The sequence below is a fragment of the Phyllobates terribilis genome, unplaced genomic scaffold (assembly GCF_046119375.1).
Source record: "Phyllobates terribilis strain yellow unplaced genomic scaffold, ASM4611937v1 Scaffold_4867__1_contigs__length_56438, whole genome shotgun sequence".
Lineage (NCBI taxonomy): Eukaryota > Metazoa > Chordata > Amphibia > Anura > Dendrobatidae > Phyllobates > Phyllobates terribilis.
Window position 1 is genome coordinate 1 of NW_027367616.1, and position 56,439 is coordinate 56,439.

At 40.0% G+C, this 56,439-nt stretch overlaps 2 protein-coding genes across 2 annotated transcripts; one reads left to right on the forward strand and one right to left on the reverse strand.

Moving 5' to 3' along the window:
* Window positions 1-15,949: 15,949 nt before the first annotated feature.
* LOC141249629 (uncharacterized) lies at window positions 15,950-18,160 on the reverse strand. Its single transcript, XM_073669713.1, has 7 exons — window positions 18,007-18,160; window positions 17,438-17,676; window positions 17,201-17,336; window positions 16,649-16,907; window positions 16,432-16,564; window positions 16,108-16,355; window positions 15,950-16,004 (listed from the first exon to the last, which is right to left on the reverse strand). Exons 1-7 carry the CDS (start codon window positions 18,158-18,160, stop codon window positions 15,950-15,952), a joined length of 1,224 nt encoding a protein of 407 aa, XP_073525814.1.
* Window positions 18,161-18,596: 436 nt separating this feature from the next.
* LOC141249630 (FGGY carbohydrate kinase domain-containing protein-like) lies at window positions 18,597-23,267 on the forward strand. Its single transcript, XM_073669714.1, has 15 exons — window positions 18,597-18,669; window positions 19,084-19,163; window positions 19,404-19,521; window positions 19,684-19,862; window positions 20,419-20,501; window positions 20,596-20,780; window positions 21,086-21,147; window positions 21,473-21,578; window positions 21,643-21,762; window positions 22,056-22,175; window positions 22,268-22,388; window positions 22,464-22,620; window positions 22,699-22,771; window positions 22,862-22,989; window positions 23,142-23,267. The coding sequence occupies exons 1-15, from the start codon at window positions 18,597-18,599 to the stop codon at window positions 23,265-23,267; spliced, it is 1,731 nt and encodes a 576-aa protein (XP_073525815.1).
* The last annotated feature ends 33,172 nt before the right edge of the window (window positions 23,268-56,439 follow it).

Consider the following 56,439-nt stretch of genomic DNA (forward strand, 5'->3'; position numbering starts at 1 on the left):
TGGCACGAGACGAAATGGTAGAGGAGTCGCGTAAAAAGTGGTTGCAAGCCTAGCTATTGTCCACCGAGTAATAGGGCAGATGACAAGTTTGTTTTAGATTCTTTCCCACGCGCGCTCCCTTGGTTCTTTCTCCTGATCTATAGTGGAATTTGAATTCAACAACCTTGACTAGGGATGTGACTTGATGGGACTCAATGGGGTCGTGTTTGGTCCGGGGGTAGCTCAAGCTTTTTGTGGCTTCCCGCTAAGGCAAATTTGTGTAATTTTGCCGGGATAGTGAGTTTGGCTAGGTGTGATCTTGACACTCCTTCTTCAAGCTTAGTGATCCTCAAGAGAACTTCAAAGAAAAAGTATCTGGCTTCTTCCCTGCAAAATATCTCACCAAATTAGCAGAACAACAACAAGAACAACAAGTACTCAAAGTTGGGTATGGGACTGTTTTTGGTTCTTGCAACCAATGTAGTTGCAAGGGTTTTGGGGTTGAGATAGTGAAAGCTTGTGAAGTCAGCCTGAGCTCTAATACCACTTGATGTATGGATGACTCCCTTCTAGCTCGATCTAGACAACACAAGATCAACAAAGGTGAAACAATAATAAAATTAAGGTAGCCTCCAATGGAAACTATCTTAGGAAAACACGAGAATGATATAAGAGAAAAGGATAGATTGGTTCTCCGAACCTCCCTTATACAAACATGATTACCTTGGACTTAACCTTGACACAACATGGAAGGTAAAGAAAACCCTTTGCCTACAACTTGACACAAGAGGAGATAATGACTCCTAAAGCATCAAGAGGATGTCTAGTGTGATTAGTGAAAAGAAACTCATGAAATTACTCTTCACAAAATACCTAGGATGGACATTGTTTCAAGTGTGAAGCTTGAGGGTTCACAAGCTACTTTTGAATACAAACACACAAAGTTTTCAATTTGACAAAAGGTCCTAAAACATAGTTTTTAGAGAGCTTTTATACCCCTTTGGAACCAGGGACCTAGAGCACTCTAAACATACATAAGTTAAGTCTAGAATACCCTTAGGATAAGTCCTTGAGAAAGAGTGACGTCAAGGCTCTAAAGGGGAAGAAACAAAACACAGCCGTGAATGGCTAAGTTTTCAAAGTTGTTGGATTGTCGGGAAGGTAACTTTGGATGAACCTACAACCTCTTAGGGTCCTTGTTGATCTTTGGTTTGTCATCAAAGTTATTGAGTAGCTCCTCCTCTAAGAAATACTAGGAGCTTGGGAATAATGGTGTCCATCTCATGGTTCATTGAGGTGCACAAAGTGGCTTCCTTGATCATGCTTGTAAGGTCTTCTTATAACTTCCTTGCTTTGACTCTTGTGACTGCCCCTTGTGTGGTTGGTCTAGTGGATGGTCCTCCATCAAGTACAAACGTAAAAATTAGATGAAACAAAAAAGCATGATTTAGAAGTTTCCTAAATAACAACACAAGATATAATGACTAGCAAATAGTACAATAACATTCAAACTAGTTCGACCACTTGAGGAAGGATCATGAGGGTAGGGTTTGATCCTGCTGATGCGGTTAAAGCGAGCCCCGATTTTTTCAGGGATTGGAAGAGTGTACAATGTACAATCTCAACTTAGACACTTGTTAGGGTTCCTTAGGTTTTGATGATAAGAAACATTCATCTAAGAAGTTTCCCTGAGTGAAGTGTTGCAGATTGAACAGAGTTTCTATTTAAAGAAAGTTTTCATATATGGAAAGTTACTATACATGGAAGGATACTATGTCAGGAAAGTATACTAGAATGAAAGGCTGAAGAAAGAAAGGACTGAAATAGGAAACGAGTTCCGATAATGACTCAAAGAAAGAAAGTTGGTTAAGAGGTTCTTCAAAGAGAGTCAGTTTAGAGAATCTTCGAAGAACAGGTCAAAACGGTTGCATGAATCTTGGAAAAGGAATTATGAGAAGATGGTTTTGTTAAGAAGATAATGAACATGATCTAAGAAGATTTGATAGGCGCAAGAGCGTCTAGGTTCATTGAATGAAGATATTATTAATTTAAGTAAAAAAATATATGATTCGGATATTAGGGTTTAGCATCACCGATTCAATATATAGTTTTATTGATTATAAATTTGTGTGCATTGATGTTGGGATATTTTATAGGGTTAGTAAAGGGAGAACTATAATTTGTAAGGGTTAAGTTTGGGTACGAGTGAGAGGAGTGATTATGGTTATAATTCGAGCAATCTGTTTGTGACGAACAAGATATCAATAAATAGTATTGTTCTAAACCCTTCTAGTGAAGAACTTGAAGGCAGTGGTTTTACTCAATATTAGTTTTGTATTGAGGTTTCCACTCTAAGTAAGGTGTTCATATTTTAGTGTTTATTTGTTCCACTGCATAGTTACCAGGAAAGGAATGTTCTCTTCCCTAAGATGCTTACGACTAAACGATCAAACAAGTGGTATCAGAACCTAGTATGTTTGTGTTAGTCATTCACTGAAAAGATGTCTTCAATCACCGTAATCAACAATTCCTTCTAGAAGCCACCAATTCTCAAGACTAGCAAATATGACTGGTGGGTGGAGCAGTTTGAATCTCATGTCTACTCTCTGAATGGACAATTATGGATGTTTGTTGAGTTCGGAAATGAACTGGTTTGGTTTGACCTAGTAACCAAGATGAAAGAAAAGATTATGGTGACACATACTACATGTACTCAACAATAGAGCCAAGAAATTATTCCGCATGGATCTCGGGCCATCTCATCTAAGGAAAGCTCTCAGATACAAGACGGAAAATGAAATATGGGAAGCCCTGAAGAGAATATGTGGAGGACATGACGACGCGAGAAAACCAGATCTTGGATGTTCATAAAAACTATGACAACGTGGCTCAGTAAAAGGGTGAACCACTGGAAGAATTCCACTCCCGGTTCCAGGGATATGTTGGGAAACTTGAGTTCCTTGGAGAAGTACTTCCTGACTGGAAGATAACACATCAATATCTTCAAGATTTGAACTCTAAGTGGGATGCCATCTCCCTTGCCCTTCAGGCACATAATGCCATAAAGAGCATCACACTAGAAGAAATTGGTGCATGACTTCAGAGCAATGCATGAGTGGAACAGAGGAAAAATTCCCGGTGAGAAACAGAGAAGAGTGAAAGCATATCCTCAAGATTAAGAAAGCCTTTGATTTAGCTCAAACTGAAGGGGAGAAGATGATGCATACAAGGAGATTGATCTTATCACCAAGGCCTTCAAAAAGGTGTGGGAAAAAAATCATGACACACAATGTACCTCTGAGGGAAGCAAAGATTCCAAGGAAGTCATATGCTATCACTGTTAGAAGAAGGATCACTTTGCCTAAAGATGCTTCAAAAAGAAGGCTGGAAAGCCCTCCCCTTCAAATAGGGAAGACAGCTATGATCATCACATGGGATGACTCTGACTCGGATAAGAAATTTTCCTTCCATCTGGAGATATCTGTTTAGTAGAAACTGAGAACGCTTGAAGAAGAGGTAACTGAATCTAATCTTATCAATAAACTCAAAGGAAGGTCTAAAGAATACTTGGTTAATATCATAAAGAAATTAGAGCTTAAAACGCAAATGTAATTGAGTCACTTGAGAAGAGGAGGAGATTATCTCAAATCTGCTCGAAGATAACAATGTTTGTGTAGATAAGGTTAAACACATTGAAAAAGGTTCCTCCTCGTCCTCATGCACATGCATGAGATGTTCTAAACTGGAAACGGAAGTCTCTTCCCTATCTAGTAATATATATCGCTAGGCTTGAATCTAGAAACATAATATTATGTCTAAACAAGGCTAAGCTTATGAAGATGTTGATGACATTAAATTAGACGATGATAAGAAAAGCTTGTCTTGGAATGATTAACTGATTGACACCAAGGTAGAAAGGAATAAGCAAGATTTCTCCAAAGGTTTTTTTCCCGTCCTGGACTCGGATATATCACTCCTTCCTCAAGTCAAATTAAAGAAAGTTGTTCTGGTGTGGAAAATGAGTCCTTAACTCCTAAGGAGTAGTGCGATAGTTCCAAGTTTGGGTGCAATTACTGTGAACCTAAGGGAAAGAGAAAACTCTCATCCGTGAGAAAAAAAAACTTGGTTTGATGGACAGAAAGCACACTCGATGAGTCTTAAACAAGCTTAGAACGTGAAACCAACCCGCATTAACTTCCAATTTAGTAAGGACAATAAATCCATATGGCCCAGACAAAGCAACTATGTTGACTTGATTGGCAATAGAGTTTGTTGGCATTGTGGGAAGCAGGGGCACTATAAGAAAGAATGCTTTGATAGACAAAGGATGTAAGAACAGGTCCTATAGTGCTCAACATGTTTACAAGGTCAGAAAGACTCCTAAGCCTAAGGCAGACTTGCATGCAAACATTGCTAAGTCTACAAGTGTTGTCCCCAAACCCAGTATGCCTAAGCTTACATGGGTTAGTAAGAACTAATGTTTTATATACAGGGGGAAGTGAGAAAGAGTTCCTGGTACATAGGTAGTGCATGCTCAGGTTACATGACAGGGAACAGGAAACTGGTTCGTCTCACTTTTACAATACTTCAGAGGCTCAATTACTTTTGAAAATGAGGGCAAAGGAGAAGTTACAAGTATAGGTAAGGTAAGTAATTATGATCATGTCACAGTGGAAAATGTTAATCTGGTGAACAACCTCAAGTTTGACCTTTTGATCATAGACCAGCTATGTTAATGAGGGGAAATGAGGTTGTCTTCACTATTAAGGGTTGTTCTGTTGTGAATGATAAGACAGCTAAAACATTTCATAAAGGTCTATGTGACAGTAAGGTATATAGGGTAGATCCCTCATTCATCCCTGAAGGGGAAGTGTGTCTTTCTTCCCTGAAGGAAGAATCTGGTCTGTGGTATAAGAGGTTCGGCTATGCCAGCCTAAGGATTCTATCTAAGCTTCATGCAAAAGATCTGGTGGAAAGACTACCAAAAGTACAAGCACAGAAGGATCAGGTGTGTGGTCCATGCACAAGAGGTAAGAAAAAAATGTCTTCCTTTAATTCCTAGAAAGAGGTGAGCACATCTAGACCTCTTGATCTTATTCACATGGATCTTTGTGGCCCCATGCGCACCTTAAGAAAAGGTTGAAATAAATATGTGTTTGTTATTGTTTCTAACTACTCCAGGTACACATGGACCATCTTTCTTTCCTTAAAGGATGATGTATTTTATGAGTTTGTTGTTTGGAAGAAGGGTGTAGAGCTACATTTGGAGTGTCCCTTGAAAGCTATTTGTACTGAATAGAGTTCGACAACTCTCAATTCCTTTCCCTATGCAGGAGTAGCGACATAAATTATAATTTCTCACCCCCAAGGACTCCTTAGTAGAATGGTGTGGTGGAAAGGAAGAATAGGTCACTGGAAGTTATGACTAGAACGCTATTGGTTGCAAGTGGTCTTGCCATGAACTTCTAGGATAAAGCCTTGCATGCATCCTGCTACATTCTAAATACAGCGTCTTGCGATCCTTGCTCAACAAAACTTCCTACAAGCTACTGAAAGGACGAAAACTTAATGTAATTCACTTATGTATCTTTGACTACGGGTGTTTTGTTCACAAAAATAGGAAGGAAAACCTGGGAAAGTTTGATGTTAGAAGCGATATAGGAATCTTTGTGGGATACTCCTCACAGAGTAGCGCATACAAAGTGTTCACCCTGAGAACCAAAAAGGTTGAGGAAAGGTCCATGTGAGATTTGAAGAACACAACATGGTAGGCGATGAACTATTTGATCCTAATGCTCCTCCACTTATGGATGAAGAAAAGTTTTGTATGTTGGAATCTATAGACCAATTGCCAGGGGAAGAGACGAGCCTTCCTCTCCCACTGCACATCAAGCTTCAGTCATCACACATTGTGTTGACAATCAAGATCAAAGTTCTCAATCACATACTCCACAAGTGAATGTGGGAAACTTTCAAATCAAGGCTCACAGAACATAGTCGATCCTTCTCAGCAAGATTCTACTGAAACGGATGGATCCCTTGGACCTCGAGGATGCGCTCCCCTGGATAAGCGGCTATGAATGCTACACTATCTCATTGAAAGAAGAGAAAAATGGTTCAAATCACAAGTCAAGTACCATGTTACGCATTCCTGAGCAATGCAAGAAACCCAAAACTGTAGGTGAAGCTCTAAAAGACTCTAAATGATGAAAACAATGCAAGAAGAATTCACCACTTTGAGAGAAATAAGGTGTAGACACTTGTTACCAGACTACCAAATCGAACAGTTATTGGCCCAAAATGGGTATTTAGGAACAAGTTAGATAACAAGGTGATGAGGCTAAAAGTCATTGTACCTATCAAAGATACCCAACTTAACAAATCCACTAGTAAAGCGGTAAGCAGGGGTCGAATCCCAAGAGAGCCAGAACGATAGTTTATTTCCTATGGTGCTACCAAGTAGTAACAATGGGTTTTTTTATGTGTAAAGCAATTGAGCAAATGTAAAAGCGATATTGGTTGGGTTGTAAACAATTATGATTATGCAGCTCACTCTTTCTAGCATCAGTGCATTATTGAATTGGAATGTTGATCATCAAATTCTATTAATTCATATTCTGAATTGGTTAATTTGGTTTTCCCTACTCTTTGTTCGTAAATAGCAACTAGTAAAATAGTCCTAGAAACATTTATTGTAAGCAATAACCAAGGAAATCCCAAGGTTCAAAGCACAACAGCATAAAGATCAAAGATAAGTAGGCCTATGCAATACCATTGGCAAATCACCGATACTCGACACAGGTTTATATTCTCTACACAATAAGCATTCACAAATAGTCTATGCAAATTCTGCTCGCTACCTAAAGACAAGACTTTTCAAATCGAATTATCAAGCCTAGCAATATGATGGATAATAATTAACCTAGTTTGCAACCTAGATAAAATCGAGATCAATCAATAGAATCAATAAAGCACAAGAGATCATAAAACAATCCTGAAATTAACTTTAGAAAATAAACATAAGAATTCTCACAACAAACCTAGAATAATGGCTTCAGCCTAAAGAGTGAACTATAGAGAACTTAGCCAGACATAGCCATCGAAAGCAGTGAGTAATATGGATGAATGATGGGAAAACAAACCAGGGAGGATGATGAAAGTGGAACAAAGGTGGAAGCTTTCTTCTTGGTTAATGTTGAGTTCTAACTAAATGAAAGTGGCAAAAGAATAATGAGGTCTCTCCTTCTAACCTAATTTCCTAAGGCTTATATAGTCTCCAATCAAAGGGAATAAAAATAAATGCAAATAACTAAAAAGATGTGGAAATAAATATAAAATCTCGGATCAAATCTTCAAATAATGGGCCGCCCGTGGTCCGTGTCACGATCGTGACACAGGGGTCACGATCGTGACTTTGCTCCAGTTCTCAGGTCCGTGGCCCGTCGCGATCGTGATAGATAGTCTCGGTTGTGACACCTCAACTGCGGATAAGTCGCAATCGTGACATGCTTGTCTCGGTCGTGACAGCTTCAACTGAGGCTGAATCTTGATCGTGATGCTCCATCTCGGTCGTGACATCTTCTCCTGATATGGTCTTTGGTCTTCTACAAGTGTCGAGGCAGCTTCGGCTTCGCCTCTCGGCTTCTCCTTGGGTGTAGGCGTGGTATACTTCCTCTAGCTTCATCCCAAATGCACTAAAAGTGAAACCGGGATCTCCATGATAAAACCACTCAAAACCGCTTACGAGCATCCCGCTAATCCATAAATGAACACAAAACCTGATTCCGGGAATACCACTCGTTAAGCACCTAAACACCACTAATCCTAATCTAATAGTCGCTAGTTAACACCATATAATAAGCTCCTATCACAAGGGATATGTAAAAGAAACAAAGGTAGACTGGTAGTCAAGGGCTAAAATCAACAAGAGGGAGTTGATTATGAAAAGACATTTGCTCCCGTCACCAGGTTAAAAGCTAATAGATTGCCAATTGCATATTCTGATTTTCATGGCTTCAAGTTATAGCAAATGGACGTCAATACTGCCTTCCTCAATGATGTTCTCAAGGAGAAAGTGTACGTAGGAAAAACTCTAGGGTTTGAAGACCCTTCAAATCCAAACCATGTATTCATATTAGACAAGGCATTGTATTCTCTTAAGCAGGCTCTGTGGGCCTGACATGAGAGACTATCTCACTTCCTTCTCTCTCATGGATCTGTGCGTGGAGAAATAGATATAACTCTATTCCTTATAAGGGAAGGGAAGCACACTCTTGTTGTGCAAGTGCACGTGGACAACATCATGTTTGGGTCCATAACTAAGGATCTGGTCAACAAATTCACAAAGCTCATGGAAGGTGAATTTGAGATGATCATGGTAGGTGAGTTAAAGTTCTTTCTTGGACATCAAGTGGTTCAAACTGAGGAATGTACCAAAGTGCATTCACATAAATATATCCAGGAATGCATTGAGAAGTTTGGTGTGAATGATGTCAAATCCTTCTCTACTCCTATGTCTCAAAATAACTCTCCAGGGAAGGATGATCACGAGAAAGATGTTGATCAAACACTATACAGGGGAATGATGAGTTCTTTACTATATCTAAAGACAAGTAGGCCAGATATTATGTATAGTGTGTGTTTGTGTGCCAGGTTTCAAGAAAATCCAAAAGAGTCACACATCAAGGAAGTAAAGAGGGTCCTTAGATACCTTTGAGGGACAATTGGTACCACAAGGAGGAGATATCCAATTAATTGGGGTACACCGATGCAGACTTTGTAGGGGACAAAGTGAATAGGAAGTCTACCTCAAGAATGGCTCAATTCCTTGGGCCATGTCCTGTTTCCTAGGGGTCAAAGAAGCAAACCTCAGTAGCTCTCTCCACAATTGAGGTTGAGTATGTCACCGCTGCCTCTTGTTGCTCCAACTTTTTTGGCTAAAACAACAGCTAAGTGACTGTGGTATTCTCCTTGATTTTGTTCCTATACTTTGTGACAACACAAGTAATATAAACATATCTAAAAACAAGTACAACACCCTAAAACAAAGAATATAGATATTAGACATCACTTTCTTTGTGATTCTGGGAAAAGGGATGGATACAATGGAATTGTGTCACACGGAGGATCAAATTACAGACATCTTCACCAACGCATTGAACAAGGAACCTTTAGAGAAATTATGAATGGATCTTGGTATGATTTCTCTCAACAAACCATTCTCTCCCTACAAATGCTTGTGATGAATGGATAAAATTAGCAGATTTACTTATTATAAAGTTGATCTTTGAGAGCTGTGTAGTGCTTATCTTTCTATAATATGAACTAGTGCCTTCTAAGTATACTCCTTGTTTGTTGTTTCCCTTGTCATACTTGATTTTTCACTGAATCACTTGAAAAATTGAAAAAGTCTCTTTCATATCCCGAAAGATTCCTCCTGATGATTTTTCATCCAACATTACAATTCCAAATGATGGTCGAAATCTACAACCCTCCCTAGCCTCTTATAACAGAATAGTCGTATGAGCTAGTTTTCCATTTATTAACTGGACTTGCTCTGTTATAATGATAAAACACATTCATTGTAAATATTATATTATTTCGTGTGTACGTTATCTTGGTGAAACCACTCCTGGTACTGCTACCCCAAATTCTACACACATTCGCTATCCGATTATTGGCATGGGAAGTAGAAAAGTCAAGGTTTTGAATTTGAAAATGGGGGAATGTGTCAGAAAAAGTTTCAGACTGCAACGTTGTTCGTCATCATTGATCGTGAAAAAGAAAAGGGGAAAAGGGTCTTAGGAAGTTGTGTTGCCTTAACTAGCACAAAGATTGATTTAATGAGAGACAAGTACATGCACACAAGACACTTTTGTGGAAGAAAATATTTTTAAATGAAGAAGTTGTCACGATTCGGTTGTAATTGGTGGATGGAATCCTCATAATACCTTGAGCCTATAAATGGAAAAGATTAAAAAGATCTTCAATCAACACTCGCAAGTTTCTCTCATCTCCTTTGTTCTTACCCACCTTCTCTCTCACAAAACCTTTGAAACCCTCAACAATGGCGTCCTCATTCGCCCTTGTTCAATTCAATGGATCTAAGAGCCCAAAACTACTTCACCAAAAATTGATGGCCCTCGAATTTGACATCTCTAACCTGGCAATCCCGAAACAAGCACCCGCCACCATAGAAACCCTTGAACCAACTGCCCCAAACCAGAAATCATGATCTAGACAACGCAATAGTTCTTTACACTCCTCTCCCAACGCCTTCCATCATCCCTGACCCAAACACATCCTTCATTACCAAAACCCTAACCCAGAAACGCCCAAGTGATAGCATGCATTTTAGTCTATTTTAGGTCATGTTTATTTCGTCTTAGTAGAGTCGTTTTGCGTCTTTCTAGTCTTGTTTTATCTTATTTTCATAGTTTTCTTCGTAGATTCGGTATCTACTCTTTTATTTGATGATTACAGGTGATTTGGAGGTGTTTTCCTTGGAGTTCATGAGTGTCCATGGAATGGTGTTCGAGTCAAAGAATAAGCGAGGCGGGAACCTAAGGAAGAAGGGCTCAAGGAAGGACGGGAACGAACCATGACAGAGCTGCATTAATGAGGGGCAACGGAGGGATACTCGGCCGAGTATCCGCCCGAGTATCCATGAAAGGGGCCGCCATCTCAGAGGGTTACTCGGCCAAGTATCGGGCCGAGTTCGGCACCCCTCTTCCGAGAACTTGTGTTTTTCCTTGGAGCTCTTGGACTTCTTTGGGGGTTACTTTTGGATGACCTTTGGAGAGTTATAAAAAGGGGTTTTGAGAGCATGTTTAGGACCATCTATCCACCTCCCTCTCTATCTCTCTTTAGTTACTTTGAAAGACCTAGTTTTGCAATTTGTGGAGATTATTGGAGATTTCTCAAGGATTGGAGTTTTATGTTCTAGGTAATTCTCTTATTCTCATCTAGATCTATGAATTTCTCTATTCTTATGATATTTTTGATTGTTTCTCCCATTATGCGTAGCTAAATCCATATTTCTGGGATTGGGGTGATCCCAACAATGAATTGGTAGATTTTATTCTTGTGTTTGTCTTTGATAGCATGGATTCTTGTTTGATTTGATTCTAGGGTTCTTATTGAGATTGAGATTATCAATTGGAATTCTATTAGGTTGAGTCTGAAAGGAGATACATATAGATTTCAATTAGGCATGGCATGAGTCTGAAAGGAGATTGTCTATGTTGGATTACCTAGAATTGAACCCGAATAGACTTGTTTGTTCTTGTGGAGATATAAGTAATCATATAAACCTAGGTTAGGTTGGACTTAGTTGAGCACGAAAGTGGATGTTAACCCGGTCTAGTTCTAGTTTCTAAGTGCCTATTAGTCTATCCTTGATTGACTTTGCACAACAGTGATTGTTAGTTGGAGTTTAGATACGTCTACTATTGTCTGAAAGGAATTAGTAGATATATTTGATTTCTTACCGTCAAACTAGCCCATGCTATTCTTTGATAAACGCATCTTTTAATCTACTAAGGAGTTGTGTGGTGATCCTTAATCCTAGATATTTCTCATTCACATATCTTTCCAAAGTTGTCTTTTCTCATTTTCGCAGCATAATCATAATATTATCCTATTAAGACTTAGCTTACCAGTTTAGTTACAAAGATACTACTTTTTCCTCGTGGGAACGACACTTGAAAAGCTACAATTGATCACATACGCTTGTGGGTAGGTTTAGCCTTATCGCCAAGGAGGATCTTAACACTTCTACAACCGATTAGTCTGTTGACATGGACCTCCCATCCGGGTCTCGTCGGTGACAAGGCAAGACACGCCGTCACTAATTGCTAAGAGATGAATGATGATGTCATGCAAGAGTTGGAGGACAAACTCCAAGAATCTACTCTTCCTTCTAATAAAGGGAAGAAAAGAGCTGCTTCAACTCCCGCCAAGCAAAAAATGAGGGCCTCCTCTAAGACATCAGCCATCTGAATCAACTCCGAAGGAGAAGGGAGTCTGCGAGAAACAAGGTGAAGGCCGAGAGGACCCCAAGGAGAATGACGAGGGGGGGCGACAACCAAGTCCACTAAGGCGAACGTGGAAGACGAGAATGTGATGCTGCAGGAGATGAGTGTGCACCTGATCATATATGAGATAATATATACAGAGGAGTTCTTGGAGGAGAATGGGATATCTGGAGTCCATGAGATGGTCTGCTTTCAAGGTTGAAGGAACCTTTTCTCGGAGAAGGTAACAGTGAATGCTTCCCTAATGTGTGAGTTCTATTCTTCCTTCATTATTAAGACAAATTTTCGAGGGTATGGTCGGTACTTATCGAGTTGGGAAGACTACACTGATGTTTACCAGTAGGAACTGGGTTTAATTCTTGGAGTGTCTCATGATGGATTTGAGATGTATGCGAAGGGGGCTTGGCCTGAGGGAACCAATACTAAGGTGTTTCTAAGGATTCCCGAGCTTAGTTGTCTCGGGAAGTGTCTTCCAACTTTATGTTCATCACTCTCCCAATGACCCACACTTTCCTCCTCTCCAACATGATTCTACATGAGCAGAAGAAGAGCCAATTTCTCATCCAATATGTCTTTTTGATGGAAAAGCTGCTCAACAAGGAGAAAGTGAGCCTCCCTAAGATTCTGATGCATCACATGGGGCACATGAGGAGTACAAAGTCTCACAAAATTCTTTTCCTCCCCGTTATCAGGAAAATAATGGAGTATCATGAGGTGTATGACCGGACATACAAAAAGAATCTAGGGAAGGGCACTCTGAAGAAAATGCAGTTCCAGTTGGGAGAAGATGGTTGGAAAGGGTCGCTGAGATAAGGAGTAAGTGAAAAGGGAAAATAGTTGACAAATAGCCATCAAGGGAACAAGATGAAGAACTGAATCGGGTTTATAAAGATGACACTCGACCTGGGAAGCTGTGAGAACTTGTAGTTTGCTTGACGGAGCAGATTAAGAGACTTAATAGAAAAGTCTCTAGCTTACATGATGACGTGTCCTTGTTTTAGACTGTCACGCTGAACATGAAATCACAGTCCGACTCCGATGAAGAATTTTGCTTTGACTAACATTTCCCAGTTGGTAATCTAGCATACACTTCTTTTTCCCCTCCCATTTTATCCTTGCTTCTTTTGAAATCTTTTTGTTGAACTTTTGTCGTTTTGTGTGTTTTTGTTTAGGGAATGGTCTTGTGTGTTCCATGGATTGTCAATTTTAAGAGTTGGGTTAGTCTATACACTTTTGAATATTGAATGAAAATTCTATTTGACTGCCATGCTCGATTAGCTCTCTTCCTTATAATACTTTATATGTTTCTTTTTTATCATGGAAGGGGGGAGGAATCATAGGGAGTGAAATTTTTTAGGCGGAATGAAATACTAAGTATCTAGGATGTATCTATCTGAGGGGGAACGATTCCTTGTCTTGTGTGACTTTTTCCAAAAAAAATCTCTATAAGACTTGGCTTAAGTATAAAAAGTTAAGGGTGTTTGTCACCATTAAAAAGGGAGAATTTCTTAGGGTTCCTTAGGTTTTGATGCTAGAAAATATTCATCTAAGAAGTTTATCTGAGTGAAGTGTTGCAGATTGATCGGAGTTTCTATTTAAAGAAAGTTTCTCTATATGGGAAGTCACTATACATTGAAGGATACTATGCCAGGAAAGTATACCAGAGCGAAATACTGAAGGAAGGAAGGAAGGACTGGAATGAGGAACGAGTTCCAGGAATGGCTCAAAGAAAGGGAGTTGGTTAAGAGGATCTTCGAAGAGCCGGTCAAAACGGTTGGAAGAATCTTGGAAAAGGAATTATGATAAGATATTATCTTTGTTAAGAAGATAAGAACATGATCAAAGAATATTTGATTGGTGCAAGAGCATCCAAGTTCAATAAATGAAGATATTATAATTTCCTAAATTAATATAATATCTTGCGATATATTATTAATTTAGGTACGGAAAATATATGATTCGGCTCTTAGGGTTTAAAACCGTCGATTGAATATATAGTGCTTATTGATTAGAAACTTGTGTGCGTTGATATTGGGATATTCGTAGATAAAGAGAGAACTATACTTTATAAGGGTTGAGTTTGGATACGAGTGAGAGGAGTGATTCTGGTTGTAATCCGAGCTCTTTATTTATAACGAACAAGATATCAATACAGAGTATTGTTCTAAATCCTTCAACTTCTAGTGAAGAAACTAGAAGGTAGTGGTTTTACTCAATACTAGTTTGTATTGAGGTTTCCACTCTAAGTACGATGTTCATCTTTTAGTATTTATTTGTTCCACTACATAGTTACCACAGAGGGATTATTCTCTTCCCTGAGACGTTTACGACTAAACGATCCAACAACACTCCTCTTGAATCTGCTTCAACCATGTTAAGATTACAGACAAAACAAGCATAACATTCTACTTTAACACATCGAGTACATCGAGACCATGGTCACCATCAAAATGCTTAATGCACCTAAAATTGATGGTTGTGAAGCACAAAGAAACTTAACATAGCATTAAACGTAATCCATAAGGAAAAGGAGATAATACAGGTCCTCTAACATCCATCTTCAAACTCAGGAAGATCTAGACGAGTATCTTGCCAAATCCATCTTCTTGATTAATATTGGTGGTAATGACTATGTCAACAATTTCCTTCTGTCCAACAGATATGACACCAGCAGAGCGAAGTATTTGCGGTTCTTTTTACTAATACACTTTCTACTTAACTCTCAATAATCTTATGTCGCACAAATTGATTTGATCACTTCTAGATTTCAATGGGATGCCTAGATTCAATTGCTACAAAAACTGATTTCAATTATATACATGCACTCGAACAAAAATTAAGACAAATAGCAAACTTGAAAATGATCAAAGGTACAGAGAAAGCTTGAAAATGTGCTTACACCACACAACACTAGGACTCCCAAGTTGGAGAGTTCACTGTCTCCCATCACCGACTCCCCATCACACCTATCAAGACTTTCCTTCATCGGTCACCATATAATCCCCTTTTGCCAATGTAGCCAGCAACGTAACGCGTGTAGAAGGAGGAGTAGGAATGCCACGACATTGCCGGATTCTTTTTTGGGAGCTCAAGGATCAAGAAAACTTGGAGGAATGAGGAGCCGAAATTGGATGTAATTAGGGATTGAGAGCCGATGTTTTTCACGAGGGTAGGAGAATAGGGAAAGAGGGCAATCGAAAAAACCTTGTTAGCAGGGAGGTCGTTGAACGTTCATTTTGCAACAAACTCTTTCAATCGTAAGAAAAATCGTCGAAGACGAGAGTCGTAGTAGGGAGCAAGGCTCATCGACATTGGTAGCAAGGAGATCATGACACCGAAGGAAGAGGAGGGTGAGGACGGCGACCACGAAGGAAGTTGGATGAGGACATCGACTATGAAGGCGACACTGATTCAGAAGCTGAGACAGAAACATCGTCAAAGAAGAATCGCCATGGATGGAATACTAGGTCAGCAAAGATGGTGCCTTTTCCGTCTTTATGCTTCAATATTGTCTCTAATTACAAGTTTGCCATTGTGTTGTTTTAAGTGACACACGCTAATTTTATTCTTTTTTCGTCCACAATTTATCTGAATCATCCATCCTCCTCATTCGGCAATCACGATTACTAACCATGTACTCAAAGAAAAAGTTACTACTCACAATAAACTCCCTCCGCATTTGTAATAACTAATAAGACGTGACTTGAATTTAGAGGAAAACATCCGCTGTTTCTTAAATCTATGAAGCCAAGTCTTGGGCTTCATACGTTCTAATGAACGAAAGTGCAGGGAAGATTGCTGTGCATGCTGGTGTTCTGGTGGGGTAGCTCAAATTACTTTTCAGCGCCCTCCATGGTATTCTTGATCCTTCCTTATCTTTTGCAATCATTTTTGTAATTTGCAATACAGAGGCGAGGGGTAGTGATGAAATTAGACTATGGACTTTGAGTTGCAGTGTGCTCAAACATGTACCTAGAATCAAGTTGGAAACTAACAAAATAGACGAGAACAAAATCCTTGTTAATACCTACATGATGAGGCTAATTCAAATGAGTATCCGCCGACATGATGGTGGCAGTTTCACAACTCGTACTGTGCTCCAGGAGACTTGGAGAAGCTAGGACAGCTGGCATTCTTAGAAGCTGATGGCCTGCTATTCTTCACCAAGGGAACCAGTGACTGTACCACATCAGCCATGAGAGGCCTGTAATCAGCCTCGGGTTGTATGCACATTGCTGCAATGGCAGCCACCTGGATCACCTCTTTCATCGAGTATTGACCTTTGAGTCCATCATCAATGATCTGTACAACTTTCTCTCTATCCGTGAGTTGGGGAAGAGCCTTTTGTTCCAAATGCAAGAACACATGAGTCAGACAATTCATATAAGCTTTGCTCTGAATCTTACAAATAACGTACCCAAGAAACTAGAACAGTTTCACCAGGAGGCCTCTTCATGTCAACTGGCACTTTCCCCGTGAGAAGCTCTAGCAGCACAACCCCATAGCTGTACACATCTGATTTTGTAGTCAAATGACCGGTCAACGCATACCTGTGATCAAAAGCATATTATAATCTACAAGTTGAAAGTGATTTACCAACCAGAACTCAAAGAATTTGGATGTGTTTGTCTTACTCAGGAGCAACATAACCCTGGGTTCCTAGCACTCGTGTAGAGACATGCCCTCCAGCCTTCTCAGGTCCAATTTTAGCCAGACCGAAATCAGAAACTTTGGCATGAAAGTTTTTGTCCAAAAGAATGTTGCTACTTTTAAAATCTCTGTGAATTATTGGAGGGTTAACATGCTCGTGGAGATACTCCAGTCCTTTTGCAGCATCCAATGCTATACTTAACCTGGTTTCCCAATCCAGCTTCGAAGAAACAGCATTTGAACCTGTACATCACTATAAATGTGAGCAAATTGCACCTATGCACTCACCTTTCTGCAATTGTTGTCTTTCCCCTTTCAACACTGTCCTAAGTCTTAGTTAAGTTAAATAAGAAAAAAGCTCCAGAACACAGCTGAAACTATCTACACTAAATCCTCCAAACTCAAGGATGCAACACATAAAGTACTAAATAACCTATTAATCAATTATAGTAAGTGATTATAACATGCGAATTAGATATGCGCAATTGGGGAATCTGAATGATCATATACCATATGAACAATGACAATGAACTAACCGGTAACAGGGTAAAGATGCTCCTGCAATCCACCATTAGTGATGAACTCATATACCAATATTTTATGAGTATTATCTGAACAGTAACCAATCAAACCAAGCAAATATGGTGAACGAAGACGGCTTAACAATTCCACCTAAAAGGAAAACAGAAGATTACAATCAATGACCATATATTTGGTAGAGAAGCAGGAGAGAACATATGTATATCCTCGCAGAAACAAAAAAGATATCAAACCTCCACTTTGAACTCCTCTTCCCCCTGCTTGCCAGCTCGATCCATCAATTTAATAGCAACTTTCTTTCCATCATTAAGTACCCCTCGGTAGACTGAGCCAAATGCTCCATGGCCAATAATATTCGACTTGCTAAAACTGCCAGTAGCTGAATGAAGATGCTTAAAAGTGAAAATTTGTAAGCTTCTCTCACAGGCAACTTGAAGGTTAGCATATCCATTCTTCTCATCATCATCAAACCCTTCACAAAAAAGACAAATTTAGGGGCAAAACAGCACCATGACATTATTTGCATAAGCTTTTATGGTCTCAAAAGAAAGTTGATGAACACAGCAGAAACCATAAATGGAATTATCCTTCTTTCATGCCATCTAACTTCATCAAAGCGAAGTAGCTAGAATGTTTACTTCGCAACTTGGCATCATAAAGCCTTATGCAATTAAGTACAGCTACTGCCTAAACGAACCCCAAAAATCGTTACAAATTAAGCATCTCTACTCTGCATAACAGAACGCAAGAAGATTAAACCGTAATGGAAAACCAGTTAAATGGAGTAAAAAAAACCACTTACTTTCAAGGAGCTTTGAGCGCTTTGAAACTTTGGAAGAAATATAGCAGAAGTAGCTCAAAGCGACAAGCAAGGAAGCCACAGAAAGCAGAGCCGCTCCCATGGACACCACCGCAATAAATATTTCTCTCCTTCTGTAATCAGCATCAGTCTCCATTTCCCTTTCTTCACCCCTGCTCAGCTCTGGATAGATACGAAACAGAAACCCTAGATTCAGACCCTACTTCTCCCCTTCTCAGCACAAACAAATCAACAAAGGTGAATCACAGAGCAAGAGAGTAGGACACTACTGGGAAGAAGGAAGTCTTTTCCAGGTGCGAGTAGAGAGCGACATGGACGGGGTCGTTGTTTTTTCTTGGGTCCGCTTTGCTGAAAAAGAAGACTGAAAAGTGACCAATTATTTTTTACTTTTTTTTGGGGTAGAAGACCAATAATTTTATGTGACGTGGCTGGTTTACTTTCAGATTAGTGATCACGGGGTATGTTCTTACCCAGTCGAGATTTACATATGTGTGTGGTAATGCAAACAATCGGTTACCATCGTCTACCTCTGGCCGAGAGACCAATATTTTGATACAGTCGTCTCCCTAAGTATGGCGGACGTCCCTTCCTCTGACCGTCCTGTCTTCCTCGGTGTCGACGTCGGCACCGGCAGCGCCCGAGCTGGTTACTTTCCTGTCTGTTTTCGCTGTTTCACTTCCATAGATTGATATTCGAGATCAACTCTGAAATTCACTAATACGGTTCCTCGATATCATTGGGATGCAATACTTCTATTGTTTCTCTTCTGAACTCGCTGGTTTGCCTATCTAATTAGTGTATTCTGTTGGTCAATAGAATCAAATCGAGAGTCGCCGGTTATGTTTTACCGTGAATCCTAACCGTCTGTGCTCGATAGGTTGTGCCGCAGTTAAACCTGTATTACCAATTTTGTTCCTCTTTTTCGATCCTATTCCTGCTCTACATTCATGTTCTCTTTCTTGTATGTTATATCGACTGTATGCAGTTGTGACTGGAGAGTTGTCCTTAGCATTAAGGACTTCCATTACTTATTTTTTTCGCTTATGGTGCTTTGTGTAGGTGTGTTTGATGGAAACGGGAAGCTCTTAGGGTCTTGTAGTAGTCCAATTCAGATCTGGAAGGAGGGTGATTGCATTGAGGTCAGTGGCTGAATTATGGTTTCATTTGTACTTTCAAATGGATAGTGAACACTTTAGCATGAGATTATGTAAACATTTGTAAGCATTCTATGATATCCAGAGGTTAATGACTGATTACAATTTTATGCCAATGGTTAAAGTTATTATGAATTATGAATCACAATGTGATGTATTATATTGCTATGATATCTATCGATCAATTTCTGTTATACAATAAATTTTCTTCCTGAAATGGACCAGCAATCTTCCACGGACATTTGGCTTGCTGTCTGTGCAGCAGTGCGGTCTGCTTGCTCTCTTGCTGATGTTGATGGAGAGGACGTAGCAGGGATTGGCTTTGCAGCTACATGTTCTCTTGGTGCGTGGCATGCTACACTGCCATACCTTTGATATAACATTGGTGATGTGCTATGGACATGAAGCATCATAAGAAGATCTCTTTAGCTGCTAAAAGCATTGCGAATTCTGACTACTTAGCTTATACATTGAAAGTAACATATTTAATAATCACTTTTTGCAGTTGCTGTGGATGCTGATGGTGCCCCAGTTACCATATCCCACAGTGGTGATCCAAGGAGGAATATTATAGTCTGGATGGACCACAGAGCTGTTAAACAAGCTGAGAGAATTAATTCATCTGACTCACCAGTATTGCAGTATTGTGGAGGAGTTCTTTCACCTGAGATGGAGCCGCCAAAAGTGTGCACGTTTTCCATATATTGAGTATATTTAATTGTCCCTTACTGTGGCATTAGTATTTTGGGCTCGTTTGGTATGTCTTCTGGAATCGGATTAGAATAAGGAATCGAATAGAATCAAATGAATCATTCACGTAGCAGAGTGTTTAATATGCTGTCGGAACCAATCATTCATGTAGTTTTAGGGTAGGGATATGGAGTATAAACTTGAGAAAGGAGGAGGAGAATAGATGGGAGGGAGAAGATTGAAGAATAGAAGATGAATTTGTGGAATGAACCATACCTTAACCTTTTTAGTAGAATGAATTTGTTCTTTGAGGTTGGAATGACTTATTCCAAGGAATCAAAGAAAATCTCATTCCAGTGGAATCATACCAAACGAGACCTTAGTATCAGGGACAACTATCGTGCAAATCAATAAATTTTGTCTTTGCACTATACGCTGAGCACTGAATATACATGTCATCAGTTTGTTCAAGTATTCTTTTGTAAATAAGTTATAATTGTCTGGAACTGCAATGCCATTAATTTGGGGTTTGTTGTCGTTTGTTGTACAGCTTTTATGGGTGAAAGAAAATCTTAAAGAATCTTGGTCAATGGCATTTCGTTGGATGGACTTAAGTGACTGGCTTTCATACAAGTGAGTAGTTTTTCTTGATGTTGCGTGGTAGTGTATCTATAGTCTTCTTCAGTTCCTAAATATTCATGTGAGTGTCTCTGGTTGATGAATCTAGAGGTACCGGTGACGATACAAGGAGTTTGTGTTCTGTAGTCTGTAAATGGACGTATCTTGGTCATGCACATATGGATCAAATAAGCAGGAAAGGTTCTCGTAGTATGGAAGCATGTGGCTGGGATGATGATTTTTGGCAGGAGATTGGACTAGGTGATCTTGTAGATGGACATCATGCCAAAATAGGTAAACATATTTTGATACATCGCTGAGGAACTTGTATGACAGTCATGAAGTTTCCTGTCCAACTAAATACATGCATATTCTAGGTAGCTACAGATGATAAGATAATTTCATACTTTTCGGTTTAAGTTTAACCACTGACAAAAAGAAAAACACGGATGACACAATACTATGTATAGTTATAGTAAATGGCAAGTCTTACTTTTGCTGAACAAATTCAGAATTGTACCATTTCTTACACACAAACTCATTTTTCTGCATATACCCTTGATTGATCTGTAGTAAAATATTATTGCATTGGTCAACAGGACGAAGTGTAGCTTTTCCTGGACATCCATTGGGTTCTGGTCTAACATCAGCTGCTGCAAAGGCAAGATATCTAACTGAAGAATTCAAATTGATTTCTGGTGTCGCTTCTCTGAGGTCCATGAATAATATTTTCTTGAAACTTGACCGTTCAATTACCCTATCTTAAAAATTTGTAGATGCCATTTGCTACTCTAAACATTTGATAGTAAGACATCTAGTACTGAAGAATAAAACTGATGAGTAGTGTTGCTTCTGAGTTGTCCATTAGTAACATTTTCGTATCAATATATTGCCACATCTTGTAATTTCACCCCTTAGGATACTAAGTGAATTAACAGACGCCATTTGATTGTTCAGTCATTAATTAGAAAAATTTGTTCTATTAGGAACTTGGTTTGCTGGAGGGAACTCCAGTAGGTACTTCCTTAGTTGATGCTCATGCTGGTGGTGTTGGAGTCATGGAAAGTGTGCCCTCAGATGCTCAATTTCAAAGTATGGCTTCTATATCGATCAAAATTGTTATAGTTACTTCTAACTTAAAATCGGGTATGTTCAGCTGATAATGAGGATACAATTTGCCGTCGCATGGTATTGGTTTGTGGAACATCAACATGTCATATGCTCATATCAAAGAGCAAACTTTTTATTCCTGGTGTATGGGGACCATTTTGGTCTGGTAAGCTTATGTTGCTGCTTCATGATGTGTATGAAATATAGCTCTTATTTTTTACAGCATAATGTGGTCTTTTTCTGATTGTAGGAGGAACTACTAGACTTACCTTCGTTTAAATGCCCTTTTCTGATGAAGTCAAAGTGATATCTAGTTAATTATTTTGGACATTGCATGATTTGATAAGCAGAATTACGATATATCCTGTTTTTCCCTTCTCCTAAAAGCACTTTCTAGACCTTTATTTCCACACCATGTATTTTAGTAAATTGAAGTTTGTTTTTCTCTTTGGCTTGTAGCCATGATTCCTGAATACTGGCTAACAGAAGGCGGCCAGAGTGCTACCGGGGCACTGTTAGATTATGTAGTTGAGAATCATGTTGCATCTCCCCAGCTTGCAAACAAAGCGGCTTCTCGTGGTATGCTGTCTAAATTTCAACAACATATGATCTAAAATCATTCCTATATATATGTGCGTTTTAGTCGCTAATATTGTAATTGAATTTCACAGGTACGTCAGTGTTCACACTTTTAAACTTGACACTAGAATCAATGATGCTGGAGATGGAGTCTCCATTCTTGGCTGCTTTGACCACAGATTTGCACGTTCTTCCCGACTTTCACGGGAACAGGTAAGCAGGTGTATAGATTTGATCTGTATTTGCATGAATTATGCATGGAAATAAGTTTGATATGGTATGGAACAGGTCTCCTTTTGCTGATCCAATAGCAAAAGGGATAGTCTGTGGCCTGACACTGGACACCAGTGAGAAAGATCTTGCTCTCCAGTATCTTGCCACAGTTCAGGGTATTGCTTACGGCACACGACATATAGTGGAGCATTGCAATGCCCACGGTCACAAAGTAAGGGACACATCATCATATTTCTGTCCATTTGTTCTGAATTGAATACACCATGCTTTTATTTTTGTGATTGAACAGATTGACACACTTGTTGCATGTGGTGGCCTAGCAAAGAACCCCTTGTACATTCAAGAGCATGCAGATATTACTGGTTAGTTTGTCTCTCAATCACATTATCTAGGGGAATGACATTGACATGCTGTGTATAGTAGTTAACTATGTAATCTTGGTATATGAATAGGCTATCCAGTTATTCTTCCACGAGAAAGTGAATCTGTGCTCCTGGGTGCTGCCATGCTTGGGGCCGTTGCTGCTCAGAAATATTCCAGCCTACATGAAGCCATGAAAGCACTCAGTGCAGCTGGACAGGTAGGCCAAGAGCACTCAATTCTGAAAAGTCTTTTAACTCCATTCTAAATATTAAAACCTCCCCATACATTCTATGAACTTGTCGTGCTTCTGTAGATCCATGCATGCTAACTCCCAACATGTAATAATATGTGTTGCCGTTTGTAATTCAGGTCATTTATCCGTCCAAGGATCCCAGGGTGAGGAAGTACCATGATGCCAAATATCGAATATTTCATGATCTATACAAGAATCAGTTGTCCTACCGTTCAATCATGTCTGAAGCTCTATCACCATAGAAGAACAGTTGTAAGTGTATAAATGGGTATTCGGAAGTTAAATTGTGAAATCAACCACTCTCTTTTATGTTGTTTTAGGTCTGTTTTCCGGTGATTTCTTGTAATGAGCACACCCCCCTTGCTCGTCTTAATTTGTTGACAGACATTTTTCAATTTCTTTTTTGCATTCGCTGCTTTTGGATGGGATATTACTTGCTGCCTCTTCTTCTACGTCTGGTTGAAAACTTTTACTAGTGCTAGGTTCATTCTAGTAAGTCTATCCATGCCAAATCATGAAACTAACTTGTGTTGGATTTTGTGGCCTGAAGAGTAGGATTTGCACGTTAATGTTTTTTTTCTTCCGAAATGCACTTTAGTGGCTAACCTCACACTTCATAGGGTGTCTCCCTCAAAGGTAGAGATGATATTTTGGAACCGGAATGGGCAGTTCCGGAACCGATGGTTTCGGTTGGTACTGGCCCAACTGGTTCCAGATCCTAGTTTCAAGGAACCTGGAATGGGCGGTTCTAAAACCGGATCTATCACTACTCAAAGGGCAAAAGGATGATGTAACCGGGTATCGAACACCTGACCTTTTAGGTAAGGGAAACTCCCCTCTACTAAGATACAAGGACATTGGCTATTTTCAAGTTAATGTTGAACTGGTTTAAGAAGTTGCGTGGTAGCAAAATTATAATTTCTTGCATGAAATATTGAAATTGGATAAGAATTTTTTTATAATTTCTTGCATGAAATATTGAAATTGGATAAAAAAAAAATTCCTAATATAATATATAAATTAAATAAAAGCGTGTCTTTTATTTGTGAAATTATGCAAGAAAATCTGGTAACAATCAAACATTCTTTTGAAGTTTTGTCCAGTCTATAAATCATTAAAAATACTATTTTACTCTTAAAATTTTCAAAAGAATAAGGGAAAAGTGGTACTTTTGTTTGAGATGATATATTGGTGTAAATATCGTGATATATTAGAGATAAATTCAATTTATCTTTCAAGCTCTTTTACCCGAACATTAGTGCCGAAAAATTACCCTTCCTTGTCAAAAGTTAATCCTGAGTGGACAGGGATTTGGTTAGTCATGGTTTAATTGATGTATATGTTAGTTTGAATTTCATTCTTAGCCTTTACAAACTTGTAATACTGGAGATTGCCAATCTGGATTTGATGTGAAGAAGTGAGGCAACATACCCTTCAATTATCTGAATACTGAATTTACAATTTTTCTTCGTCTCTTCATTTCAGTTCAAGAGAGGCTAGTAAACTACCTATTTATCATTCTTAACCAATAGATTTAGCTTTCATCGTTCAGCTGTAAGTTCTATATGCCGTAAGAGATCTCAATTACATCAAACAGATCTCCCTCAGATACAAACAAAGCATATATGTAGCTATAAGACCGTCCCAATGGGGACGGTGTCCGGCCGGCATGGCTATCGACGTGGTAGCCACACCGGGAGCTCCCCCAACATGAAGCTCACGTCCCACATTGCCTGCGGCAGGCGTGTCCCACACGCCGTGGGCACGTGGGCTGCCACGCGGCAGGCCATGATTGGCTCTTTTAAAAAAATTAATTTAAAGCTGCATCATAGGGGCTGCCAACCTGATTGATCCAAAAAAATAAAATGGTTGTAATTTAAAAAATAAAAACGAAAAAATCACCAACGGCTCTATGTTTTCGAGATCTATAATTAAAGACCACTCTTGGCTATGTTTGGAGCATCCCATCTCCATCTCTCATTTCTCTCTTTAGTTAAATCCAAAACACACTCCAAACACCCTAAACACTTCATTTTTCCGGCAAGATGGATGGAAGCTTCAACGCGAGCATTTTCACTCCGGACATGCTTGCGTGGTTAAGGATAAATGAACCTGAGAGGTACGAAAAACTATGAAACTGCTTGGTATGTCCTTGTCGAACTCACCTCCTATGAATGTCGTTCGCGGTTTGTTTCAAAACCCACCCGAAGATTTTCCGTCTCCTCTCTCTCAGACATAGGGAATGTTCTCCCAAGCCGATGTTGAGTTTGTTGCGGAGACGCAACCCCAAAAATAGCCAAAGTCAAAGGGTCGTAGCCAGAAAGGGAAGGAGGCATCCACTAATGATGCGACAAACGCCAAGGCTCAACCATAGAATGTGCAATGGTGCAAGAATGAGGATTTGGTTCTCCTTCGTTGCTACATGAATGTTTGTTCAGATCCGATTGTTGGCACTAATCAGAGGGGTACTTTGTTCAAAAAGATTCATGAGAAATACGAGGAAGCTAGGAGGGATGGGCTATTCCCCGGACTCATTTGGCGTACTGCAGATTCCCTTCGGAAAAGAGTCGGTCGGATCAAGAAGGAAATTAATCATTGACTTAGCTTCTATGAAAAGGCTACTTATGCAAGTTGGCCAGCATAGTGGATTCAACGAGTCTCACATGCTCGCAATGGCTCAACAATTGCACAAGGAAAATCCGAAGTTCCACATCGATTTTTCCATGTTCAAACAGTGATATGTTTTGAAGCAGTACCGGGAATACGAAGTATACTTGAATTGGGAGAGTTACCTCAAGAAGAAGCAAGATCCAAATAACGTCACTGTCGATGTTGTGATGATGGGGGTGAAAGAATGGAAGCACGGGTGGCAGTAGTGGGATGAAGTGGTACTGTTTGCTTGACGAAAGTGTCACGAGTTCCAAATGCCCGGTGGATCGGGGCACGGCGAAAAGGATGGCTAAAGGTGGAAGTTCTTGCAACTCCGAAATGGATGCAATATGAGAGGGATGGGTGCAATTTAATGATAGTTATCCTCAATCCCTTGACTTGGAAACACAGAGGATTTAGTTGGAAAAGGAGTCTCATAACAGCAGGATTGAGTTTAAAAGGGAGAAGGAGGCAAAGAGGGAGGCCAGGAAACTGAAGGATCATGCCTTGAGAGAGGAGGAGCTGAAGAATCAAAGGATGGGATACTTGATGGAATTGTGAAAGAACTACAACAACCTGACAGACCGGCAAAAAACATATGCAGATCAACTGGCTGAAGAGTTGTTTCCGAAGAACTGAAGTGTGGTGCTTCTGTAAGTGTGTTTGTTTAAGTGTTTAAGTGTGGCGTGTTTGTACTTTAATTTTCGCTTTGTGTTTGCATTTTACTTTCAGAAGTGTGACTTGATTTGAATTTGAATCTGAATTCAAAACGGCTACTTGCAATGGCTATTTCCAACGGCTATTTGAATTTTCTAAGCCATGTCTATATAATGCAACTCTGAAACTCATTTCATATGCACCAACCCTTCTTCCATTTGTTAAGTAAACAGAATCATGTCCACAACATCAAACTCTTCATTGTCTGAAGAAAGTTTGAGTGGTGCTTCTTCCTCTGATTATTAATCCGCTTCTTCCTCAAACAAGCTCAAAGGTACATAATGTACAACATACCTTATATGATGCACTCCATCAAACAACAACAACAACAACAACAACAACAACAACCAAAAAGAGCTTTGAAGAACAAGCGTAAATATATTGACAAAGATAGAGTTGATTGTGTCGTACTATTGGAACGAGATTACTTCGGTCCTGCCGCACCATATGTAGATAAGTTCCGACGCAGCTACAGAATGAGGAGGCCCTTGTTTGAACGAGTAGTTTTCGGTGTAGTACAACAGGATGATTACTTTGTGCGCAAGCCGGATGTTGCTGGCTGTCCGGGGTTATCCACACTCCAAAAATGTATCACAGGCATGCGAATGCTAGCTTATGGGTGTTGTGCCAACACGGTTGATGAATATTGTTGCATGGGTGAAAGTGCGGCTCTGGAATGTCTCTCACGTTTTTTGTTATGCTGTGGTTGGGGAGTTCGTTGTAACCTACATGAGGAGGGCCAATGAAGACGATGTACGACAACTTCTATCAATCGGCATTGCAAGAGGCTTTTCGGGCAAGCTTGGGAGTATCGACTGTATGAACTGGACATGGAAGAATTGTCCCATGGTGTGGCACGGTCAATTCCAAGGAAAAAACAAAACACCTACCCTTGTTTTAGAAGTTGTAACGTCCCAAGACACTTGGATATGGCATTCATTCTTTTGGGTTTCTAATTCAATGACTTAACAATCGTGTTGCGTTCACCGATGTTCGATCTTTTGAACGACACGGCACCTCCGGTGGAATTTATGGTGAATTGCCATCAGTATGACATGTCTTACTACCTAACAGATGGCATCTATCCACCTTGGGCTACGTTTGTGAGTGCCATCCCCAATCCTATAACTCATATGAAATCGAAGTTCTCTCAACGTCAGGAGTCTTGTCGGAAAGATGTGGAGCGTGCTTTTGGAGTTTTGTAATGTTTTGCAATAATATGAAATTCGGTTGTTGCCCACAATAGATCCACACTTTATAAGATCATGGATTGCTGCATCACACTCCACAAAATGATAGTTGATGATGAGCGCCACACATACAGAAACTATGAAAGTGAAATGGAAAGTATGAGGATGGAATTCGAACAAGATAAAAGGGAAATTATTGGGAATTTCAATGATGAAATTCATATCCGAAGGGCGACTTCTACAATAAACTCTATCGATGATTACATGAATATTAACTCACTGTAGACTTGATGCAACATATTTGGAGGATATGTTGACTGTATGGGCTTCATCAATCGTGTGTCTTGTTTGGTTTAAGTTCGATAAAGTTATGTTTGGTGTTCAATTCGGTTATTTTCTCTAGTTCACGTCTTGTAACATGTTGCTTTGTAGTTTTTTAATTTCGGTATTGTTATATTTGTTATTCAAATTGGTTATTTTCTGCAGTTCACGTTTTGGAACATGTTGCTTTGTAGTATTTTAATTTCGGTATCGTTAGTTAACACTATATTAACAATAAAATTATATTTAATAAAATTATTTTTTAATAATATATTAACAATAAAATTAACAAATTAACAATGAAAACACAAACATATTGATTTATTTAAAAAAATAGAATAAAAATATAGTTTGATGCCTAGGCATCGTGCCGCACCACCAATGCAGGAAACGCGCACGATGCCTAGGCTTGGCGCCAAAACATGCACGATTCCTTGACATCGCATGGCACCAACGTGGATGGTCTAACATTGCCATGCCAGAATTCTCAAACTAGATTGATACCATTCAAAATCAATTATTGTCATTATAGTTACCAAAACCTAAAAGCATCTATTCAGAGTTTTCGACCACAAATCCTTAAAATCGATTTCAACCAAAAACCGAAAACAAATTTTCTTCAATTCAAATCGCCTAAACCCTAAAATCCCAAAGCGAACACAAATAAAGAACCCCAATCTGTTTCAACCAAAAATCGACAAAATCCCAATATTCACAAAACCCCGATTTCAACAGAACCCCAAATCATCAGCCAGATTCAACTTACCTTAAGATCCAACAACAGTGAACCAATAGACCAACGTCCTTCGATTCGTCTCTAGATGGTGTCCCTCGTCCTTCAATCCAACAACGACAAACCAGTAGAATGGTGATCTAATAGAACGAGCAACATTATTTAGATTTTTTATTTTAAACCAGTAAAATCGATTTAGGGTTAATTTTAGGTAAAAAGGTTAACTTGTGGTGGTTAACTTTCGGGGGTTAAAAGAGCTCAAAAATATAAGTTGAATTTATTTCCAATATATCACAATATTACTGATGTGCGACATCTATTATGGAGCAATAAGTGGTCGTTAGCATCATTTATGGGTGATTTGGCATGTTTATGGAGCATATTACTGTGATCCGGACCTCGCAGAGAAAAGGTGTTATCTACAAGGATTACAAACATTGGAAGAGAATGTTGCCAAAGGGACGAAGCATGATCGCGCACACACGGATGCAGCCACGCAAGACTACAGAGTGCCTGGCGCGAGCACGTGATAGGTGGCGCGACCGCGCCACTGTACGCGGAGGAAACTGTCAAGGTCGACCCATACGCGACCGCGCCAACACATGCGCGATTGCGCCCGTGTTGGGCCGAGAAAGCTGCGAGTTCCTTCTTCATCGAGATTTGCTTTGGGCTTTGTACTTACTTTCTGATGGAGCTCGGGCTGTGCATTTTTAGATTAGTCTTATATTGTTAGGTTAATAAATATAGGATTTGAGTTGTGCCTCCACCCTATCAAGCATTTTCTAGTTTTATGTTTTACGTAGTTTTACAATGAGGCAAGAGTAGTTCCATTTACTTTGTTCAACTTGTGGAATCCAATAGATGAATTGATTGTAAGACTTCTATCATTGGTTCTTAATTGTATCCTAGTTATTTCATATATCTTGATTATAATTGGTTATTGAATAATAAGGAGTTGTTTGAAACATTCAACAAGTGCGCAGTGAATAACCCTCTACTGAAGCTAATAAAGAGTATCCCACGGTATGTGAAGTTTTTGAAGGAGTTGTGCACAGTCAAGAGGAAGAAGAAGCTGAAAGGGAACAACAAGGTCACGATAGGAGAGAGAGTCTCAGCCATATTCCAGAAACGTATGCCCACCAAGTACAGTGGGTATGGTTAGTATTCCTTGCCGTATTGGTGATACTAATTTTGAGAAGGCTATTCTAGACTTAGGAGCTGCTATTAATACCATTCCTTACTCTTTGTGCAAGACTATAGGACTAGGACCTTTGCATGAAACTGATATTTTAATTCAATTGTCTGATGGGTCAACAATTCGTCCTAGGGGAATAGTAGATAATGTACTAGTGATGGTCGATAGGTTAGTTTTTCCCACGGACTCTTATGTGCTTGATATGGAGAATGATAGGAGAGATTCACCTATACTGTTAGGAAGACTATTTATGAGGACAATGGGCACTAAGGTAGATTTAGGTAAGGGGACTTTGTCTTTAGAGTTTGATGGTGATGTCGTGAGTTTTGATTTGTTTGAGGATACGGAGGACTCTATAGAGGATTTAGCATCTGTTTTTTCTATTAAAGTGATTTTTCCCGTAGGGGGTGTTAGTGATATTGAGGTGTGTTCGGCCGATGGTCCCTCTATGCTGATTTTAGAGGGAGACAGGTTTCCCCCTCCTTCTCCTATTATACAGGTACCGAGAGTCTCGACTATGTTACCTCAGAGGCATTACATAGAGAATAAGGGATGGTATGCCAAGGGGATGAGAAAGAGAAAGGGAATAAAGCAATACTATATCAGGGAGGATGAGTTGGCCCTCAATGGGCCTAACACTGGGTGATAATGGGCAAGAAGTTGGGCCTACGACTTTAACCAAAGGCGTTGTTTGGGAGGCAACCCATCCAAAGAGGTATTTTCCACTTCCATCTGTTTGACCTTTGTTCTTTATTCCACAATAGGGACATTGTGTATTTTAAGTGTGGGTAATTTTGAATTTTTAGAGTCTGTTATCATATTTTCCCCTAATTGATACTTTGTGGACTTCTATAATGGTGCATGGATTTGGATCTGTTTACTATGCTTGAGATGTTAATATTGCAATTATGTATGATGATGATATGATTGATCAAATTGAGAACTTTGACTTGAGCATGTGGATTATGTTTAGGATGCACTAGGACCAATATTAAGATTGCAATTTCACCATATCATCTCTAATTTTGTCATATTGTCATTATTATTTTGCTTCTATCCTTTTTCATTACAAATTGAATAAAAAGAAAATAAAAAGGTAGTGAACTCTTAGTAAAATAAGCCGGAAGAGCACGCGATCTCCGTGGTGTGAAAGATCACTCCGGGTTCGATCCTTCATGGCTAAACAAGTAAAGAGTTTCATTAGTTGGTCCGGACCGTAAGACAGATGGGCCCGATACCTAAATAATGTTCTTAAAAGAAAAAAAAATAGTGAAAAATACATGAATAGGATGAAAAGAAGCAATAAAGTTATATTTGGTATTACTTGAATTCAGTTGTGGTTTTTTGTGTGCTTTTAATGGTATTGGAGCTTGTGAATTATTATCATAGATTATGAAGCATGTTAGGAAAAAGAATTTGTCATTTATTTGATCTTGTGTTATCATCCTTCACACGTAACTTGGATAGAAACATCTTTTGCATAGTTTAGAGATTCATGATTAGTGCACTTGCGTATAATAAGCATACTTCAAGTTTGGGAAATGATTTATGCCATTGTTTGTTTAGTTTTGAGTTTATTAAGTCTTGCATTGTTTTTGAAGATTTCTAGTAGAGTCGGAGTCTACGTCCGTGCATCGATGATTGTAGGTACTTAGGAGCTAAAGTGTTGATTCGACGACCACGGCTATCAGTTCTTTATACTCGCTGAGATTACAAAGTAGTTAGCTACAACTTACTCGAGGACATGCAAGGTCTAAGTATGAGGGTGTTTGATAGGGGACATCTAGTATGGCGCAACAAGTGATCGTTAGCATCATTTATGGGTGATTTGGCATGTTTATGGAGCATATTACTGTGATCTGGACCTCGCAGAGAAAAGGTGTTATCTACAAGAATTACAGACATTCGAAGAGAAGATTGCCAAAGGGATGAAGCATGATCGTGCACACACGGACGCAACAGCGCATGACTACAGAGTGCCTGGCGCTATCACGCACTAGGTGGCGCCACTGCGCCACTTTTCGCGGAGGAAACTATCATGCTCGGCCAAGACGCGACCGCATCGACACATGCGCGACCACGCCCATGTTGGGTCGAGAAAGCTGCGAGTTCCTTCTTCATCGAGATTTGCTTTGGGCTTTTTACTTACATTCCGTTGGAGCACGGACCTAGCCTTTTTAGATTAGTCTTCTAGTTTTAGGTTAATAAATATAGGATTTGAATTGTGCCTTCATCCTATCTTGCATTTTCTAGTTTTGTGTTTTATGTAGTTTTACAATGAGGCAGGAGTAGTTCCATTTACTTTGTTCAACTTGTGGAAGCCAACAGATGAATTGATTATAAGACTTCTATTATTGGTTCTTTATTATATGCTAGTTGTTTCATACTCTTGATTATAATTGGTTATTGAATGCGATTTACCTGTCTAGCCTAATCAACTAGGTAGAATAAGTCTATTCAAACTGCTAGGACTGACTTGTCCGATTCGGAGATTCTTATTATTAGGTAGAAAATCAATACATGACCTAGATAGGATTGTCATTGTAGGGAGAGTTGTTGATGTGTTAAATATTGGCCTTGAGCCAATGGTACTGCATGTTCCTATTTATTCCTGAGTTCATTGCTGCTTAAGTACTAAATCTTGATAGTTTCAGGGTCGTAGTTAAGTAAGGGCTATTAGGACTAGTTGGACTATTAGCTATATAAGAACATGGATTAGGGCAACTATAGGATATAAAGATTAGGATGAACCAAAATAGTAATTAAGAAGTCAATGATCAATCAATCATTCTATTAGGTGGATACTTGTTGAGCAAAGTGTTTTCCCATAATTATTTTCAAATCAATTGTTAGTTTAGTTCCATTAAATCATTCCGCTCCCCTTTTGGTTACTATAAAGTTGATTGGATTAATTTCACAAGAACTGAACACTTGATTCCTTGTGGGATCGACCCTTTCTTGTCACTCTGCTAGTTAGAGTAGCTGGTTAGGACTTTATTATTTTGACGCGGCATAACGACGCTCGTCAGTTATACCAATATATCATCTCTAACCAAAGACCACTTTTGCCCTATAAATTTTTGAAAATTTTAAGGATAATTTTAGGATTTAAAGGACCAGACTTAATAGAACTTCAAAAGAGTGGTTGATTGTTAACAAAAATAATAAAATGGATGAATAATTATAAATAGCTTTATAAGGGTTTGTTTCCTGTAAAATTTCACAAATCAATGATGGTTTTCTATAAAAACACCCTAAATAAAACCAACTTTAGAGGTAAAAAGTTAACCTATAAACGAGGTTGTATGTTGAGGTCCTACATTGCAAAGAGATTGGATCAACATTTATGTTGTACTCAAGCACGTTATTATTTTTTGATATAGGGCTAACACTGGGTCCTTCAACCGAGAAGGCTACCCTGCATCATCTGAGAGAATGATGCTCCAAAATTTAGAGAAAAAATGATGTGACACGGCCTGAGACAAGGAATGCACACAACCCATCAACCTGATAGCAATATCAGGTAAACGACTCCCGGTGAACTCCTGTAGATGAGCATGCAAAAAGCTAATATCTTCAATCGTGATGTTTAGGAAGGCTAGGTAGTCTGCTGCTAGGTTTGCCTCTCTGAAATACCTACAAAATAACTTAGCAAACTTTCAATATCCTGCACAATGGTAGATATAGTCCAAAGGATGTGCCATATCTGTTTTATAGCATTGATGAGAGAGAGGTTGTCTCACTCCATAACTACTTTTCATAATTTTCATGGAGGACGCTGTTCTCAGGGCCTACATGGCAACTATCGCTTCACCAAATAGAGGAGTACATGTGGAGATCATTTCATGATTGAGGAAGATGATTGTACCATCCGAGGTCTAGCAACGAATCCAACGTAGGAATTCCCTTGTGCAGAGGATGATGCATCAAAATTAATTTTAACCTAGCTATCGAGCCATATTTTCTGCTCTGTGTGATGACGCTCAACCCTACAAGAGTGATGAGGCTTATTGGTAATAGTGTCTTCCAGGAGCTCTATCTTCTGCTAGTAAAATAGAAGTAGGCTTATCAGAAGGTGGAGGTGGAGGTTGTGTTCCATGCTGGAAGACATTGTGATTGCAAAAGTCGCCAGATATGAAACCATATGAAGCAGGAGTTCCTCAATGATCACATTATTATGGAAGTAGGTTTTAAAATCTTAGGGAAAGTGGCCAGAATTTGAGAAGTTATAGGTGTGGCTGATGCTTCTCTGATAATGGTTTACCATTCAAAGAGTGAAGGGGCAGCTAAAAAAGAGGTGAAGAACACCCTCCATTGGAGATCCGCATAACACGCATCCACTCAGGACCATAGAGACATATCGATTAAGACTTTATATCGTAGGGAGGAAATCGGAAAGCACCTTCAATATGAAATTCAGCTGGATATTAGGTGGAACACGAAGTTTTCAAGTTTAGCCAGTAAGGGATCGGAGTTGTTATTTTTCAAAATGTATGGTTTTGTGACAAGAGGGATAGTTGACTAGTGGAGAACTTCCTTGTGAAAGAACGCTTCTAGATTAACCCGTCATCAATGTCAACAGTTAGGATGTAGATGCTCAAAATCGTATTGAAAACATGAATTGGAAGAAATACTCCAAGTTTAAGATGATTCAATTGATGCATTGAGGTAATGAATCGCCTTAAGGTTGATATCATGAATTGTTGTGTCAATGTAGAGACATATGTTAGAGTCCGGACCCAATTGTAGAATTTACTGGTTTTACCATTAATAGAAATCCACATCTTCTGTCTCTTCCAACACGTCGACCATATCGCGGTATTGGTTGGAGGGACCGATTATCTACAGACCAGGAATGTCCGAGCTTGAAGGATAATGGAGGAACTGGAAGGAAGAGGGGCATTGTTAGTTTGAGAAGAGCCTTTCTTTTAACTCCAGTTCTATTCAGGTATTTTGAACTCACCATGTCTGCAAGACGAGCAGATAATTAAAATTAAAAATTATAAAGAACACGATAACAAGCTATTTAAACATGAAAAAATAATCAACCCTCGCGAAGTGGAAGGCGAAGCCAATATTTCTCCAAATTTTCCTAGGTAATGAGCTTTTTGAAATCAAGGGCGGACCTTCATTACTAGCAATCCACATCTTCTATATCTTGCAACACGTTGACCATATCGAGGTATTGGTTGGAGGGACCGATTATCTGCAGACCAGGAATGTCTGAGCTTGAAGGATAATGGAGGAACTAGAAGGAAGAGAGGCATCGTTAGTGTGAGAAGATCCTTTCTTTTAAACCCAGTTCTATTCAGGTATTTTGAACTCACCATGTCTGCAAGACGAGTAGATAATTAAAATTATAAATTATAAAGAACACGACAACAAGCTATTTAAACATGAAAAAATAATCAACCCTCGCGAAGTGGAAGGCGAAGCCCACATTTCTCCAAATTTTCCTGGGTAATGAGATTTTTGAAATCAAGGGTGGGCCTTCATTTCAGAACGCGCTCTTTAATGATTCAATGGTCTTTGGCCCGAACTTTTTTGGCCTCTTGAGAATAGTAGGAAAGATACAACAGTTAATAGCGCGATAAGTGGGATCGTGAACTAAAAACCAACTCATCTTCCAGTTTCTAACATTGGAAGGCTTGCTTATCATGTTTAGAGTCAGAAGAACAAGATGAATCATCCCCTTTTCTGACCTTACGATGAATAAGCTCTGCATGTGTTTAGCCGTCGGGGTAATCCCCAATCTGTAACAACACATGGTATACACAGCAAGGAGTCTCCAACAGTTTGGGAACATGTGTAAGAGGATAATTCCTAGTACCTCTGTGAATGCGTTGTAGTGAGGCGCAAGCGGCAACCGAAATCCTGCCTCTAAACTGAAAGTTTTCACCATCACGAAATCTTTATGTTGCGACATCGAGGTACCCTAATCCCCTAGAAGTAACAGCTCTACCCCAGCTGGCCAGGGTATCTCTTGACTTGAACGTTGTAAGGTTTGGAGAGACACATTCGATGTCGCTCCCTTAATTGTGAACTCTGATCAATGTCCATCAGAGGGACAATCTCTGTACTAACAACGACCGAAAGGGGGGAGAGCATTTCACGCGGTGTGAAATAAAACTCACGGTGCTCGAACCAGAGGTTCCCGAACTATTTCCTGACACACTTTCCTCTTCATTCCTAGTCTTTGACGAGCGCGATGAGATAGAAGTGTTAGAGCCAGAATCAAGACCAATTCAGTACTTCTTCAAATACGCATCCTCGATATCCTGTCCAAAGGTGTCCGAGTTTGAACCGCTCATTCTCAAATCAAACCTAGAAGGGAGTAATGGGCCTCCATTTAGGTCGTTCCACGTGGAAAAAATGGAAAGCAAAGAAAGCTACCAGACCCATAGTTGATCACGAAAAAATTGGAATCAAATCGGTCGGCGACTCAGAAAAAAAGGTGGAACAGCAACTTGAATCAAAGAAGACGAAGGGGTAACTTTTTTGGAGGAGGGATGTGAAGTTATTTTTCCCTCCTTCTGCTTCCCCCTTCTTATAACCAGTGAAAATGGTCCCAATGTATAACTTCTAGCCTAATAAACTCTTAAACTCAGACCCAATTTAAGAGGCCCAAGTTTTTCGTCCAATAGACCCCGAAATGCCCAGCAAGAATCATCAAGTAACAAACCACATTCTCTCATATACCGCACTCATTTTCTTGAATTAACCCCACTTTGCCATATTAATACAAGGGGATGTGATGGATCATGCTATTAAGCGCCACACTTAATTAAATATTAGCCTAAAAAGTATGGTTAGATGGAATAAGATTAATTGTGATCATGATAGGCGAGTTCATACAGTTCTCGTACTTAGCGTGATCAACTCTATCACAATCTCAAACAAAGCATTTGCATTCATGCGGTCCAACAAAAACTTGACACCAAGACAAGGCAAGAGAAGGCGTGAAATTGGGGGGTTCGACAAGTTTCCCAAGTAACTCACAAGCACGCAACTCCCTGCTCCTCTATAAATAGATTTGCATGTCCATTAGAGGAGAGGAGGGAAAAAGGAAGGGGAGATTTTTTGTACTAAAAAGAATTTGGAAAACAATCACTATATGGGTGATTTTTACTGTTTCATTTGTGCTTTACATTTGAGATTATTTTTGAACACCATCAATATATACTATGTAAATAATGCTCTCATCGAATTTGTTTATAAAATGAATGAAAAACTTAAAATTTTAAGAGAAATTTGCTAAAAACACCCCTTATATGGGTGAATTTGACTAAAAACACCTCTTATATTGTTAATTATAAAGCCCCACCCCTTATATCGGTTCCGTCAGCAAATCCACACCTATTCCTCTCTGTCGTTGAAGAAACCGTTGATGGGGCCCACTTGAATTCTCTTCACTTCTTTAACCCATTTAAATGTGCATAATAATAGGGAATGTCAGGTTATAACTGTTAGGGCTATCAATTGAAATTGGGAGAAAAATCGGGATTGAAATTGGGGGGAAAATCAGGGCAATCGAAGCTTCATAAACCCAGAGATGAATTTGGTAAGTTTTCTTGATGATTTTCATCTATTCGCACTCTTTGCCTCACTTTTCTTTTGTAGGTTCGTGTTTATGCAGCCACTATTGTTCAATGTCTCTAAAGTTCATTAAGCTTTAGATGCGCTTCTCAAGTATATAATTGCGCTTTTATACTTGGAGATGTGCTTGACCTGTGTAGAACACTTAGTAATCGATTTACTAAAGTCCTTAAACGCGGAAGAGGTCAGACAACAATAAGAGAGCGCTTTAAGTGTTTAAAGGGCACTAAGATTTGCACACAAAGAGTTTCCAAACGGTGAGAACCCTAAGTCACTAATTGAATCGGGATAAAACTCACCACTACTTTGTATTGATAGAAGAAGGTTACAACTCTAGCTTCAACTCTCGAAGCTCACTCATAAACTCTCTTCTTACAACACATGAGTTCAGCTCTAGAACAATGGCACTTCACTTCTCTCTGATTACAAATGAGTCAACACTTAAGCTCTTCTAGCTTGTCTCTGAATTCCTCCTTTTGTAATCCCTAGAGTGAATGCTACAGTCCACTATTTATACACAAAACTTAAGATACAACCCACACTTAATTTCGTGTAACAAACTTGGACTTAGCAAGCTGCCACCTCATCAATACGTGCGCCTTGATCAAATTGCTAGAGATAATCAACGGCTTGGATTAATTTGGTTTTGTTCTTCAACTTGTTGATCCACGCCACATCAGCAATCCGTATCCACTGCGCTAACTAACTCCTCCATGCTGGCGATCCCTGGATATGCGTCTCAAAGACATTCAAGTTCTTCTCACACCTCTTGTGCACGCAACTTGAATTCTCCCGCTCACTAGCCTTCCCTTGCATTTCGGCAGTTTTCTTCTGCGACAGCGTACACCCTGTGCTACAGTGGAACCTCGTGATCAACATTTCTTCAACTTCATTCAAGCGTGTCTTCTACGCCTTAGAAGCTCGATCACTCTCACTTCCTGACTTGAATGGAATTATTTGAACACCTCTTGCGAAACTTGCTTTCTTCGCTTGGTGTTAAGCGCGACTGAGGATAGTCGAAGCGCATCTCTAAGTGGCTTAAGCGCATCCCAACAGATATGACAATAACCTGGGAAACTTAGAAACACTAAGAGATTAGATAGATTAGTTTGTTATCATCAAAACAAAGAGAAATACATTGAGCTTTAATATGACTACCAAAGCTCAACTAATAATTTCCCCCTTTTTGATGATGACAAACTTATAACAGGTAAGCTCAAATACTTTCTGTAATGATCAAAATGGAGACAATAAACAACAAGCTAATCAAGTATTCAGACTCGGAATTAGGTCAAAGTACCTTACCAAGTACTTTACCAACATAGTTTTCAAATTCCCCCTAAGTTCAAGAACGGTCTCATACTTCCCCTTAATCAATGAAAGGGTGTACCTGTTTTCTTCCCCCTTTTGACATCATCGAAAAAATCAAAAGCATAGTCATATGGTCAGAAAGATAGGAGGTTGCGCTTTCTAGCTAAGAAGTCAAACAATGCAAGATAGCGAACAGAAAGCAACCTAAGTACCAAAGAATCAAGTCAGCAAAGCTCTCAGATATATAAAAACCAAAGCATGCTGTCATTAATCATATTAAGTGACAGGCACAAAAGCATGTGAGGCAACCTAGGAGACTAGTTCACAAACATCTTAAACAAAGTAGAGAGAAAGTAAGAAATCAGCAAAAGCGCTTTAGAAAAGCGCAACCATCACAACATCAACACCTAACACCTTTCCTCAGCCTCGAACTTAGACTAAACCAGAGAAACAACCTTCGAAACCTGCTCAATCAACTCGCCCAACTGTTTCTCAACTCGCTCGTGATGCGATTTAATCTCGGTAACAAGGCACGAGATATCTGAAGTAGCAGCAATTGTCGGAGCGCGTGGACTGTGCTCGGAGCGCGAGCTTGATGGAGCACCCTCGGGCTTAGGCATCAAAATAGCATAGATCTTGTCGATTGTGAGGAAGGTAGAGCAATCGTATTCTTGCAAAGCACGATCATATAACCTGTCGGCCTTCAACATCTTACAAATAATATGTGGGAACGGAAGGGGGCCAGAAGTTGCTGCGCGGCACAGAACAAGGTGGCTCATCAATAGTTGCGCCGTGTTAACCACCTGGTTTGAGATGACGGCCGCCATGATACAGCAATCAACGATTGTGACCTTTTCCCTGTCGTAGTCCCTTGGAGTGATATTTGTAATAATGAAGTGGTGAAGAAGACGTCGGCTAGGCTTCAAATGATCAACAGTGAGAGCACGCTTGGGAACATTCGGACCAAACACAACCTCTTTCAGCTGCTTGGCTCCGGCAGGCCAGTTCTTCTTATATAACCTTCCAAACCCGTTGGACTGTCCAGTAAGCCCAATTGCCTTCGCCAGGTCTTTAACTAAGAAAGTTTCTTTAGAATTTCCACGCCAACTGAACCATACCTGAGCATACTCCGGGTTAGCCACATGTGATTCCATCGTTGTGTAGAATTGATACACCATCGAATCGTTGCAATGAGCTGGCTCTGTCTCCAGCTTATCCCACCCTTGCATATTCAGCCATCCAGAAAAGCGCTTGATGTGGGACGAGTCTTGAAGCTCAACCAACAAATCCTGGGTAACTATCTCTGGGTAAAGAAAGGATCGTTTAGCAATACCTGCTGGAATGGAGGAAAATCGTTGGGGCTGATCACTTTGGCGCGCTTGGCTATGGTAGAAGCTCCTTTTTCGGGAACAGCTTCTGGAGGGGGTGAATCATGCTCTGAGCATTCAGACGACTCAACTTGTTCAATCACTGGCGCCTTCCTCTTTCGACCATCGCGACGAACCAGGTCGCTCTGGAGGTTAGGGCGTTGAGAAGAGAGCTACAGAGGAGACTGGGCACCAGGACGTACCTCAATATGGAAATCGTCGTTGTCAGAATCGGAGGGGAGCTCGCCGATCAACTGCTTTGGCGAGACAAGACCAGAAATGCCTAACCTGGAAGGCGTATCGATTGTAAGTGCACCTTTTCCTTTTGCTGGTGTAGAAAGGGGCTTCTCGAAAGCAGGAAGATCTGTTTGAACGCGATCTGGCTCCTTCTCCAGGTCTGAGATAACTTTGGAGACCTGATCAGCGTCATACCCAGCAAGCTCAAGGTCTTATGTCGTGAGGGCAAGGTCAGGGGTAGGCTGTTTTGAGGAGGTAGGATTTTCTGTGGTGTGGTGTGGTTCATCAGTGGTAGGTGGTGGATCATTGGATGAAGCTTCAAGTGGAGGAGCAATGTTCTGTGGTGAGTGGGTTTGAGGAGCTGTAGAGACCGAAGACGAAGATTGAGCTTTGATTAAATACTCAACTTGCGTCCTGGTTACTGGGTCGAGAGCATCTAGGTTTAGATTTTCCATGGCTAAAGTGTGATGTAAGGGAATTGGGGAGTAGAGAGATTGATCGGAGTTTGAGAGAGAGAGAGGCAATAGGTAAATAAGGTAAATGAAAAGAATGGAAAGTACCTAGTATTTATACGCGCTTGGCAACCACTCTCAACCGACCAATCAACCAATCAAATTAAACGGCAGAAATTACGCTGGGCGGTGCAATGGTCCAGTGAAAATCCCTGATTTGACGCGCCAGACTGCCCCAGCGGCTAGAAGAAAGTAGCCGTACATCAAAAAGCTGGAATTGAAATAGAGCCGTTGACAACTAGCCGTTACTTCACAATTAAGCAAACCCAAAACACTGTAGACAAACCAGCCGTTTGCGCTTTGAAGCGCTATGAAGCTCAACACAGAAGCTCGCTAGGATAAGAAGCTCAACCAAAAAACACCTCTGACCACATAATCTGATGAAACTCAAAAACTGACTGAGGCGATTAGATGCAAATGTGTGATGTCCAATTCAACTTACTAACCACAATGTAAAGAAATTAATGAACAGGAAGATGCACATTTCATATTGGGGATATTAGAGCATTCAATCACTCAAGTTGATGTGGACGTATGTGCATATATATATAATAGGGTAATTGAGCTTTATGTCACCAAATGAATACTTCTCTAATGTGGAGTTCAATAAAGGACGAGAGAAGCGTTACATCTAGTCAGGCTAGGGACACCTATGCAATGGATCATTTCTTAGGCATGTAATATGGGTAGAAGACGATCACCATTGTCAAGTTTTGGCAAAGAAGAGCATGCAATTGACTATGATTATATCAAATCGAGCTAAGCAAGTAAGATAACTTCAGTACTAATTCATTTTAATGAACAACCATAAAGAATGAATGACTCAAAGCTATCAAGCGCAAGCTACCATAGTTCGTACCTTGATACTAAGCTCGCTAATTCTAGTCAAATAGAGGAATACTTATAGAGGCATTGCCTCAAAGCTAATGAAGTCGCATAAGGCCAAGCTGAACCCGAAGGTTTAAGAAGACCTGTCGATTAAGCGCTTTAGTAAAAATATCCGCTATTTGCCCTTCTGAAGATACATGAGTAAGCTCGATGTTCTTGCGCTCCACATGATCACGTAGAAAGTGGTGACATACATCAATGTGCTTAGTTCGTGTGTGATGTACTTGATTATGTGGACACATTTATTGCGCTGAAATAATCACGTAGTGCGCTTGTATCCTCTAGCATTGATCTTTTCTTGTTCTTTCGTCACCAAGGAAGACACTATCTCCCTCCTTACCTTGAAATGAGAGTAGCAATTATGGATCGTCCGTCATGACACAAACAACCGCTTACAATGCATTCTCTACTCTTCATTTCAACCTACAAATACAAAGATCAAGCTTTGATTTCCCAACGAAGCTTGCGCTTCGTGGGAACGTTACACATAGCTATTACTGCGCTAGTCTTTTGGACTGGCTCATAATAACTTGGATCATTCAGACCAAGCACCATATGAGGTCGCGCTTTAAGAACCGCACCTCCTCGTGCTAAAGCGCAATCGTTCTAGACAGGTGAATGTCGACGACATGTACGCTTGCGCTCAGGTTTAGCCATTGGCTTATAGGGATTGTTTTTGAGGACTTTTAGTTCCTCACACTCACGTCTATCATGTCCATTTTTACCGCAACAAGTGCAGCAATGGTTACTTCTCACGTAACCATACTTCCCTTTTCCCTGGTCTAAATGGTGCTTTCTTCTCAAGTTTCATAGGCTGAGCAGGGGTTCGTGCTTGTTTCACATACAAGTGGTGCTCTTTTCCCCCATGAAACCAATCTTTGGTTTCGGATGGTTGTTCCTCAAGAACATTGATTCTGCTTTTTAAATGAGAGTTTTCACTCTTGTAGGCAGTCAAGTATTGTTCAAGTGACTTAAGTTTCTCAGAATAGTCACTTGTTTGGGGAAAGCTAGTATTAGAAGAAGACTCATGGGGGTCATAGCCCAGTCCAGGTCTAGCTTTGACAAGGACTGTTTGAGAAACAGACCTTGCCTCTACTAGCTTAGTCAGGTCGCCAAGCTTGAAGATAATCTGATCAAGCTTTACGTCCTTAGTTGAGTCAGAGTTCCTTTCCAACCCGTTTCCATGACAACGCTCACAAGATTTAGAAAGGAGTTTGGGCCTGTCATGCAAACGCTTGGAAAGCTCAACTATTACTTCCTTTTTAGAATTAAGTTCAACCAGTTGTTCTCTAGCTTCAGTAGCTAGAGACTTGTGTTCAACCATCAATTCTCTTAAAAGGCAAACAAGGTTGCGCTTAGGCAAAATGTCAAGATTTAGATTTGCTACCTCTATTTCAGAACCAGAGTCTGAATCAGATCCATCACCAGCCATCAAGCATACGTCTGCTTGCGCTCCATCTTCAGAGTCTTTGTCTGATTCTCCCCAAAGCGTGACAAACGCTTGTTTAGGGGGCTGCTTGTTGGAGCTTGAGCTTGGATTCACCTTGGCATGAGGACACGCCTTGTCTAGATGTCCCTTCTCATTGCAATTAAAGCATGTAAAGTCCCGGACATCGCGCTGCTTGGCTGTTGGATCGTGCTTGAATCCACCTTGCCTTTTAAGGAATTTCTTCACTACCTTGGTCATCATGGCGACATCTCTATCATCATCATCGTCTCCTTCGTCATCATTCTCTAATTTATGGAGGAAGCAAGAGAACTTGAGCGCCATGCCCTTGGTTTTCGTTCTGAGTGTTTCTCTTCATTGTTCTTGATCTCTTGTACCTTGAATTTTCCTACAAGCACAGAAATAGGCAATTCTCGAGTCGCTGTGGATTGGAGAAGAATCTGCTTGAGAGTAGCATACTTGGAATTCACCCCATGGATGAATGCCATTGAGTACTCCCATGCTTTCTTTTCCATTCCAGCGGATAGCATTTTGTCATATAGAATTTGACATTGAGAATGGTAGTCAGAGACAAGCTCGTTTTCACCCATTTTAATGGAGAAAAACTCACGGTTCAGCTCAAAAAGTCGGTTGTCTTTCATGTCCTCACTACTTGAATGCATATTGATGATGGCTGTCCACATCTCTTTTTAGCAGTGGGAAGAGACATTACCTTATCAATGTCTTTCCTGGAAAGCACATTGAGGATGAGTTGACGCGCTTTGGCATTTTTCTCCATTAGTTGATACTCCTTGGCTTCCCATTTGGAGTAATCTTTCTCATCAATTATCTCATCGCCCTTTTCGATGATCTTCCAGCATTGATAGTCCGTTTCCTGGATATAGTTCTTTGTCATCGTTATCCACCATTCTAATTCGCCTTCAACGATTACGTGGGGCTTTGCGAGAGAGATTCCAAGGTTGAAGTTCGCCATGTTCTTACTCTTCAGAATCCTTATGATCTGCAAAAAAGGATTAGTGCAAATAGGCTAACCTGTAGCTCTGATACCAATTGTAGGTTCGTGTTTATGCAGCCACTATTGTTCAATGTCTCTAAAGTTCATTAACCTTTAGATGCGCTTCTCAAGTATATAATTGCTCTTTTATACTTGGAGATGCGCTTGACCTGTGTAGAACACTTAGTAATCGATTTACTAAAGTCCTTAAACGCGGAAGAGGTCAGACAACAATAAGAGCGCACTAAGATTTGCACACAAAGAGTTTCCAAACGGTGAGAACCCTAAGTCACTAATTGACTCGGGATAAAACTCACCACTACTTTGTATTGATAGAAGAAGGTTACAACTCTAGCTTCAACTCTCGAAGCTCACTCGTAAACTCTCTTCTTACAACACTTGAGTTCAGCTCTAGAACAATGTCACTTCACTTCTCTCTGATTACAAATGAGTCAACACTTAAGCTCTTCTAGCTTCTCTCTGAATTCCTCCCTTTGTAATCCCTAGAGTGAATGCTATAGTCCACTATTTATACACAAAACTTAAGATACAAACCACACTTAATTTCGTGTAATAAACTTGGACTTAGCAAACTGCCACCTCATCAATCCGTGCGCCTTGATCAAATTGCTAGAGATAATCAACGGCTTGGATTAATTTGATTTTGTTCTTCAACTTGTTGATCCACGCCACATCAGTAATCCGTGTCCACTGCGCTAACTAACTCCTCCATGTTGGCGATCCCTGGATATGCGTCTCAAAGACATTCAAGTTCTTCTCACACCTCTTGTGCACGCAACTTGAATTCTCCCGCTCACCAGCCTTCCCTTGCATTTCGGCAGTTTTCTTCTGCGACAGCGTACACCCTGTGCTACAGTGGAACCTCGTGATCAACATTTCTTCACTTCATTCAAGCGCGTCTTCTACGCCTTAGAAGCTCGATCACTCTCACTTCCTGACTTGAATGGAATTATTTGAACGCCTCTTGCGAAACTTTCTTTCTTCGCTTGGTGTTAAGCGCGACTGAGGACAGTCAAAGCACATCTCTAAGTGGCTTAAGCGCATACCAACAGATATGACAATAACCTGGGAAACATAGAAACACTAAGAGATTAGATAGATTAGTTTGTTATCATCAAAACAAAGAGAAATACATTGAGCTTTAATATGACTACCAAAGCTCAACTAACATCTTCATCGATTGTTCAAATACAGTAGTTGAATCTAGGCATTTGATTCGAAAACCTAATTTAGAATTGTTGGTTGATTTTTTTTTTGATTGAACAGGTGATGTCTTATACTTCACGATCTTCCAACTCGTGTAATAACAAAGTCTTCACCATGTGTTATTGCAATCTCAAAGCAAGGATGACTTGTGCACATACAAGAGAAAATTATGGGAGGAGATTTTACGGTTGTTCACAGTACATGACAGGGAGGGGGTGCAAGTTCTTTTGCTGGATTGATTATGCATTTGATCCACAAGCAAAAGTAGTTATCCAGAGACTGTTGCAATAGAAAATCGAGGTTGAAAACAAGAATTTGGAACTACAAGAAGCACTGAAGATTGGTCAAAATTGTCAAGGAAGAAGGATGGATGTTGTAGTTGCAGCTGTAATTGTTACAACTCTTATTGTATTTCAACTTATGTATTGACGTTCTTAGTTGTTGAAACCAATTGACAGGAATATTAGAGACCTTTTGTAGCTCTTCTTGTCAAGGAAATGTTGGACTGGTCTTAGTTGTTAAAGGTTGTGTAATGCATTGTGTTTATTAATGAAAACAGTTGGAACTTCTTGAAAGGGAAGATTTAGGTGAATCATAAACTAGTCTTGGCATTACAATGCAGTTGCAAACTTCCATAGATAACTGAACAGAACTGAACACAGAAACACAAGACATAAAACATAAAACATAGGACAGAAAAGAAAAGAAAAGAAAATGGATCCAAAGCCAAGACATTGCAGCTGCATCAAACTTCATCTCCTTAAGCTTTTTAGATCGTCAGTTTGTAGATTGTTGGATTACCCAGGCCATGCACTCTAGTGAATAACACATCACCCCCCTTGTTCAATCCAGTTTCAATAACACAGTCCCTCCAACCTTCACCTAGCCTGTATTGATCTTGACTGAATTTGAGCTTACAATACCAATCTTGTTCAGCATAATAAAGCCTAACTCGTTTATCCTTGAACCCAGGCAGATATTTTCGACAGTGGTCAAATGGGAGAGGCTATAAAAAAATTCAAAACATAAATACAAAGTATTGTCTTTGATCCATTGAAAATAGATAATTAGAGTACATTACCAAGCGACAATCATCTTCTACAAAACTTTTCTTCATTGAGATGGCAAACTGAAGTTCTGGCTTCTTGATGACATTTCTTGCATGTTCTAGTGCAAGTCTAGGATTTGGCACAATTGGAAGGTTGGCAGGTGGCTGTGGTGGTGGGCTTGATGGGGGTGTTTCTCCGGCCTCGTCTGAGTCTGAGGAGGAGAGAATATACACAATTCTGAACATGGTTGAAGAGAAGCACTTTTGTTTGAATCTAGATGGTAAGATAAGGGTGGGTTGAGATGGTAAAAATGGAGGAAGATGTACCTATTTATGGAAGGATTGAGGTAGTGGTTGGTAAGAATTAAATGTTGGTCAAGATGCTATTTTTATAGACTGAATAAATCTCATCCTTTTACCATGTATTGGTGACAGTTTTTTGCAGTTTTGACCATTTGAAGTTGAAGACAAAGAAGCAGATGTGTAATAGAAAAAGATGTTAAATGCATTCCAAAACATTGCTTTGGTCCATAGCCATTACACTAGTACATCCACAACAGTACATAATCCCTTAACATGTCTTAACAAAAGATAAACTGAAACACATAATAAACATAAAAAAGAGACTGATTCTTCAATGCCAGAAATTTAATAGAAGTTTTTGGTAGACATAATAGCAGTTGTAGTTGAAGCTCCTCAACTCTACTTCTTGGAACACCTCGGAGACCTCCTCAACACCACTGAATCTTGAGATTGCTTTGGTCCACTCAAAGTAGTTGAAGCTCTGCAATTACTCTCTTGTGTTGGGTTGACAGATGCCTCTTGTGTTGGGTTGACAGAAGCAGTCTGTGTGGGGTTGACAAAAGCAGTTTGTGAGGGATGAGAAAGAGCAATTGGATCTTCCTGCATATCCATCCATTGGGCCAGCATTTCAGCCTATAAAGCAATTCAGTTAGTGAACATAAAATGAATAAAAAAGATGTGAAAATACTGCACCTCAATGTTTTATTCTTGGATATGGTTAGGGACCTGTGGTGCACTTGCACTTTGAGAGTGTGCTTCAGGTTGCACCTAGGTAGACAAATGAGTTAGACATAAACCCAATAATTTGGCATTAAGGAAACATGTGAAAATCAACTGTAAAAGGCTGAGATTTTTACTTCCTATTGTACTGCCTTTGTTAGGATTCACAGTAAGTGCACTCTCACTTGGAGGTCTCCCTCTCTTCTTAGGTTCAGGTTTAGGAGGTAGTGGTTATGTGGGATTTTTTCATTTTTCCTAGTATGACCAAGCTCTTGATAGTTTTCACATCTTTTCTTTCCATTCCTCACTCTTGTTTGTTTTGCAGGATCCAATGTCTTCTTGCTTGATGATTCACCAACCTCTTTCCTTCTAGACTTCTTGGGTTTGCCGGGCTATACTATTAAACTAGGTGGGTCTAGTGGAGGCAAGCCAGTCTTTTCCCATTCATCCTCTCCAGGCATGGGCATAACATTAGCCTCGTAAACCTTTAACATAGTCTCTCTTTGGTAATACTCATGCACATAATCATTCACCTCCAACCTGTTTTTCAGTATGCAAGAAATGACATGTACACATGGCATCCATGTTATATCCCACATATTACACCCACATCCCCTCAATTCCAAATCCACCACATAGGTTTTACCTAAGCAATCAACCTCATAGCATAACTCTGTTCCAAAACTTCGGCAGGTTCCTACACTGTCAAACCTATTTTTGTTAAACACTATAGCAGCTTCTGGAGTTAACACACCATTGAGAGCTCTCATTGATTTTCTCTTGTTGATAAACAGTTGCATTAATTTTCTCTTAATCCATTCACACATAGATAGTATAGGGAGTTCTATAGCCTCTAGAATACAGCTGTTAAAAGACTCACAAGCGCTGTTGAGGAGCATACCTGACTTTTCATAATGCTTGAATCCATGCAATGACCAAGTTTCCGGATTACTTCTTCTAAGCCGTTTTTCTGCATCAACATCCATTGCCTTAATCATATCCATGGCCAGCTCAAAACTAGCTTTAGTTGAAGCCTTTGGTGCATCCCACACAACATCTTTGAATGTCTGTCCACTCCATTTCACCTTAAAATTGTTGTGCATGTGCCTCCAACACACTCTTGTATCAGCCTCTGGAGCAGCTATTATTATAGTTTGCATCAGTCCCTATAGTAAGACACATTAAGAGTCAGTAAGTAATGGATTTAAACTACCATAATAGATCACATAAGTAAGAGAGAACAGGAAATGCAAAACCTTTTGTCTGTCAGACATAAAGGTAAGTAGCTTTCCTCCAATATCATTCATCAAGTTCTCTATGAACCACACCCAGGTTTCTTTCCTCTCAGCTTCCACTACACCAAACGCTATTGGAAAAATGTGTTGATTCCCATCCATAGCTACAACTGTGAAGACCTGTCCTGTGTAAGCACCCTTCAAATGGCATCCATCCAAACCAACGACTGACCTACAACCAGCCAAGAACCCCTTTTTACATGCATCTAGGCACACATAAAGCCTCTGGAAGATTGGTTTCTCTGGTCCTTGTTCTGGCCTTATGAAGAATGAGCTCCCAGGATTTCTCTTAACCAACTCGGCACCATAGTCATATAACTTAGCATACTGCTTAGGTACAAAACCAATAGTCTTTAGCATTGCCCTCAGTCTTGCCCTCCAAGCTTTGTGATAACTAATGTTGACATTGTAGTCCCTTCTAACTGTTCCAATGAAAGCCTTAATCCTCCACTAAGGATCCTCCTTGTAATGTTCCAAGTACTTGTCTGCACGCCACTCAGCTGTCACTTTCCTATTGATGTGTTGCCAGGCACAATCATTCTTTGGCTCAAATGACTTCATCTGAAAAGATCCATCACACTTCATCCTCCTATCTGTTGCCTTGAATCCACACAGCTTATCCTTGCAGCCTACTTTGCACACCTTCCTCCCATTTTTTAGTGGACACTTACACTTATGGACACAATATGCAGAAACTCTCTCAACATTATTGTGCAGATAATATAAATCACCACCACTCTGAATGGAAAACTGCCTTAAAGCCTTTCTAAAAATATCTCTTGTGCCAAATATCATGCCAGACCTAAGATGCAGTTTTCCATCGAAATCAACAAGAGGGTTAAACTTGGGATACCTTGGTTTCTTAGAACCTTCATCACCTGAGTTGTAGCTTGCATAATCATTGTCACCAACTCTTACATTTAAGTCATCATCCTCCAAGTTCTCAGGCACCAGTTCATTCACACCTTCATCATAAACCTCTTGGTCCACATTCCGAGCATGAGCTTCATCATCATCAGATAAGCCTTCAAATGGGTTAGGTATGTAGTCCTCTCCTAAGTCTGAAGAATCTAATCCATTGATATCTCCCTCTTCTTCACTGGATTCTTCTTCTTCAACAACTGAGTTAGCAACTTCTTCACTTTCTACTGCTACCAAAGGCAAAGCCAACTGATGGAACATTTGGTTAATTTTTTGGGAGGAGATATTTTAGGGACTTTGGGAGGCTTTCTTGGTTTCTTCTTCACAGAAACTGGGGGTGAGGGTTTGGTGTGGACTGGCTTTTTGGAGATTGAGGATTGGCCTGAAATTGGATGTTTTTTGGATATGTTTTCCAACATGCTATTTGGACTGATCTCTGCTCCTTTCACAACATATATATCAATCTCATTGCTAGACCCAACACTGTCACAAAGCTCCACTATATCTTTGTCAGCCTTGATTTCCTTTAATCCATCTGTTAATTGCTTGCCATCCTTACAATACCAGAATTCTCTAATATTGTCAAACCCTCTTTCTTCTAGCATTCCCACTAATTCTATCCTTGATAGCTTATCTGGATCAATATCCATAATATCACACTTATATTTTCTCTTATAAACCAGGCCTTTTTTCATCACAAACTGTCCACCATGTTGAAATTTAATGCAAATCATCTGTCAAATTTTATTAAATAAAAAAACTTTCACAAATCTAGCCATATGCATATTGTTAAGATAATGCCAAAAAACCCTACAATCATCTACTGCATTGTGTAAGGAATCTAATGCTAAAAAAGAAGCGTTTTACATGGCTTTGTTTGGCTTTTGTGTTAGAAATATTCCCATTGGACCCACATAAATCATTAAACCTTATCCCTTTACAATATAATACCATCACATATTGTTGGTCTGAGCACAACACTTCAATTCAGCCCCTGCTCTCTTTCAATTCGACCAACAACCACCATTAACTGATCCACCTAAACCCTTTCCATTAATACCCTTACTCATTTCAACTCTCTCCATTTTTTATCCACAAGAAAACCATTGTCTGTTTGCTGAGTTAGCTACTACTGTCATAAGAAGAAGAAATGACTTGAAATTACCTTCAAATCCACCAGAATCACCACAACCAAAAATCACGGGTTTGGGGATGATGACTTCCCTGCCAGCCAGAAAACAAGATTAGGGATTAGAATTGAGGAATTGATGTCGAAATTGTAATGAGCCTTGACCTTCGAACACAGTAAGCTAGCAAATTCTCAGTCTTGCACCCAAATTCTGACTTCAAAGAAAAGCCCTAAAATTTTTGCCCCAATTCCAACTGCAAACCAACGAACTCTCATAAGGCAATAAAAGCAACCTGTTATTATCGGTTTTTAGAGCCATTGTAACCTGCTAAAGAGGTCAAGTGGGCCCCATCAACGGTTTCTTCAACGACAGAGAGGGATAGGTGTGGATTTGCTGACGGAACCGATATAAGGGGTGGGGCTTTATAATTAACGATATAAGAGGTGTTTTTAGTCAAATTCACCCATATAAGGGGTGTTTTTAGCAAATTTCTCAAATTTTAATTTATATATAGGAGAAATTGGGATGGGGATGGGGATGGGGAATATATTTATCCCCTGATGATGAGGATAGGAATGGGGATCAATATACTAAACGGGGATGGGGACAGGGATAGTACTCCCCTCTCTGAACCCGCCCCGTTGCCATTTCTAGCCTTACATGCTCTAATCTGACATGATTACACCTAAAAATGCCACATGAGAGTTGCCATTTGCCTTAGTCTATGGATGTGAGGCGTTCTTCCTAGTAGAAGTTTTGCTTCCAATCACTAGGTATGGTTTACAAAACCCCAGAGTAGAACATTGTCGAGCTCGCACGCACTAGATTTTGTTGACAAAGTTCTAGAGAAGGCAAGACTACGTATGGTCAGGTATCAATAACATGGCACTCAAAGTTGAAACCGTAATGTCTGTGTCAAGGCCTTATTCTTGGGAGATTATTTCCTACGGAAGACGCCTTAAGACACCAAGGATCCTAGAGATGGTAAGTTAGCTTCACAAATGGAAAGGACCGTACCAATCATTGAGATCGTGGGGCAAGGCGCATACAGACTTCGACGTCAATGAAAAGGACATCCCTTAAAGCTGGAATGTAATACATCTGAGGAAGTATCACTTTAAGTTATTTCAGTGTTCTAGTCATTCATTTTCAATAAACGCCTTAGCATCATTAATATGAAATTTTCCACGACTAGTCACTGACTTGAGATTGGGAGGGCCGTTGGGCTTATACCCAAAGGTCAATCCTTAGCCAAGCCAGTTTTTATGTGCTTGCAGAAAAATGCCCCTTGACCTGCGAGTCGACACAATAAGGAGCTCTGCGACAAATGAACACGATCAATCGAAACACAATGGATTGAACATAAAAGGCATGTTGATAGGCAGCGTATAGTACATCATAACATGTGATCGTTAGCATCTACATCAAGGAATTTGGAACGTCTATAGCGAATATTATCGTGATCCAGACCAAGCAAAGCCAAGATACTAAATACGAGGATTACGGGCATCCAAAGGAAAGACAACCAAAAGGGTACAAGCTAGAGCCGATCATGCCAGTGATGCGACCATGCCAGGAGCTGCGTGACAGCGCAGGGCGCGCGACCGCGTCTCAACACCACGCGACTGCGCCATCCCACGAGAGGAAAAGTCCAAGTCTCGTCCTAAGACGCGACTGCTCCAGCCCACGAGAGGAAAAGTCTAAGTCTCGTCCCAGGACGCGACCGCGCCGACACATGCGCGATCGCGCCCTGTCAGGCCTGGAAAGCTCTGAAACCCTACTTCCCCTTGATGTTGTGCTTGGGATTTGTGCTTCCTTCATTTGTAAAGTGTGGGCTAGGGTTAATTAGGTTAAGTCTTGTCATTTTAGAAAAAATAGGGAGAGCTTTGTCTCCTCCCTAATCATCAATTATCTATCATTTCATTTCACATAGAATTTTAGCAATGAGCCAGGAGTAGTCTCCTAGACTTTGTGTGGTTGGTTCGAGCCATTAGACTGATTTAATGTGAGGTTTCTAATCCTTTGGTTCTCATTAATAATATGTATCAATTGCTTTATCCTCTTGCTTTTAATACCTATTGAATTGAATTTGAATTCTGGACTGATCACCTAGGTTGTTTAGTTCAATTTCATGTAGCTAGGGTTAGAATTATCCTAGTTGGAGAACCTAACCATTAGAGTAGCAAAATCACTACCAGGACTAGTTGGACTTGTAAGGATATGGAGGATAATGAGGTGTTAGTAGCCAAGTGGCGCCTTAATGTTGCCTAGGAATTAGTCTTAATAGTTTTAGGACTGGATTCGTTGGTAAGGGCTATTAGGGATAGTTGACTTAATTATCTTTAAAGGAACAAGGATTAGGGCAATTAGAGGACATATATGCATTAGGATAAGGAGAGAGAGCCCAAATAGAGGAACCTAGAACCATGAAATCAATCTATTAGGTGAAAACCAATCATATGAAGTGTTCGTCCCATTTGAATCATCAAAAAATCTTTAGCAATTAGTTTACCAAATTTCCCCTTTGTTACATTTCAATTTGGTTCAATTAATATCGTGAAAACGGATTATATTTCGGTTCCTTGTGGGATTCGACCCCTACTTATCACTCTACTCATGTAGACCAGTTTGAAGGGAGATACTTTGACCGGAGGGCCTAGCGATAGCCTCTTTGTCACATATCGTTAAACTTCTTGCCCTAAAAAAAATAAGTTAACGATTCGTTATACTCCTACATCACACAAGATATGACTTGTTGTCTCCCTTGACACTACAATAACGCGCATTAAGAATACATTGAATGCCTACTCTTCTTCGCCCACAAGTTAAACTACCCCACAATTTTGGTCGGATTACGTGATCAAGATGATCCATGACCATAGCCCATGAAAAAATATCACGAAAGTAAAGGTACGATGCCAATACCTAGTGTCATGGCGATATATTTACATATATGCGATCAACTTGGACAGGTCGTCAACACACAATATCATTGTCTTCGCCATTGAAGGACTTTCAATTTCAGCAAGTAGTACGCAAAAAGGAAAATAACACACAAAATAACATAAACTTTTTAGCTGGGGCAGGAGAATGAAGGGATCAAGCATCGATAGGGGCATCATCCTTTCGGGTCTTCTCAACCTCCTCTATGGGAACGTTGTTCACAACTGGTGGATGACCAAACCCCCCGTCCTTGCTGAGAATCTTCGAAGCCTTTAGGTGCTCGAAATAGGGGCATCCATCAGGATAGTCCTTGTCCATCGCCTCATTCTCACCTCGAGATCCCAGTCAATGAGTTCACCCGTCTAATACTCTTCATTCATCATCACTCCGAATTTGGCACACATGTAGCCGCCAACATCAACGCAGAATAACATAAACTTATTGAGTTTGCAAAGTTCCTCTTCAAGCACCGCGATGTGTTGCTTTGTCTGATCTTCACTGATTGAGTACAAACCTCGGCCACCTCAGCATGCTCCTCAGTCTCCCTCATCTTGGATTTAACTCGACCAACTCCCCTTTGTTGTCGTCGAGCTGTTTCTAGTAGTCAGCAAACAACTTTTTGGCTTTGGTACAGCTAGATCGGAGGTGTTGGAAGACCTGGAGATAAAAAGAAAATTAAAATGTGTCAATAGGATCAAAGGTGCAAAAATATCAGCACCATTACCATCCACGAGGAGTTGGTTGTAGCGTCCAGATTGTCCAGCATGGGCAGTGCATCGACTTCATCCACGGTCAGTAGGGCGAGGATGATGCTGAAGTTGATGGTGACCTTCGAAGACTTATGAAGGATGATTTCGACAGAGTTTTCGTTAGCTAGCCTTTTTCCTCTCTTCGCGATGAAGGGATTGGAGGTGGTTTGGTAGACGAGGTAGAGGACGACGCTTTATTTTTTCCTTTGTGACTCCATAAGGCCTTTCACCGACAAACAGGTGACTCCACTTGAAGATGACACTAGAATATCAAACCAGAAATATTACATATATGGTCCAAACAGGGAGAGAACAGACAAAACAACAACTATTACTTACGCTTAGAGGGAGACGACATGACAAGTGGAAGGGAAAAGGGTGTTTTTGAGTTGTCGAACTTCCTTTAGTTGAGATCGACGACCAGGACTCAGGTGAGCCTTGCTTCGATGGTCGCATCTGACTGACGCTCGGCGGGTTTGATCTTTGCATACAAATAGACGTCATAAAAGGTCAAACGACCCAAAACAAGAACACGAATTCAAAAGAAACTTACTTTTCCATTGTCATTGAATTCCGAGGAACCGATAATCAACCCCTTCTATGAAAAAGAAACGCTCTCTCCATCTACGTTCGTTGACTCTCAGGCTTAAAGATAAAAGAGGTACACGAACACGACTCTCGGCTCTTCATCCTATATTGGCGAGACTTGGCCAGAGAAGGGAGATAGAAGTAATTTATATCATCGGTAGTGATTCCAGAATCTTACCTTTTATCAGACGATTCAAGATCTGAAGGATTCTCCATGCATGGGGCATCATTTGGCAAGACACGAGGTCATACATCTGGAGGATGCCTTGCACCAGTGGTGAGAAGGGGAAACATGCCATATCTTGAAGGGAAAATCATAAAAGTACAACCATCCTCCATACCTGATGTTGGCTCTTTCTTCATCATCAGGAATCCTTGTGACAATGTTCTTTGAAAACTCGTCCGCCTTCAGGACTTCTTCCATCCCCACCGAGATTAAATCTCTTAGAGTGACGACGGCCTCATCCAAGAAGACCAGGGGGTTGATCATCGCAACCCTGCAGAGAAGCGCTTGGAGAAGGAGGAGAAGACATTAGGAAGGAGAGATGGTAATTACCTTGGGGATAGGGGTTCATGGAAGCCAGTAAAAGTGAGAGGACTTGTGCAGAGAGGGGTAATAATATCCGTGTCGATCTCTTGCGTCATTTGAGAGGTGGATTCGGAACAAGCCGTTCAGAACTGCTCTTTTCTAAGTGTTGTGTCTTTTGGGAAAAATTGTTGGGCCTGGATTTGGGACAAGCCCGGAACGAATGGATGACCCAAGATGCTTGACCGATATCTCTTTAATTTAGCCGTGTGAAGAAACTAACGTGGATAGAGACGTTGCCTAGTCACAACTATTTTGATCGAAGAATGTGGGGCATGGATGACGTGGAGATGAATGTTAGATGTGTAAGATCTCCTGGTATTTAGGGTATAAATAAGAAGGAGAATGAATATATGTGTATGCTTTTATACAATCACTCATGTGTAATCTCTACGATTAATACCAATCATCATTTCAGTCAGTTCTTAAACAATTCTTTATTTGTCCTTTCTCTATTCAATTGACTAATTATCTCATTCTAGGTAATTTTGATATCGGTTTTTCTACCGTGTGTTCATGGACACACAATAAATTAACCCAAAATAGAAATAAAAGTTACTTTCACTAAACCGTGTGAGTCAATTGAGAAATCCATCACAACAAAAAGATAACTTTTAATGATTAAATTTTTCAATTTTAATTACCTTATTGTATACCCATGGACACATAATAAAAAAATCATTTTGATATTTACGATTGTTTTTCCGAAACAAGTCTAACTGAAATGATTTTCAGCCGAACTCAAAC

Excerpts from the sequence above, each read along its gene's own strand:
- LOC141249630 (XM_073669714.1), top strand. The coding sequence starts at position 18,597 with ATGGCGGACGTCCCTTCCTCTGACCGTCCTGTCTTCCTCGGTGTCGAC. Across the intron at positions 19,164-19,403 it reads AGGAGGGTGATTGCATTGAG|CAATCTTCCACGGACATTTG; the intron begins GTCAGTGGCTGA and ends GAAATGGACCAG. Across the intron at positions 22,389-22,463 it reads CCCGACTTTCACGGGAACAG|GTCTCCTTTTGCTGATCCAA; the intron begins GTAAGCAGGTGT and ends GGTATGGAACAG.
- LOC141249629 (XM_073669713.1), bottom strand. The coding sequence starts at position 18,160 with ATGGAGACTGATGCTGATTACAGAAGGAGAGAAATATTTATTGCGGTG. Across the intron at positions 16,565-16,648 it reads CAGGGTTATGTTGCTCCTGA|GTATGCGTTGACCGGTCATT; the intron begins GTAAGACAAACA and ends TTTTGATCACAG. Across the intron at positions 16,005-16,107 it reads TCCAAGTCTCCTGGAGCACA|TTTCCAACTTGATTCTAGGT; the intron begins GTACGAGTTGTG and ends CTATTTTGTTAG.